The following is a 72,089-nucleotide window of genomic DNA, read 5'->3' on the forward strand; positions in this document are numbered from 1 at the left end:
AAAGGTACCATAATCACATTATTTCAGAACATTACTGAGCATACTTTGACATCATTCCAAGACGAGATACGATGCCCGGATGACGCTTTCAATCGTGACGACGTGGATGCAGCGCACAATCTGTTCAACGAAGAGTTGATCATCGCATAAGAAAACATGTTTATGTCTTATTTAACACCATGGGTTACATGAGAATTCCTGAAAAAAAAATGAAGTAACGTGAGAAGCTAGAGGCTAATATTGTTAGAGAAGGTGTACCTGCGACCTAAATAATCTCTTGTGTTTGAGGATCAGTTAAGAAACAAAACAAGAAGCGCTAGAGACAGCCGTTTTTGTAGGATGTATTCACGTAGTGAGGGCTACTCAAATAAGGGCCTATTTAGGATAAACAATTACAATCTGTTTATACTTAAATTTTGCCATCAGCCATCAGCGATATCTTAAAATGGCTCGCGTTCTGCCCATTTGGACGTGGCGCCCACCCATATTGGCTGGACTTGAACCATTGTGAGCTATCAAGGCGGCTAATGCCTGATTTGGAGCATAAACAGATTGGAATAGTGTTACGTTAAACCGGCGAAACTTTGTAAAAGACGGGCTGGAAACGAAACTTTAGAGCAATAGAAATAATTTTTATTGAGGGACAGTTACTAACAGGACGTGAATTCGTAATTGTCCTTAATGATTAATCTACATTTTTAAAAATTTTATTTGGCAACCGTCACTTTCACTTATTCCTCACGCGATCTTCTTTCGCCCAACTACTGATGCTAAAAGCTGTGCTGTTGACGGCAGCAAACTAAACGTATCATAGACGTAATATGCGACATTGCATCAGTTTTAGAAGACATAATATTTGCATCTCAAGAGGCATTTCTCGCACCAGAATAAAAATTGCCAATGTTATAAAGCTATGCACAAAAGCTAAATGTTCGAAAACGACCCAATGTATATTTTCAAAAGGTACATGAAAGAATTATTCAGGTATTATTGTCAGCGTTCCACAAGTATAAAATAATCGCTGAAGCCCAGTGGGGCTTTGAAGAACGCAGTTTAGCGGAAATAGAAATCCTAGATAAGAAATATTTCCTATAAAATACCTTTGAGGATAAGTAGCTATCACTAGTCGTATTTGTGCACCTCACGCAGGCATTTTATTACATCAGACAGGATTTATTGACCACCAAGCTGAACAGGTAAAGAGAGAGAAAGAGAGAGAAAATGATAAATGAAAGGTAGGGAGACTAACCAGGACTGAGCCCGCTTGGCCACCCTACACTGGGGAAAGGGAAAGGGGGACGGAAAGATTAAATGAAGAGAAAGTCCACTGGCGATATCAGTCGGTCACTTAGTCCGGATCACAGACGCTGAAAGGGGGACGGAAAGATTAAAGGAAGAGAAAGTCCACTAGGGATATCAGTCGGTCACTCAGTCCGGATCAAAGACGCTGACTCAATGCGGTAGCTTTCAAATATCGCAGCAGATCTTTTGTGGCCTTTTGTAGCTACGATATGCGAGGCCATGGTCCCGAAATCTTGTTCAATGTGAACGGCTTTCCATCCAGCTGATTAAGAGCTGTGCAGAGGTCTTGCCTTTCATTTTAAAAAGATGGGCAGTAGCACAGTAGGTGTTCTATGGTTTCCTCGACACCGCAGGCACTGCACTCGGCGCTATCAGCCATTCCAATCAAAAATGCATATGCATTGGTGACTGCGACGCCCAAACGTAAGCGGCACAGCACTGTTTTCTCATTTCGCGGAAGACCTGGTAACAGCCGCAGTTGCATAGAGAGATCGAGGGAATGCAATCGATGTTGAGTGAATTCAGGTGTGTGCCACTTCTCCAATGTCAAAGAGTGCGCTAGCTTGCCTAAGTGTTGAGCTGCGTCGGTCCGCGATAAAGGTATAGAAACAAGGGTTGCTCCTTCGTGTGCTTTTCTAGCAGCTTCGTCAGCGAGGTCGTTGCCGGAGATACCGCAATGACCAGGCAGCCACTGAAACACGACGTCGTGTCCTTTCGCGATCATGTGATGGTGCATTTCTCGTATCTCCGACACGAGTTATTCATATGACCCGCGACGAAGAGATGACAGCAGACATTGTAAGGCCGCCTTCGTATCGCAGAATATTGCCCACCGATTAGCCGGTTGGTTATTAATATACAACGGCACCTCGGAGGGCAACAAGCTCCGAACCGGTCGACGTTGTCAAGTGACAAATCTTGTACTGGATGCTTAGTGATCGTGATGGTATAACCACTGCGCTGATGGAGCTGGTTCGAGTGGAAGAGCCATCCCTATATATGTGGACTCGATCAAAGTAGAAAGTGTGCAAACAATCCAGAGCTGCTTGCTTCAAGGCCAAGGTAGGCAGGTCGGTCTTCCTTCTTATCCCTGGAACCGCAACACGCACTTGAGGTTGTTTTAAACACCACAAAGCTGAGGTTGAACATGCTGAGGGTGTGAAGCCCGATGGTAAGGAGGCACGATGGATGCTGACCTTGTTGGAGAAGGACGCCTGTGGTCGACGTTCCGGCAGGCACGCAAGAGAGCTTGAGTGCATCCGTGAAACATGACGAACATGGGTTCTAAGCATTTCGGTGCTTGTCGTGATCGGATGGTCTTGAGCCAGTATAATGGTTCCTGCTGTTAAGGCGCTCCGCGGAAGGCCTAGGCAAACACGTAATGCCTGCGCCTGCACGCTCTGAAGTTCTGGAAGATTTGACTTGCATGTTTTAGCAAGCACGGGAGAGCTATAGCGTAGGAATCCGATAAAAAGTGCTCGATATAACTGTAGCACGGAGCCCACTGACGATCCCCATGTTTTGCCGGCGATGAACTTGAAGACGTGAACAATAGATGTGAGCTTCTTCTTTAAGTGGGCAACCTGAGCGCTCCAAGTGAGGTCCCGGTCTACAATGACAGGTAAAGGTATTAAGTGTATACTACTTGAACTGATTCAAGAATTGAATAAATATTTTATTCGATGGCATGGCTTTATAGCCCTATACGAAAGAGAGCAAAAGTGTATGGGGAGTGCAAGGCGCGACATCCAAAACCATTCCAAGCCAGGAGAGGCCTCGGAGCTGCGCGGGGTCCCCCTTCCGCTGCTCAAAGCCGCGTCCAGGGCCGTTCTGCTCGCGATGTTCGGCGCAGGGCGTTCGTGGCGAGTTCGTGCGCGCACCCCGTGCTTGCCGTACGCGAGTGCGCGCCACTTTTCGTCTGCTGGCGCGAGCGCAAAGCGAGGCTGCTGCAGGCGCTTCCGTGGTAAACGCTCTGCAGACAAACACTTTCTTAATGATCCCGAAACCTAACGATTCGAACGAGATTTTCAACTGTATCTGCAACAGTACACCGACCATCAACTTTTTTTTAAATTCCAACATCAATCTTTTTATCCGCATACCCAATTTCTTCTGCTTAGTGCCGTGTCTGCGTGCGCTATTATATTTCCTGTAGACAGAACTTCAAATTTAGTTCCCATTTTGCTCTCTTCTCAGGAAATGTGGCATATACCAATTATTGTGTTGATACAAATTCTATGCCTTAGTTTCTACAAGTCATGCCATTATGCCTTCTTTCAAAGTCGATATCTAATATTGCATCTCAAGGAAGCATGTACGTACCTTAGGCATCGTCAGTTCAGCACCTCGTTCAAATTATGGTGACAAAAAGTAGAATTTTTAAGAATCTACCGATCACTTCTTTCCAATTATGCTACTATTGCATTTAATGTTTTTTAATGAACATGTGTTTTCTTTTCGAATGTCTCTCACGGTGGCCGCAGAATACATTTCTAACGAAAATACCCATTGAACGTATCACCCTCTCAGTGTTTTAACTATTTCTTTTCTTTGAGACTGGCTTCTTTTTTTTCTTGTATAAACTATACTTTGATAATGAAATTTTCAATAATGAATTGAACCGGGGAGCAGTGCACAAAATTTCAGATTGAATAATTTAAATATTAGTTTATAGACAATAGCAAGATTATGCTTCTAAACGAACAAAAGCCACCAGCTGATGCTTATGCCACAAACACGTGAGCCGCGAAACCATCTCCATAATAAAGACTCACACCTTGCTGTGGCAGAGAGTTACTGTGGTCACGTGAAGGCGCGCTTTACGATGATGTTTTTATGTTTACACGAACAGGTCCCAAACGACATTCGGCGCCACCTTATTACATGGTCAGCTAAATTTGATGGGTTAGAAAGAAAATTGATGTTGCAAAAGCCTGCTAATATGTCGGGCCTTCAAGATGGCACCGGATACTTAGCCCAGTTAAAATGTTCTTTCATAATTGAATTTTACTGTGAAAAGACAAGAGACGTACATACATAATATAGACGCGCGTATCACGTTTCTTATGAATGAACATGTCAAGAGCATGTAACGTTTGGAACAAATAATTTTTTTGGCAAATTTGGGTGACCAACGCAATAGACCAGAAGATACCTGAGGTCACTAACACACTACTGCCAGCTCTGCCAGCTACCGATTATGCCTTTCTGTTGCTTCATTGAGCCGGAAATTATAGCCCATTCCAGTATTTCAAGAGCGCGTAGGCTCAATCTCAGAGGCCAGACAAAACTGATGCGTCCTTAGAACTTTGTTACAGTGTTACGGAGTGAGACATTGCTTCTCGAACATATCATACTGCTATATCGCTGTTTGGCATGTACTGCGACCAGAGGCATTGTTACATTATTTTAGCCTTTTTTTACGGTGCTCAAAGGCTTTCACTTTTTCAGAAAACAGAGAAAGATATCAACGAGAGCCGGACGAAGCCATCCCTAAAGGGAGTGGACGTCACCTCTCGGGCTTCTGTGGGGATTTTCGGCAGAGCTACGCTACACACTGGATGAGGGAACGATCGCGCGCAACACGTGTCCTGATCATCTTCAGGACACGTGTCAAGAGCTCAGTCAGGAGCTCACGATCTCTGCCGTATGGAATCCAACCCATTTTTATTCTCCTGTGAATTTCCTTCTCATCGTCAGGGTTCCCTGTGATTAGTTGACCATGTAAACGTACTCCTTCACAGACTCTAGAGGCTGACTTACGATCTTAAACTCACGTCCCTTGTTCGGTTATTTATCATTACCTTTGTCTTCTGTATATTATGCTTCAGCCCCACTCTTACACTCTCCCTGTTAAGGTCCTCAATCATTTGTTGTAACTCGTCCGCAGTGTTCCTGATTAGAACAATGTTATCGACAAACCGAAGGCTGCTGAGGTATCCGCCGACGAACCTTACTCCTACACCTTCCCAGCTTAATAGCTTGAATACTTCTTCCAAGCACGCAGTGAATAGCATTGGAGAGATTGGGTCTCCTTGTCTGACCCCTTTCTTTATAGGTATCTTCCTACTTTTCTTGTTTAGAATTAAGGTGGTTGTGGAATCTCTGTAGAAATTTTCCAGGGTATTTACGTAAGTGGTCTGTACTCCTTGATTACGCAATGCCGCTATGACTGCTGGTATCTCTACTGAATCAAATGCTTTTTCGTAATCTATGAAAGCCCTATAGGGAGGCTTATGTACTCTGCGGATTTCTCGATAACCTGACTATTGACATGGATGTGATCCATTGTACGGTATCCCTCCCTTACGTCAGCCCATTCCCTTGGTTGACTAAAGTCCAGTGTTGCCGTTATTTTATTGGAGTTTATTTTTGGTAAACATTTTATATAATCCTGGGAGTAAGATAATGGGCCTATAATTTTTCACTTCTTTAACGTCTCCCTTTTTGTGTATTAGTATATGTTCTTCACACAACGCACCACCAATATGAAGCCTAGAACAAGAAATATGGACATGGGTATCAACTGATCACCGTCAGCTAATCACCGAACCTTTATAAGGTGCGACAATCTCGCCGCCCCCTTGGGCTACGGCATCGCTCACGAAATGCCACGCCGCTCACCGTTCATGCTGTTACAGGTTAGTTATTACGACTATTTCGGTCATCGAGATGATGACGTCTGCCTTTTAGCGGTGTCGTGCCCCCCACCCTCCACATACTGAAACGTTTTCCAGGAGCGGCAGTGTACATTCGATGTAATTTGGTTCTGGGAGGGGACATCGAGTCAAACCCTGGTCCTATGACAAAGGTTCAGGAGGAACAGCTTGAGCTTGTTTACGACGTTGTTCAAAGGCTTGAGGTGAACCACGCGAACATTCTCGAAAGTGTGAATAAGGTCCACACTATTCCTATAGACTTGCGAAAAGAAATGCAGTCTGCAGCTAAACGTACGTGCGCAAGAACTTGAGCTTCACCAGGCAAATGCAGACCTTCCATCTGAAATGCAACCTCTGGTCAAACATATGGATGTTCGTGAGCTAAAAAGCCAATCGATGTGCACATCAGGCGCTTCCTCGAGTTGTATCCATAACGTGTCTAACATCTAAGTTAAAATTGATGATCTTGAAGACCGTTCCTGCCGTTCCAATGTACTCTTTCTTGGATTGAGAACCTCGCAAAATACTTCAACAAGTGCTGGAGAGGGGGCGCGCTGCCAAAGCTGTGGAAGACAGCCAAGACCAGCCTGATTCCCAAGCCAGGGAAGCAGCCGGACACGTATAACCTCCGACCCATTTCGCTCACGTCCTGCGTGGGCAAGGTGCTGGAGCACGTCCTGCTCAACAGGTGGCAAGACTACCTGCAACAAGAAGGGCTGTACCCGGCCACGGTGATCGGCTTCAGACAGCACCTAAACACGCAGGACGCGATGCTGCAGCTCAAATACAAAATCATCGATGATGGCGGCAGCGCCCGCAACAACAAAGAAATCCTAGGGCTCGACCTGCAGAGCGCCTTCGATAAGGTGAAACACTTGGCGATTCTGTCCCAAGTCCGTCCCAAAATGGGCAAAATATCCTACAACGACATCAAGGACTTTCGCACGGACAGGACCGCCGAACTACGAACAGGCGACCTACAGACGCAAGAAAAAAAGCTTGGGAGCACCGGCACACCGCAGGGATCGGTTATTTCGCCGATGCTGTTCAACCTGGTAATGATCGGAGTGGCTGAAAAGCTCGTGGACATCGAAGACGTCAGGCACACCATCTACGCGGACTATATCACGGTGTGGGGGACCGGTGGCAGCGACGCTCACATCGAGGGCGCACTGCAAGCCACCGTCGACGCAAGAGAAGACCAGCTGGAAGGCACTGGACTGAGATGTTCGCCGAGCAAATCGGGGCTTCTCATACTCCCACCTACCAAAAACAGCAGAGGCAAGACCAAAGAACGCGAATATGAAAAAATCAGAATCGTAACCAAATCCGGTAATGTGATCCAGGACGTCGGCAAACTTAGGATCTTAGGCATGGTCATCGAAAAGCACGGAAGAAACGGCGCAACCATCACCCGTCTCACGGCAAAAGCAACCAACGCGATTCGACTCCTCAAACGAGTCACTTCCCGGAAGGCTGGCCTGAGAGAGGAGAGCCTAATTAGGCTCGTCCAATCCTTCGTCATCAGCCACGTCGCGTGCGTTGCAGTCTACCACAGATGGCTGCAACGCGAACGTAACAAGATCAACGTGCTCATCAGAAGAGCCTACAAGACGGCGCTGGGCCTGTTCGCGTCCACGAGCACGACCCGCTTGTTACAATTCGGGATACACAATACGCTCGAAGAAATAGCCGAAGCGCAACGGACCTCTCAACTGGAGCGGCTGTCCATGACCAAAGCCGGGAGGAAGATACTGGACAACCTGGGAATAGGACGCACAAACGAAGTGGAGATGAAGCTCCCCGTCCCCGAAGAGGTCCGACGCCAGACCAGAATCGACCCCATACCGAAGAACATGAATCCCGAGTTCAACAAGGGAAGAAAAGCGGCGAGAGCCAAGGCTCTGATCGACCAGCACGCCAACGACTAGCACGCGCGGTACGTGGACGCGGCCGAATACCTACGGAACGCCTTGGCAGCGGTCGTCATAAAGGCGTCAACCGGCGCCACGAGGACGGCAGCGAGCGTGAGAAGCGCCGGAGCGGAACAAGCGGAGGAGGTAGCCATCGCCCTGGCCATCGCCGACGCAGACTGCCACATGGTGCTGAGTGACTCGAGACAGGCGGTGCGAAACTTCGCCAAAGGCCAAATATGCAGGAAGGCCGAGCTCGTACTGCGAGCGGCCAAACAAGAAGACAGTAAAGTGAGACTCAAGTGGTTCCCGGCGCACGCGGGCGACGCGTCGCAACGCGATGAGAACCACAATGAGACGGCACACGCAGCGGCGCGAGCGCTAACCAACCGCTCCGCGGCGACAGAGCGTCCGACGTGGTTCGGAACCAAGGGCCGCATGACGGACTACAACGAAATCACGAGGGCCTACCACCTGGCTCGCAGAACTCTGCAGAGTCTACCGGAGAGAGACGGCAGATTACACGAACATCTTGTGAGACTGCGTTAAAAATCCAGAAGAAGCAAAATCAAGAACGATCCCACCGCGGCTCGAGGCAGCCGTGAAGAGCTACGACCAAGATGAAGAGCTCTGAGCCGTCCAGCGGGTCCTCGGAGCGCTCGAAAGGCAGGGACCCAGGGAGCCGGCAACGGTGAGCGGAGACCCGCGCCGAGTAACGGCAACTTCACAGATGACGTAGGCCCTCGTCTGGGCGCGCGAGCGCCCAACTGCAGGCGCAAATAAAGTTGGCTGCGATCCAATCCAATCCTTGGAGTTACTGACACTGATAAGGCTGAGGCCTGGAAAAACTCCGAGTGTCTTGTTCTTGGTCTTTCTTTGTCACCGTGATGAGTGTGAGCTTTAAACTAAAAAATACGGGTGTCAGTATTTCACGCGATTACGCTCAAATCGTTCGCGATAAACGCCGCCAACTGCTAAAGCATGCAAAATCGGTAAAAAAAGAAGGTGAGAAAGTGCGCTTGGTTTTTGATAAGTTGTTTATCAATGGTGTGTCGTGTTTCTGAGATCCTGTAGCCAGTCGCGCCATGCCTTTGTCCCACGAGTGACGCACACCCTCCAGCCCTTGTAAATTGACAGGCAAACCACCCTCGCGGTCGCATACACAGCCCTATGCTGACTCCAATGCAACCTTCCTGTACACTAACATAAGAAAGGTTGTTTCTAAAAAACGTGGCTCTTTCTTTGCTGATTGATTCGTGCTCTTCGTCTATCATCGCGCTTACCGAAACTTGGTTAAATGACACGATTCCTGATGATATCGTTTTCGTCTGCAACTCCGAGTTTAACATATTTCGTACTGACCACATGGGCTGTAGGGGTGGGGGCGTACTTCTGGCTATTAAGGAAGTGATCACTGCTGTGTGTATTGGAGTTACGTCGTGCCTCGAGTCAGTGTGGGCTCATTTGAAATGTGGCGCTGCGAATCTCATTGTTGGTGCAATTTATCACCCTCCTAACATGAACAACTCGCCGTGGTTGCTCAGTGGCTATGCTGCTGGACTGCTGAGCACGAGGTCGCGGGATCGAATCCCGGTGACGGCAGCCGCATTTCGATGGAGGCAAAAGGCGAAAACACCCGTGTACTTAGATTGAGATGCACGTTAAACTACCCCAGGTGGTCAAAATTTCCGGAGTCTTCCACTACGGCGCGCCTCATAATCAGAAAATGGTTTTTGCACGTAAAACCCTATATTTTAATTTTTTTTACATGAACACCTTATTATCAAGTGAATTCTGTAGAATGTTAGGCAAACTTACTGTCCGGTTTCCGAATTCCAGCTTACTAATACTAGGTGACTTCAATTTCCCGACAATTAATTGGTCCACATTAACTCCTCCAGCTAATGGTTCTGAAGCTCAGGCTTTCCTCCAGTGTTGCCTCGATTTCTCATTACAGCAATTTATTTCCGAACCCACACACCGTTCCGCAACTTCTGCCAATGTTTTTGATCTTATCCTAACCAATAATCCTTACCTTTCTACCAAGATTGAGGACTTAGAAGGCATTTCTGGATAATTTTATAATCACCGGAAAGGTGAACATTGTACCTCGTAAAAAATGCACTCGCAACAAACAAATAAGCTGCCAGTACCGTGCTAACCTCGGCGAACTCAACGCTGAGTTGACAGTTTTTGCTGAGAGCTTTCTTCGCGATTTCTCAACACCTTCAGTGGAGATCAACTGTATCCTATTCAGGGACAAACTTACTGCTCTCATCGATAGGTTCATGCCCATCATCACTATGCCATGCATGAACACGACGCTTTGGTTTATTATGCATCTCCATCGCCTTAACAATAAAAAAGCGCCTTTACAGACAGGCGAATAAAAACAGGCAATCAGAATCCTGGCAATGTTACAAAGCGTCTTATAGGGAATATCCATCAACGCTGATATCTACTCGTCACCATTTCTTCTCCTGTGACTTGGCATCAATCGTAACAAACAACCCGCGTAAATTCCGGCAGACAATAAGCCCTTCGAATAATCCTGACGTTAGTTCAACCAATGGTGAAGGAGGCAGTGTTCCTGTAGCCAAAGGTGCCGAAATTCTTAATAACGCATTCACATAAGTTTTCACCTTAGAAGAGGGCTCTGTAGCTCCTATTACTATGAATGATACTAATAGTGCACAATCCGAAATAATTAATAATGATAACGGTATCTTTTCTTTACTAAGGAAACTTAAACCCTCATCAGCGTCTGATCGCCTTGGTTTTAATAACAAAATACTCAAGAATTCATCTGAAGGCATTCATCGCATCTTGTCTGCTATTTTTACGCAGTCTCTTTCATCTGGTTCAATTCCACGTGTTTGGTGGTTGGCCAAGGTTGTGCCAATATTCAAATCTGGCGATCGTTCATCACCACTCAATTATCGACCAATTTAACTAACTATCCCGGTTTGTAAACTCCTTGAACACGTGACTAATTCGCAAATAATTACCTGTTGAGAAGAACGCAACATCATCTTTAAATACCAACAGGGGTTACGCAAAGGCTACTCGTGCGAAACGCAACTTGCTGGATTCCTTCACGATATGCGTTCATTGGTTGGTGCTGGTGTTAAAGTCGAGTCCATATTTATAGATTTTCCTAAAGCTTTGGATAGGTACCTCACAATGGCTTATTATGCAAATTAACACTGCTAAATATTCACCCTCTTGTTATTACATGGGTCAAATATTTTCTCTCTTCCAGGTATCAGTTACCAGGTACCACTGCTAATAACCAGAATTCATCTTCATTCTTCAGCCAAGTATACTCCGGCGTCCCACAAGGGAGCGTGCTTGGCCCTTTGCTTTTTCTGATATATATTAACGATTTACCTAATTGCATTTCTTCCCAAATGAGACTTTTCGCTGACGATTGTGTAATTTACCACCAAATTCATTCTAACGATGATCGCTTAGCCCTACAATCTGATCTCGATTCAGTAAAAGCATGGTGCTCTGCCTGGCTCATGCAACTTAACCTGTCGAAACATAATTTACGACCTTTACTAACTGTCACTCCCGAACCAAAGCCGCGTATACCTTCAATAATGCTACAGTCGAATTGGTAACTACATACAAACACCTGGGTCTTCACTTTCATTCAGACCTAGCATGGAACTATCATATTAACCTTATTCTTGGATCCGCTCATCGGTTTCCTAAAACCCAACTTGAAGCATGCTCCTTCTCACCTCCAATAACGGGCCTTTTTTACACTAATTAGACCTAAAATGGAATATGCTTCAGCTATCCGGGACCCTCATCAAGCATATTAAATAAATAACATTGAATCATTACAGCACCACACAGTTTGTTTTATGTAATCTAATTGCTCACGTCATACCAAGATCACAACATTAAAGAAATACGCATGCCTCCAAAACCTATGTCACTGCCGAAAAGCTGCACATTTATCACTTTTTCACAAGCTGTATCATCACTCAACGCTTCATAATGACTTTTTTTCCTTTGCCTTCTTCCATCTTTGACCGACGCGACCATCAGTTTAAGGTTCAGCGCTTATCATGTCGTACATCTAACTACGCACATTCTTTCATACCACGCACCATAACCGACTGGAATGCTCGGCCTCTACGTGTTACTACTGCCACTGATCCCGATAAGTTTTGCAATCTGTTGTCTGCCTTAACTAGTGCTTAACATGATGCATATATTATCTCAGGTGCGAACTGTATTTTTTTACTTTATATTTCTCATAATGTAGATCTTGCTGCTTAATTTCATGTTATGCTCTTTGGAAGATGTATAATTCGCATAATTTTTTACTGCCGCCTTGTTCATACTATTGCTTCTTTTCTTTTGTTGTATGCTTATCGCAATTAATAATATTTGGTATTTATATTCTAATGGCTCATGATCTGCGCTTAATTTTTTTTCGCTGAATTTGTGGTGTATTGCCTTTTCTTACCAATTGCCTTACCCCCCCCCCCCCCCCCCACCTATGTAGTACGCTCAGCCGTGAGGGCCTTTAGGAGTATATTGTATAAATGAAAAAATAAATAAACTAGTGCGAAAGACCCTCCTCCATGACCATTCCTATCTTTTCTGAAGCATGTGTAACCACTTGGAAAGACTTCGTCGTCTGCGATATCGTTATGAAGACCCGATTCAATGCCAAGAACTACGGTTGGTTTTCTCATGCAAATGAGGCTGTGAAATTTATCAATTTTTTTTTTTTTAACTGCGGCAATTTAGAACCAGGAAACTAATGTTTGGGGTCGCATTTACTGCGCATCATGTGCTTTGGACAACTTGCCCAGCTGCTTCATCATAGATGTACCTTAGATCATCTACAAAAAGAGCATGGTATTTCGTTGTCACACGTGCTCCATTAGCGCGTTGATTCTTCCTAAGTGCCCACAGTAGCGATCTTTTTTTGCGCACTGCTTCCAAAAAATCTTCGCAGATGCTGATTACAGTTCCTTTAAGCTTTTTCGAGTTGGTCAACATCAGCTGTTGTTTTCTAAAAGATGCGAATTTTCCAATAAGCGGATGTGTCTTGCCAGTACCATACCTACGAAGATGGTGCGCTCTTCCGATTTTCAGGTCATTTAACCACAACCGATGGACGACGCGTTGTAGAAAGGAAGCGGTAGGCAATTCTTTGCTTTCACCATCTGGGATACCGTAAAATAGCAGGTCATACCACCTACTTCGGTACTCCAAGTCGTCGACTTTACTGAATAGATTTTTGACCATGTTTTCTGTATTTTCGTATTTCTTTCTGCAATCCGTGACAGTTTCTCTTAGAGCCGTAATCTTTTGTGATGCCTCTGTAAAATGCAAACTTTTAAGCTTGAGAGTTCCGCTAATCATATATATATATATATATGTGTATATATATATATATATATATATATATACACATACATACATTGACAGCTACGCTCATTCTCTCTATGGTCGCTTGCCGTGATGTACCAGTAGCATTAATTGAAACGCGAATAGGGACAACATTAATAATTCTTACGTCTATTCGCACGGAACTACGATGTGTAATCGCTTATAGCTTGGTTTATAAGCCAAGTGTAGAAAAATATGCACGCTTTGGAAAAAGAAATGTGTCGCTGTTGAAAATGGGACCGCCAGCACGTGATTATGCATTAACGCGCCGTATTGTGGCTTTGGGTGTGTTCACCAGTTAGCTTATGCTGACAGTCTATTTCTTTCACGAATACTCAGAAACTGTTCTCAATACCACCTTAGCAATATCACTGGCAGAGGAACTGCACAAGTATTTGACATTTACCCGCAATGCTCTTGCAACCAATGACACGGGATACGATTGGCGATTTCGGCGCGTTTACTCTTAGTATACAAATGCAAAACCAATGCTACACGAAATCGAGACCATGTTTTTGCGATGAGGTCAAATGTAGTGATGCGCCATTATAAATTATATGAACGGCAAAATATCGGTGAATTGCTGATTCGAGTGCCATCCTTTCGTATTGATAGCACCGCGCCCAAACGGATTCCCAACGACTCTCTGCAATCAAATGATATGGCATGCCTAGCGCAGACGTCGGGTAAAAGCACGAAAAGCTGTTTCCTGCCTTCCGCCCGCAAGCTGTTTGACGATGACATTTGCCTCGCATGCACCAGGCGCTGGGCTTTTGCAGCAGCAACGAGCGTAGTTTAAATTCCCTTTCGTTCCCGACAACTTTCGGCTGTCCATGTTTCGATCGTTTTTCTTCTCTTTCTCGCTGGGTTGTGGGAGCCGTGTACAAATTCCGTTATCGCAAACGGCCACGCCAACCACGTTGCCGTGCGCGCCACGGTCATTAAGGGCTATCACGACCGATGCTATGTGCAAACAGTGAGGCACCGCTCAACCCAGGGCTGTTTGCGTGGCAGCTGGGAATGCAGCGTCACACTCCGTGATCATCGCTGAAGAGGTGCCTAAATCTGCTGCTTTTGCGACCGAGCACGTTCCGTGAATTGGCCCCATTCTTTGCCATTGATACAGCGGTCTCTTTTTGTTTGTCCTTCTTGCCTTCCTGTGTGGACGCGGGCAACATACCAGTGATCGTGCCGTTCCAACCTGGCAGCGTTACGGCAAATTTATACACGCGCAATAGCTAGGTTAGTCTGCTCGTACGGCCACGATGCTCCAGGCCGTTTCTTGAGGTCAAATAAAAACCCAACGGTGCGCTTCCAAGCCTCGTAATTATGTGCGCCTTCTTCTACATCGAAAGCATTACTTGTTCTTTAAGGCATACCCTGCCGGGATAGACCCGGCAGTGGCTCCTGCTGCTGCTCAGCACATTCGTATACTACTGCTACTGTCACTGCTAGTACTACTGTTATTGTTGCTACTACTACTATTACTAGTACTACTAATTGCTGCTGCTGCCGCCACTGCTGCTGTTGCAGCCTCTCTTTCTCTCTCTCTATCTCTCTCCACTCGAATGAACACAGTTGACCTCTAGTAAGAGCTGGACTGCAGTACGACGAGAGATATTTTATGCATGTGCTTCTTGTAGACCAATTTTTAGCCTTTGTCGTAATGAAGAGTCACGAACAGACTACAATTGATCAACATCGAATTTCTTGTGAAATTGGGCAAGAAGGGCGTAGGTATATATAAAACGTTGCAAAGGACCTGAGGAAAGGAAAGGGGTCGGCCCAAATGGGTCTAGCGTTTTCGAGAACACCATGAAGACCCCAAGATCGATCCAAATCAACACCCCCTTCCACGTGGTACCAAGATGAAAAGATCTATCACGGGCGTTCTGCTTTGGACAGTAACCGCTGAGTGATGTCAGAAGATCTTGCTTTCGGAAATGTTCACTCTTAATTACAAGTGTTAAGCGCTGTTCAAATTCAGCAAAAAATATATCGTGTACCTAGGCTCGCTCAAGACCGCGTGCATGCGTAAGATGCGGGAAACAATAGGTTAGGACAACCGAGAATTGACACTATGTGGTGCAACCGATGCCGATCAGAAAAACCCGCAAAGGGCGGACAAATTTGCGCATCGCTTACGCGTGTAAGGCCCTCTGGGCCGTACTTATCGGCGACAAGGTAGCCTAGCCGCCTGCGGGATTATCTTACTGAGCTATGTCTTACGCTCGGTTGCGGCAGTGGGAAGTTCAAATCCCCCCTCCCTTCTTTCTTTATTTTTCTTTTTCACGATGGTGTATCTGCGTATGAAAACCTCCAGTGCACTATATCTGCAGGCTTGGAGTGGCGCCTGACACCGGCGAAAGCTGCCGACGGCGAGTGGGGCTATACTAATCAAATCAAATCATATTTTATTCTCCAGCAAGTATCTGGATGGTCATCTGGGCTAAAAGCTGTACGGACAGGTTGACGAAGGCCCAGGAAACCATTACATGGCAGCAGCAGACAGAACTAAATAACAATAGCAATACAGAAGTAGTCATGAAATGAAATCAAGTACAGCAATCAAGTACAGCATCAAATCAAGTACAGCAATAACACCGAAGTTTTCTTAAACGACATATGAAGAAATACGGATTGCATGCGCACAAAGTATGTTCGCAGTTGTTCTCGACTAAAACCAGCAGTATCTTTATGTTTATTTATGTATCCAGGTACAACCAAATCAGGAAGGCCAACTAAGATTGAACAATGACACTCCCTCACCAGGACAGGCATTGGCCTCCCTGGTGCAGTATTCGGCCACAACCTGCCTAATGAAACGATCTCCTCAATGAACCAATGACCCTCAGTTCCCCGCGGCTGCGGAGCAGCTCACCAAGGTGGCGGTCAGAATTGCAAGGCAGCAGAGGGTGCTAAGAATACCTGGTCCGAAGAGGCCGCCAAGGCAAACTGACCCTTGCAACGTTTAACATCCGAAGCCTCTCGAGTGAGGCTAGCTTAGCAGGACGCTTCGAATGACTATCCGATATTGTTTAGGATATTATCGGCCTTAGTTAGATTAGAAGAACTGGTGAGGCTTACACATTGCTGAATAATGGCCATATCCTCTGCCTAGAGGTCTCCCGGATAAGAAGCAATACGGGGTAGGATTCCTAATCCATAAAGACGTAGCGGGCAACATTGACGAATTCTACACCATCAACGAGAGGGTAGCAGTAGTCGTAATCAAACTCAATAAGATGTATAGATTAAAGGTAGTACAAACCTATGCTCCAACGACCACTTACGACGATGAGGAAGTAGATCAGCTTGATGAAGATGTTGAATTAGCGATGAGAAAAGTGCAAACGCGGTATACAGTAATCATGGGGTCCTTCGATGCAAAAGTGGGGGAAAAGCAGGCGGGTGAACAGGCCATTGGCAACTACGGTGTCGATTCTAGAAACGCTAGAGGAGAGATGCTGGTAGAATTCGCAGAAAGGAATAGACTGAGAATAATGAACTTTCTTCAGGAAGCGTAGCAACAGAAAATGGACCTGGAAAAGGCCTAATGGTGTAACAAAAAATGAAATTGACTTCATACTTTTCTGCTGATCCCAGCATAGTGGAGGATGTAGAAGTGATAGGTAGGGTAAAGTGCAGTGATTATAGGTTAGTGAGGGCAAGGATTCAGCTCAATTTGAAGAGAGAAAGAGTTAAATTTGTTATGAAAAAACACGTCAACTTTGAGGCAGTAAAGCTAAAAGCAGACAAATTTAGATTGGTACTTGCAAACAAATATGCAGCCTTAGAACACACAGATGATGATGATGACATAGAGGTAATGCATAAAAATGTAACGAGGCTGGCTTCAGAGGCAGCAATTGGAGTTGCAGGCAAGGCACGTAGGCAAGCTCTCCCAACTAACAAGAGACCTAATAAAGAAACGACAAAGAATGAAAGTGTCCAACTCAAGAGAAAAGATAGAATTCGCGCAACTGTCAAAACTGATCGACCAAGTGAAAATAAGTGATACTAAAAATTATAACGTGAGATAAACTGAAGAAGCCGTTAAAAATGGACGCAGCCTGAAATCAGTGAGAAGGAAACTTGGCATAGGACAAACCAAGATCTATGCACTGAAAGGTAAGCAGGGTAACACTATGAGCAATTTCGAAGGTATAATAAAAGCAGCGGAATAATTCTATACTGAACTTTACAGTACCCACAGAACTCAGGAGCACTCTCTTCGAAACAATAATGAACACTATACAGAAACTCCTCCTATAACTAGAGATGAGGTCAGAAAGGCTTTGCAAGGCATGAAACGTGGAAAAGCGGCCGAAGAGGATGGAATAACAGTTGATTTAATCAAAGATGGAGAAGACATAATGCTAGGAAAACTGGCGGCACTCTATACGAAGTCTCTATCGACATTTAGGGTCCCAGAAAACTGGAAGAACGCAAACATTATGCTTATCCACAAAAAGGGCGACGTTCAAGAACTAAAAAATTATGGGCCCATTAGCTTGCTCCCAGTCTTATATAAAATATTTACCAAAATAATCTCCAATAGAATAAGGGCAACACTGAACTTTACTCAACCAAGGCAGCAGGCTGGCTTCAGGAAAGGTTACACTACAATGGATCACATGCATGTCATTAACCAGGTTATGAGAAATCCGCAGAGTACAATCAGCCTCTCTATATGGCTTTCATAGATTACGAAAAAGCATTTGATTCAGTAGAGATACCAGCAGTCATAGAGGCATTGTGTAATCAAGGAGTAGAGACCGCTTGCGTAAATACCGTGGAAAATATCTACAGAGACTCCACAGCTACCTTAATTCTGTACAAGAAAAGTGGGAAGATACCTATAAAGAAAGGGGTCAGACAAGAAGACAAAATCTCCCCAATGCTATTCACTGCGTGCTTAGAAGAAGTATTTAAGCTATTAAACTGGGAAGGCTTACGAGTAAAGATCGACGGCGAATACCTCAAAAACCTTCGGTTTGCCGATGACATTGTTCCATTCAGCAACAATGCAGACGAGTTGCAACAGATGATTGAGGACCTTAACAGGGAGAGTGTAAGAGTGGGGCTGAGAATTAATATGCAGAAGACAAAAATAATGATAAATAAGTTGGCAAAAAGAACAAGAGTTCAAGATCGCAAGTCAGCCTCTAGAGTCTGTGGAGGAGTACGTTTACCTAGGTCAACTAATCACAGGGAACCCTGACCATGAGAAGGAAATTCACAGAAGAATAAAAATGGGTTGGATCGCATACGGCCGACATCGTGAGCTCCTGACTGGGTGCTTACCGTTATAATTGAAAAGGAAAGTATACAATCAGTGCATTTTACCGGTGCTGACTTACGGCGCAGAGACTGGGAGGCTGACAAAGAAGCTTGAGAACAAGTTAAGGAGCGCGCAAAAAGCAATGGAACGAATAATGCTAGGCATAACTTTAAGAGACAGAAAGAGAGCGGTTTGGATCAGAGAGCAAACGGGTATAGACGATATTCTAATTGACATTAAAAGAAAAAAATGGCACTGGGCAGGTCATGTAACGCGCAGACTAGATAACCGTTAGAACATTAGGGTGACAGAATGGGTACCAAGAGAAGGGAAGCGCGTAGAGGACGGCAGAAGACTAGTTGGTGCAACGAAATTAGGAAATTTGCGTGTGCTAGTTCGAATCGGTTGGCGCAGGACAGGGGTTATTGTAGATCGCAGGGAGAGGCCTTCTTCCTGCAGAGGACATGAATAGGCTGCTGCTGCTGCTGATGATCATGATGATGAATTTTGAATAAGGGTGTAAAACCGTCTATACCTCACACACAAATTAGGTCCGAGAACTTCTAAGCCCGCGCGGAAATAATGAGTCTGTGGGAATGTCCATAGGCTGCAGTGGGCCAGCTGGAAACATGGAAGGTTCCTCGCGTCATTGGGCGGGCGCTCACAGGTAGCAACGGCGAAGGCCGGGCCAGAATAAGCGTCAGAGGGTGCGGTGATAAGCGCGTTGTAATGTGACCATTGGGAGATTACCAGATAGATAGATAGATACATCCATTGCATGTGCATAATATGGTACACCTTGGAAATTCAGTACGTCCATTAGATATGCAGATTTATCGAGAAAACATTGCATGGTAGTACTATGGATTATCGCAAATGCATCCGGAACATGTAAGTAGTACGTTCTGGGGATGGCAGCGGTGGATATATGTAACTTCTAATAGAAGTTCACAATATCCTGTAGATGTATTTATTGCATCTAATAGATATCCACAACATCCAATAGATAATTAGTACGTCTAATGGATATCCATATTAACCACACGTATGTCCATAGGACATTCATTGTACTATTTTTGGCTGTTTCTTTTATTCGTCATGCATGCATGCACTGGGCCTCTTCAATTCGTTGTCCCAGACTGCTTGAGACGCTATTACAGCCAGTGATAATTGGCGTACGCAGCTTCTCGGACAGTCCTGGACTGTTTGGGACGACAAATCCAAGTGCCACTATTTTGTTTATTTATAGTACACCCTGCAGCGCCGAAGCATTATAGCAAGGGAGTGGGTACAACATGAAGTGAATAGCACTAAAATATAATCACAAAAAAGGGAGGGATGACAAAGGAGCAATGCATCAAGATAAAAAAGTACATGAAAAAAGTACATGAATAACAGTAAAAGAGAAAAAAGTTTATTCAGCCTTCAGTCATTGGTTTCGGAGAAGATTGCAATTGCAAATCATTGATTAGTCTTAAAAATGCATCCCGAGGAGCACTCACCACTTCAACTGGCAACTTATTCCATTCAGAAATACTGCGGGGAAAAAAAGAAAACTTCATATAGTTCGTCTTGCAGGAAATTTCACGTATTTTGAAACTGTGGTCTCATCTGTTTGAGATATAGTGGTGTGCTTTAAGGTATTTTAGCTTGTCAATGCCTGTCGCGTCAGCGTATGTTGCGTGCAGAAGTTTCAGTCGGTGCTTCTGGCGTCTTATCTGTAGCGGCTCTAGTCCGATTGTATTTCTTTATTGCTATTATGCTTGCGTGTCTAGAGTACTGCCTTGATATAAACCTGGCAGCGCGGTTTTGTATGCCTTCTAACTTATCAATCAGGTACCGCTGGTGGGGATCCGACAAGGCGGTGGCACATTCTAATGGCAGCCTTACCAGCGACTTATATGCTATGGTTTTAAGAATCTGAGGGGCAGTTATAAGGGTTCGTATAAGTAGGCTAAGCATTTTCCCGGCTTTCCTGGCAGTCATACCAGTACGGCTGGAAAAGGACAGATCAGCCGTTAGATGAACACCTAAGCATTTAATTTCTTTAACTTTCCTGAGTATAGAATCTCCCAGTTTGTAAGTAGATTTATTAGTCATTTTCGATTTAGTGAATGTTACCTGGTAACATTTATCAGTATTCAGGCTAAGTTCCCAGCTTTGACACCAGGAGGCTATGCTATTGAGGTCCTGCTGGAGAACGTCTATATCATGTTGATTGCGAATGAATATGTAAACAACGCAGTCATCTGCGAAAAATCTAATTTGTGAGGAAATGTTTGAAGCGATGTCATTGATGTAAATTAAAAACAGCAGCGGCCCCAGCACCGAGCCTTGCGGCACTCCAGAAGTGACTTGGACAAAACTAGAATTCTTGCCTGCTATAACTACGGATTGTATTCTGTCGTTCAGGTAATCTTCAATAACCTTCATGACTTTTGCATCCAAATTAAGAGTGCTGACTTTATGTATTAACAAGTCATGTGATACGTAGTCAAAGGCTTTGCGATAATCGAGAAAGACTGCATCTGTACGCATTCTTCTTTCAGCAGTATCTGCAAGCTCATGAAATAGTTCTATCAGCTGAGTAGTACAGCTCACGCCTTTGCGAAAACCGTGCAGATTTGGAAAGAAAAAAAATTGCTTCCTTTTAAGTTCCTTATTATATTGCTATAAAGAATGTGCTCAAAAACTTTACAACATGTGGAACAAAGTGAAATTGTCCTATTGCTAGATACGGAGGACTTGGAATCGCTTTTAAACACTGGAAATATATGGGCTTTTCTTCCAATCTTTAGGGAGCATGCCACATTCGAGGGTTTTGCAGAATGTTATTTTTAAACATTGAGATATAATGAAAGCACAGGCTCTGAGTATCCTCGGAGAGATTCAGTCTGGTCCAATTGCTTTGGCTTCATTAATGGAGTTGAGACAGTTCCTGATACCCTCCAATGTGATAGTAATTGGAGGTATTACGTCTGGCACACTGTACGTAGTGTTGGGAGTATTTCGATGTTTCGTTTTTAGAAATACTGATTTAAAGTAGTTGTTAAAACAGTCCGCTTTAGCGTTGCTTTCACAGATCTGGATTCTGTTGTGAAGAATACTTGGAATACCTGTACTCTCCTTCCGCGTCTTTCTTACATAGCTCCAAAATGCGTTTGGATTTGTCTTGATAGAATCAGCTTGTCCGGAGAAGTACATGTCTTTGGCGGTATTGATAGCCTCGATATATTCTGTGTGTAACTCTTTTAGACGGCGCTCATGTTCTTTTGATGGGTTCTTTTATATTTTTCATAAGCATGAGTCCTTCACTTTATCTTTCTTTTAATCACATAAGTCATCCACGGTTTGTCTACATTTACTTTGTCTGAGACGTATTTGAAAAGTAGATGTGTTTCTATCAATGATGACAGCACGCTTTTAAAAGACTTCCACAGAACGTTCACACCTTCGGATGAGTGTTGTGTGAAATCATGAAACGCTGCTTTCAAACCAAGACTGATTTCATTAAAATTTGCCCTAGAGTAGTCATACACTTTGAGAGTTTCATGGGAAGCAGGAATTATTTGTGGCAGAGTAAGCATTGCAGTGACAATTTTGTGATCACTAATACCAGGTGAAACATAAACATAATGAACAATGCTCCGATCATTGCAGAATAGTAGGTCAAGATGTTATTTCCACGTGTACCGTTCATCACGTATTGATAAAACTCATATTTGCAAACCATATAAAAAAATTCTCAACAGGTTTCGTCTGTACGCATGCTCTTATCCCAGTTTAAGTTTGCAAAATTGAAGTCACCTGCTAGCACAATTCGATTATCGGGAAGCGAGGCCAGTGTATCATCCAGTGATGTGATAACTTGTGGTCGTGCGCTGGGTGGACGATAAACTACGCCCACCGCTATCATTCCTTTATCAGGAGTGAGGAGCCTGCACCAAGCTGATTCATGGTCGCTGGTTTCCACGTCTATTGCGGTACACTGCAAGAATTCCTTAGCTAAGATAAATACTGCGCCGCCCCTAGAGTTCCTGCCTTTTCTAAAGACTTGATATGTTGAAGCAAACACTTCACTTTCTCTTATTGAGTCATCTAGCCACGATTCAGTAGCAAAAACGATATCTGGATTCGTCATCTGGAGTAGGGCATAAAACTCGTCAACTTTGTTTTTAATGCTCTGGCAGTTTATTAAGATAACAGAGCATTCCGAATTTTGGTGCTTCCTATTGCTTAAGACTGGTCATTCCTTTAGTTTTTTTACTGATTGGGTGTATTCATCCCACACGAACGTCTCACCATTTAATATTAGTTTGTCGTATGCCAGGGACACCTTGTCATTACCATTAAGTTTTGTTGGTTTACCAGCAGCTCAGAGCTTCTGACGAATTTCTCTTACACGCCGAGAGTAGTCCCGTGAGATTACATAATCAGTCCGTTTTAGTTTATTGCCGTTGCTTAGGATCAGTTCGATATCCTTGTATGAGGCAAAGTTTGCGATAATCGGTCGTTTACGCCCAAGAGTATGTTTGCCTATCCTATGGGCCCTCTGAATCATCCCCACGATTACTTTTAACGTGCCCTGGCAAAGATTCCTGACAAGGTTTTCCGAAGTTTGCCAGCTTTCACGTGGTTCATTGTCTTCGAAGCCGTAAACAATTAGGTTCGTCCTTCTGCTGTTGTTTTCTAAGTGATCTATTTGTTTCTTTTTTTTTTTTTTTTGCTGTGGTATCAACGTTTCCAGACCGTATCGCCATACCGCTATTTGTACTAACAGTCTCGCGTTCTATGCCCTCGAGGATAGCTATCCTTGATTATAGAGAATCTAACCTTACCCTGAAGACACCCATTATATTTTTAAGCTTATATTGTCGTTCCAGAATGTCACATAGTATAGCAAGAATTGTTGTTTGACCCTCTTGCAAACTTTGAAGGATAGCAGCTGTACCAGACCTAGGACCGGGGTTTTGTTCAATATCGCCCGACAGCAACAACAATTTTGTAAAAAGCGCCTTCACCAAAGTAACTAAATCGCACATCTTTGGTAGGAAAGGCAGCAGCAGCAAAAAGCGATCATCACTTCTACAGCAAGGAAACGGAAGTCTTACCTGAAGTATGCAAAAATGCCTGGTTAAAAGCATGTTCACGCTACTGCCGCTGCCTTTCCCACTGAAGTCGAAATGGTACAGATGGGGCCTTTTATACTGTATGTCTTCTTGAAGGTCATGTGATGTTCCTGTCGACAGGTGATATGAGTAATCACGCCAGGATTCTTGCACGTTGAAGCGAAGATCTGGCAGTCTGTGAATCCCATGGCCGCTATCTTGAAAGCGGTGCGTCCTTGTCTCCAAGAACATGCTGTTGTCGCAGTCAGCGATGGCAGAGAGCCGCAACTGAAGTATGCAAAATGCCTGTTTAAAAGTACGTTCACGCTATTGCCGCTGCCTTTACCACTTTACTAAGCGAAGAGAAACTCAAGTTTATTCAAATTTATTCAAAATACTTTACAGGCCCGAGGAATGGGCATTAGGTAAGGGAAAAAAATTTTACACAGTATAAAGAGCAAACAATTATACAAAATTGTACAATTATACAATGCTTTGTTAATAATAATAAAACGAAGAGTCATGTTTACACAAACTCTAAACTTCAAAGATAAGAAAAAAAATCATACATGAAGCAACGCCAACATGAAGTTTTTTTTAAGTAGGAATTACTGTTTATGGGGGGGGGGGGGGGTCATGACGGAATTTTTCTTTGTTGGGTTCAGCTACCAGGATATCGGGAATGTCGTTCCACAAGCGGATGACACGTGGAAGCGCAGATGAGTTAAAAGCGTCTGTTTTGCCATAGATGCGCGTCAAAGAAAGATGATTATGCAATCTTCGTGAGGTGAATGGAGAAACTTGCAACGCTATTGGTGATGGCCTCGGTCTGTGAGCGTACTTGTGAAACATCAATATAAGTGCTACATCACGACGAGTGCTCAAAAAAGGAATTGATAGATTGTTTTTAATTTGCGTTATACTTTCGTTCCAGTGGTAATTTTGTGAAATGAATCGAGCGGCTCTATTCTGAACTTATTCTAGCATAGTCGTTAAATAAATGTAATGAGGGGACCATTTTGAAGATGGAAATTCAAGTGTGGGGCGAACAAATGTAAGATAGGCTAATTTGCGGACATTTGTCGGCGTCTTACGGAGGTTCCGGCGTAAATATCCCAAGGATCGGGAGGCATTTCCGCAGATGTTGCTGATATGTGTAGTCCAGGAAAGGTTTGTTCTCAGGGTTACCCCTAGGTATTTGAAAGAAGTAACTACAGGCACAGGATTGTTATTGATATGATATGAGAAGTCGGAAAGGAATTGTTTGCGAGTGAAATACATTACTTTACATTTATCCGGATTAAGCGACATTATCCAGGTGCTACACTAAGTGCTAATAAGGTCGAGATCATTTTGAATTTTTACGTTTTACGTTAGCTTAAATTTTTAGGTTTTCACCACAAACTTCTTATTGGCATCAACTGTTTGACAAGCACGTAATAATGTACACAATATTTGCAGAGAAATACAATGGCAGACATTCTCTCCAGTAAAATAAAACACAGAGGGCACAATATGAATCCTAATTCTTATAAACAAAAACAAAAGCATAATTCACATATGGAAACATCAAATCACTATTTGACTAGCCTTGCATTTAGCAAAAGGAAAAAGAAATAGAAACAACGTAGTGAAACATAAAGGAGAGGAACAGCTGCAGGCCCAAAACAGCAACATATCCTATAGGAAAAACAATCTGAATGCCATGAATATGTAAGCACAATGATAAATAATGCAAGGGAAGCAGGCAACCCCCTGCAGCAAAAGGGTGCCCAATTAGCTTCACCATAAAGGAGAAATATTTGGAACACGGCTGCTGCACAAATATTTTCAACATCCTGTTCTCTCTTAGAAATGAACTGTTAAAACGAGGAAGTGTCTTAATTTTTGCCTCACTTTCCTCGAATAAGTAAGCATGCAATCCAACTACAACCATGGTATGCTCTATAAATTATTTGAGAAGAATAACTATATTATATTTCCATGTAAGGGTATACAGGCAATTCGTGTGTAGATTCATGGATAATAAGGAACGTCAATGTAATTGCAGTTAGTGGTTAGCTTGTACCTCAGCACACATGGCATGCACTAGTCAACCAAGTGCAGTGGCACCAGGCTATACCAAGCTGCTGAGAGTACTGAGCCACTTGTAGCAGTACCAATCAGCCCTTCCCGTTTAACCCGTCTCAATGCTTTCCGTACACTCACCCTGACACCAAGTGACAGGATTCTACATTTGTCCCATTTTTGAAAACATACAGCACTACTTATAATGCAATCAGGTGCCACGAAAGGCACCTCATTGCATTGATTCAGCCGATGCTGGAGATGAGCTGCTACAGCTGTATCTCCATAGTGTTATCTGGTTGGTGTTCATGCACCGGCCTCATCATAGCAACAGTGGTTAATTTCATTGGCCACCGCAGCAGTACTACCAAGGAAACATGTTGCAGTGAGTGCTCATCTTAAGGTTGCCACTTCAAAGGGGAATTATTTTTGAACTCTGAAGATAGCTTTAGCCTTGTAGCTATTACCGTGATTAGAAGTTAGACCGCTACCAGTTACAAAAAAAGAAGAAGATTTGTCAGCACTCCTAGAGGTACACGGTACGTTGTTATGCGGGGCTCGAGGACGAATCCAACTTGGAAGACCACTCTCTTGCTGGCTGGCTTGAGCATCCTAAACATGAAAAAGGACAGAATCTTTACAAGTATGCAAACACATCGCTTATTACTTACCCTGCAATCAGATGTTTACCCTTTCTTGAAGCGCATGCTTGGCTTTGTCACTATAGCGACATGCCTGAAAGTGTCCACGACATCGCCAATCCTTGGGCCCGTTCGCATCAGGCATTATTGTGACCAAATGAAGCATGGGCTTCCAGTTAAGGAACATTTCTTAATTGGGAGGTAAGATATACAAGGTAGCTTAAGACGGCTAAAGTAATCGGTTTTCAGCTTCTCTAAATTCAGTGATTAGGTTAAAATCGCAGAGTAGCAATCTACAGCTATAGCATCTCCTTTATCACGGAAGCAGATCTGAGACATCTGGTTAAATAGTACCACTGAGTGAGATTTCTCCTTGCAAGCAGTAGAGTACAGCGAAGCTTTACATAATGTGCAAAAAGATTGACTGTTCAAGGACACGTGAAAATTCATACTTTATGCCTATAAATGATACAAGCACGTAATACTGCACGCTAGACACAGGAGCTATGTAAACGTTCAGAGGTGCAAAAAAGCACGCAAAAAATCCCTTAGCTCTACAGACAGCCCTCATTACAAAGACCTCCACCGGCAAACAGAACAAAAGCAATGCATGGACGGTTACTACTTCACAACATCGAGCAACACTATCGAAAACATGTGCCAGAACCACTGAAACCATTGTGCCGTTGTGTACAAAATCTGCAGACCGCAAGAAGCACACTACAAGAAAGACCAAGACGAGTATGAGAAGCTGAACTGAAACACGGGACAAAGGGAGACAGATAATCGCTTGTCTATCACCGTTTGTTTCGGGTTGCAGTTCAGCTGCTGCAAACTCGTCTTGATGCTCATGCATGCTCTATGTTGATCATGCAGGTTAGTAGTTGGTATCAAGCTCCTTCTAAAAAATCAAGTGATCACTTTTTGGTGCAGCTGCCAAGCCCACAGTGCTGCATTTTACTTATTTCTGAATGTATTGATGTCATACGCGCCTTGCTACTGCTATCGGAGGACGTAGAGACAAACCCCGGTCCTGAAAAAGCCGTCCTCGACGAACTAAAAAAATTGTCTTCTGGCCAGGCCACACTAATATCCGAAATGCAGAGCCTCAAAACCAAGCTAACGAGCACAAACCAACTATTGCTAATCTAAGCACCCGCCTCACAGACTTAGAAAATATCTGCAAAAAATTTTTAACTATCCGACCAGAAGTTGACGCCATTAGCACCAAGACCGGTCAACTAACCCATCCTATGTGCGATATTGAAGAGCGCCTTGACGGCCTCGAGAACCGTTCCCAGCCCAACAATTTAATATTCTACGGTTTGCCTGACACTAACCCAAGGGAAACATACGTTCAATCGGAACAAATAATCATAAGCCACTGTCTTGAACGCTTTGGTCTTATAGTCGAGCCCAAAGATATAGAGCGAGCGCATCGACTAGGGCGTTACACCACTAACCGCTAACGACCCATCATAGTGAAGCTTTCATCCTTCAAAACTAAAGAATCTATCCCCTCGAACGGTCCAAAACTAAAAGGCACAAATTGCAGCATTGGGGAAGACTTCACCCGTCCAGTTCTAACTGCCCGAAAACAGCTCACTGCCTTTGCTAGGAGCAAATCCGTACCATTTTCCTTACGTTTCAAAACATTGCACATTGGAGCCCAGCGATATATCTTTGACACTGCAGCAGGAATTGTCAAAGCCGTATAGTAGGGATCATGTCGCCGTCAGCAACCACGCCATCAGCACCGTAAATGCGCAAGAGCGAATCTTTCATCTTCTGTACTTTATACTAACTTGCGTAGTTTTCTTCCCATACGCGTGCTCCTGTCTAATCTAGTGCAATCAACTGGCAATAGTATACTGATACTAACAGAAACATGACTCACTGATGATATTTCAGATACGGAGGCACTGGCTGACTTGCCGAACTTTAACATTTTTCGCCACGACCGCAAAAATGCATCACCACTAACAAAGAACTATCATTCTCTCTAATCAGTACATCTTCACAACTGGAATCGCTATGGGTAATGTGTCGGGCCCCTCCTGAAGCAATAATACTCGGGATATGCTACAGGCCCCCTCGAACTGATCCAGATTTCGCCCTCGAACTTAATGAAATATTATCCCAGCTTACTAAAAAACACCCCAATGCACACATCCTCCTTTATAGAGACTTCGACTTCCCTAGCATTGATTGGCTCAATCAGGCTTCACCAACTTCAGGAAATACTGAAGCAAGCGAATTTATCAATGTTTGTCTCAACTTTGACCTCATCCAACAAGTAACAGAACCGACGCGTGTCACTTGTGAATCCTCAAACATTCTAGACCTTGTACTAACGAATAACCCCGAAAGCTTAAAATCTATCGTATATTTACGAGAAATCAGCGATCACAAAGTCATTCATACCACTTTTAATTTCGTCCCCAAAACACCGTCTTCCGCAAAACAATTCACTTGTACAATAAGGCTAACTATGAAGCAATTAATAATGAATTACGAGATTTTCTGCCTGTTTTCTAATCCAATTTCGGTTCCCGTTCCCTCAATGACAACTGGCTAGTGCTTAAGGACAAAATTACTGACCTGACTAATAAATTCATCCCCACGGTGAGCTTTCTTGCGAATAAAAATAAACCATAGTTCTGTAAAAATTTAAAAAGACTCGAAAATAAGAAAAAGCGCCTTTTTCGTCCTGCGAAATGTGATGGAAGTCCGAGCGCATGGGACAGGTACTATTCTGCGGAAGACGCTTATTATACTGCAATTCGGAAAGCAAAAGAAACATTTTATCATAACGACTTAGCTAAAATTTTTAAAAATGACCCTAGAAAATTTTGGGAAGTCATAAACCCGCCACAAACACATGACGTCACACTTACAAGCGATAAAGACGAAATTATAAGCGACGCTGTTTGTGCTGACGCCTTTAACATCGAGTTTTCATCCATGTTCACTGAAGAAGCCGACTTGCCTCTTCCTACGCCACCTACTGCGACACTACCAATGATGGCCCCTGCTGAAATTTTTTTCGCTGGCATTTCATCACTCATTGACAAATTAAACCTTTCATCATCGGCTGGTGTTGACGATATTAAATCAAAACTGCTAAGAAATACTAAAGAAACTACTGCAGTGTATTTTTCGATGCTCTTCTCACTTTCACTCGAAACAGTAATCTTACCAGACGACTGGAAAGAGGGCAAGGTCATTCCAGTTCGCAAATCAGGTAACAAACAATCCCCCCAAAATTACCGCCCCATTTCTCTAACAAGCGTCCCATGCAAAATCACGGAACACGTCATATACTCTCACATTATGCACTTCCTTGACACTAACAATTTTTTTCATCCTTCCCAACACGGACTCCGTAAATCTTTATCTTGTGAAACCCAACTTGCCATATTCCTTCATGATCTACACTCTAATCTCGACCTCAACCTTCAGACCGATGCAATCTTTCTCGACTTCGCAAAAGCATTCAATGCAGTACCTCATAAACGCCTTATACTAAAACTCTCCCAGCTGAATTTGCACCCTAACCTTCTCGCATGGATCACAGCATTTCGCAACAAACGCTCCCAGTTTGTTTCAATTAAAAGGAGCCGTTCCAGCTCCCCCCCTGTAACATCCGGCGTCCCCCAAGGATCTGTACTCGCACCCCTCTTATTCCTCATATATATTAACGACCTACCTGTACATGTATCTTCCCATATCCGTTTATTTGCCGACGACTGTGTCATCTATCGCGCAATTACAAAGATTTCTGATCAAACTGCACTCGAACATGACCTTAACCTTGTACAACAGTGGTGTGATCTTTGGTTAATGAAGCTTAATCCTGCTGAATGCAAGCTCGTTTCCTTTCATCGCAAGCTTAATCCCTTATCAGTTTCATACCTAATCTCCCACTACACTGTCGCACAAGTTCAATCATACAAATATCTAGGCGTCACCTTATCCTCTGACCTTTCATGGAACGCACACATCAGCAATATCATATCATCCGCGAACAGATCCCTCGGTTTTTTAAAGCGTCATTTGCATCACGCACCATCAGACATAAAACTTCTCGCGTACAAATCACTCATCAGATCGAAACTAGAACATGCAGCGCCCATCTGGAGCCCGCACCAGGCATACTTAAGAAACGAACTAGAACCTGTACAAAATCGTGCCACTAGCTTCATCCATTCTTCATATTCATACGACCTCAGCATATCATCCCTAAAACGTAAAACTGATCTTGCTAATCTTCCTGTGCCTCGCCGCATCGCCAGGCTTTGTTTGTTTCACAAATTATTTCACAGTTCCCTCAATCGAGCACCGTATCTCATCCCACCGGCGCGCATATCTCCCCGTACGTCCCATCCTTACTCAATCGCACGCGCACGTGCTCGCACCACTACTTTTGCGGCCTCATTTTTTCTTCGCACAGCAGTGGACTGGAATGGCCTTCCCCGTGGCATTGCAGCCATCACGTGTTCATCAACTTTTGCGGACAACTTAACTACATTTGTTTCTCATGAACATCACTCTCTGTCCCCTTTATTTGTAAACCCACCCCTTATGTAATGCCCCCTAACCGGGGTCTTTAAGGTAATAAAGTGAACTGAAGTGAAGTCTTAGCCATGCACCGATTGGCTCAGTTTAATAGTATTCCGTCAAGAAACACCACCGACATCCATTGAAAGGTACTGCCAAAACTGTTGTGAATTTGCGTTGTGCATCAGCTCTTCGGCCCATGCTAAGCACTCATTACCGGCATAAAAGAGAAGAAAGCAAAAAAACTGCCGACATACCTTGAAAAACATGTGCCTATGGACGACCGAACACCACTGCAGACATGGCGAGAATAAGAAATGAAGTGTCACAACATCAGCACCGCAAGCTAAGAGTGGTTCGTTGTGAGAACGGAAAGGCTGGCGCTATCTTGCCATGTTTTCAAGCCCTTCAGGAAGCACCAGAGCACTGCTCAGCGCCAGCACCGAAACCTGCGGAAACTCTACCGAAACACCATATGAAACACAACAAGCTGGCACATGCCCGCATACGCTTGCTTGATGGCTGCCCTTATCGTGCCATATGACAGGCACGTGACTGTGAGAACAATTGATAATTTGGATAATAATGCTACGTAAAATCTATTTAAATCATTTCACTTTTCTAACGTCTTGAAACGTCATTTTTCATTTAGTGCGACATTTATGGCATGCTTCCGGCTCCTTGCGTTCGACACACATGGCCTCCGAGACTGAGTGCCAACTATCAGAAGCCCCGCAATAACTTGCCCACGTGAGGGTTGTCGCCGTTTTAAAACGTTTGGTCGGGCTTAATAAAAGTAGAGTCCCTTCATATAATTTCTATACGCTTTTTGTCTGCTATATATCAGTTAATTGCTGAATGTACTGTACCTTGTTTTTAGATTACTTTTCAAAAGTTGGAAACACAGAAGTCTACAAAAACTCAGAACTGCAACACGAAAGTTTTGGGCGCATGTACATTCTCTCGCTTCGCCCGCTGTTTGTGCATTTTGTTCTACTGAAAAAAATGTATATTTCAGGTTAAAACATTGGTTTTATGAAGCAGAACAGATTGATCCATGTCCAGCAAAAGAATTGCACCATCATATGGACATTCATTACATGTGAACTGATGATACAGTGCGATATAGTTGCACCAACTACAGGCACCAACTGCATAGCATCGTCCATGTCAAAATCATAGAATGGCGTATACAATGCGAAAGTTTTGGAAGGCCTACCATGCACGCTTAAATTAAGAACTTTATGGAGGTGCCATGTACGTCTGAATTACTGTTTCGAGAGACGTTCTATGGACACCCAACGTTTTGTCCACTGCACGTCTGATGAATGAACTAAATGGATGTTCAATGGACATCCAAAACTTGGATGCCATTGTACATCACTTTGATTTATGTGCATTTAAAGGATGTCCATATGACACCCCATTTTTTGTTGTATGTTTGTATCAATCCCCCACATCTATTGGATGTTTGTGGCTATCTGGATAAGCGACAACACGAAACCGTTATTTGCCGTGACAGGAAGGATATGTAGAAATTATTTTAAGAGGTCCTGGAGTGGCCATAGCGCAAAGCTATTCCAAGCAGTTTCTATTTCATTTCTGCCGTCAGCCCTCTCCGATTGCTGCAACATTTTTTGTGCCACCTCCACTTCGTCTCTCCGTCACGTGACATCACGAAAACTGCCGAAAATTCCCATCTAGAATGACGTCTACGCAATGGTGATGCATGATTGGACCAAATATTAGAAAAATAATTTTTCCTTCTCTACACCTTTTATCCCATAACCCTCGGATATTGGTAAAAAGTATTCGGGCTGCGCCCACTTCGTCAGTCTGTCACGTAACGTGACAATTTCACGGCAACTGAGCACATCACACTGACATGTACGCACTAAAGATCGCATTAATATGCGGAACAAAACTGAATTTCGGAATAGCCGGAGACTGTCCCGTTCCCAAAGAAACAGAGGTCACTTGAGCACTGATAGCTATGCCACCGGCTACTTTGCAGCTGCTGGGGAGAATGGATTTATTTCCGTACAATGGCAATTTGTGCGTGGCAGTGTAATATGGTCGAGCCATTTCGGCACGTTCACGACATCGCTCTGCGAACTCTCCTTCGCAGAGGCTCAATTCTAGCTGCATTTTTAACTTTCCTTTGCACGCCGCCACGATTTTTGACCAGCCACCACAAGCTAAGCAAGGGGAATGGGGTCAATAGCCAACGCCGATACTACTCTCCTCAATCGGTTATCTACTTTCACTGTGCTAGCTCGGGCCCACTTAAACCCTCTCCACTTCTGCGCGCTCCTCGCCTCTTCTCAGCCAATCAGATAAGAAAAACCTGTAAAGGCGGGCAATCCTATTCGCTTTGAAAGCATATATAAGTAACCTCCTTTACACAAGGAGGGCCTTTGATTAGGCGGCCCAAACAACGCTACGGTTACCAACCTATGGTTGCGTCGGTGGTTACGAAGTTCCACATCAAAATATTTGAATAAAAGCAGATTAGAATAGTTTTACGTTATGGGGCCCCTGGTGACTGATAACGTAACGTATTGCCTACATTGCCTACATTAAGCACACTTTCTCATAGAATTCACTGAAAGGAGGCGAGGGGCACCCTCATGTGGAGAGGGGTTCGATAGGGCCGCGCCAGCACAGTGAACGTAGATAACCGGATTAGTAGGGCGGTGCTGGCGTCCGATATTTCGCCGCTTCTCCTTACTGAGCTATCGGTGGCTGATAGAAAATTGTGGCAGCATGCAACGGAACGTGAAAAACGCCACCAGGCGGATCCTCAGCAAAGAAGAGTTCGCAAAGTGATGTTGTATACTTGCCGAAAGGGCTCGATAACGTTATAGTGCCACGGAAAAATGTTTATTATGCGCAAATAAATTTATGCTCCCCGGCCGCTCCAGTAGCTAGTACCTGAGCAACCGGCGGGCAGCCATCTTCTATTGCTTTCGGAACGGGGTAGTCTCCGGCTATTCAGAAAAAAATTCAGTTTTGTTCGGCATATTAATGCGTTGTTAACGCGTACACGTGACTTTGACGTGGTGACTTTTCGCGGTTTTGTGACGTGACAGACAGGCGAAGTGGGCGCAACCCGGAAACGTTTGATCAATGGCGGAGTATTATGAGGAAGAAGGCGTCAAATCAGAAATAATTATTTTTGTTTCGTTCGATCTAGTCATGGATAAACAGTGTGCACACATCATATCATACTGGGCGTTTCCGCGGATTTCGTGACGTCGCGTGAGAGGCAGGTGAAAGGGAGGTGGCCCGAAAAGTTTTTGACCATTCATGGAGGAATAATTGCAGAATTTGAATAGAAAAGCTTGGAATAGCTTTACGTTTGTGATGTGTGGTGCTCGACATGGTGCGGTGATCGGGACGGTCAGGAGCAGACGACAAGGAGTGCGCGCGCCGAGGCAAATTCCGTGCTGGAAGGAGGAAAACGACAACGCCGAAGAGCGTCGGGCACGTGAACGCGCGGCGCAAGAAAAACAACTAAAAGAAGAAAAGCAAACCAATTAGGAAAGACCACGGGGCGTCAGGCAGCCAATCGGAGAATGCCTAATCGGCCAGAGAGAAGAAAAAGCGTGGTGCGCTGGCAGAAGGAGAAGACGCCGGGGAGACGCCGGGAGAGTTCCAGGAAGCGACGCCAGGAGGAGGTCAACCACCGAACCGGGAGCTGAAGACGGGCCGTCGGGTTTCTGGACCCGAGCCACCAGGACTTCACCGGACCGGGGCCTCCTGCCAGCCCATTCCTGTGCGTCGCCAGTCTACCCCAGCGTGCCGGCAGCTGCTCAAGGCCGGCGAGCTTCTGCGCCCGTGGGCAGGACGAGACCAGTCGGGCTACGGGCCCGAGTTCTACGCCAGCTGCCCGGCCAGAACGCCGCCCCCGTCTGTCGTGCCGCCTGCTGCCCGAGGCCGGCGTTCGAGCTTCTCTGCCCATGGGCAGGACAAGAGCAGTCGGGCTACGGGCCCGAGCTCTACACCCAGCTGCCCGGCCAGAACGCCGCCGCCGTCTGCTCGTGCCACCAAGCCGCCTGCTTTACCTCTCCAAGCCAGAGCTGCCGCGCTCCGGTCGCCCGGTCAGTCAACTTACACCACCACCTTTGGTGAGACCGGCACAACTCCTTTCGCCAACTTGTCGCCGCGTCACCGCATCGAGACTGTTATGTGTCCCTGCCGTCGTGGCAAGCCCGGACTCGCGCACTAGTTAGCTTCACACTAGCCCCAAATGTGTCTTACCACCATGATGTCTATTTGAGTGTTTATTTCATTCTTTCTATTTCTTTCTATCATTTATTTTAAGCCTTTTTCAGTTTCATTAAAAGTTTGTGTGTGTGTTCGAAACCAACGGCTTTGTCCTCAATTGGGTTCTCGGAGGCTCCGCCTAAGAGAACCGTTAAAACCTCTGAGTACACGAACCGTTGTCCCCATATTTGGTCATCACAGCGTTATAGCACCCCTGGTGTGTGGGGCACCCGCCGTCCGGCACAGTGGTGCTGCTAGCGGCTGTCACATTAGCTGCACGTGCTGAGTCACAGCCTCAGAATGTTGTCTACAAACGGCCTGAGGAGAGCCATGAGTTCCGTGAACAGTGAAATTAGGATCCATGACTGGTCTGGTAACAGTCACTGGTCAAATAGGTGTCTAGCTATGCTCATACGGTTATCCCCTATCACAGTGTTTTTCTCAGTGGCTTTGCATATTCGAATGCAACTGTCCACTAGCAGCGGGCAGGCTGTATTGACAACATGGCAACATTTACCGACAGTTCACTCTACTTTTTTTGCAACAAAGCGGTTCCACCGCTGGGCTTTTTTAGCTGCTTGCAAATCTGCTGAATTGTGTGCGTTTACTCGGGTGACCCCGGGGCTGTCAAGAGCGCAGTCAGGGTAGCGTGGTGAAAGAGGCCGTTTCACGTCTTCACTGGTCACTACGAGCACAAGAGAAGAAAGAATTTTTTTCTGTTTGTTATCTTTCTTTGTTTTTTCATTCAAGACTATGTTTAAAAATGTGTTGGGTGGAAGGGGGAAAGGCCCGAAACTAGCTGAATGGGCCCCCGGACCACTGCTGGACCACTAAAGCGCAGTACGAGTCTATAAAAGCACAACACATGACGTACATGAAGATAATGCGTAATGCTGTGTATATTCCTCAGCAATTCTTTAGAAACATTTCACAAGGGACGTTGTACAGCTAAATCATAAAATTATCATTTAGAACAACCAAGAGGACTCACGAAATAACAAATACGCAAATATCTTAGTTCTCTAAGAGAAGCTACATAATTTGATTCCTAAAGTTCTGCGTAAACACACCAGCTGTTAACAACTCTAGCACAATGAGATAATTATTTAAGCTATCACCAATTGGATGATAGCTTATGTTCTCTACATATTGTTTTCTACGGTGGCTTAGACATCATTATTTTTTCTTAAATTGTAAACTTTCTTGAATTGGATACATTCATAGTTTTTTTTTTTTAAATCGTTATAATTATTCCAACATGAGCTTGCATATACAAGATTTTGTCATGTTTAGCATTTCGCCTTTTATACAGAATGGCACTATCACCGTTTGCTATCAGATCCATACTGCTCCATTCCTCAAGTTACACCTAACGTTCCATCGCTCAGTGGGCGGTACGTATCTTCTTCTGAAGCTTCTTTGTTAACATTCAAGTTTCTGCCCCATATGCCAGTACGGGGTGAATGCAGTGATTGCACCCATTTCTCTTGAACGATAGCGGTAAGCTCTCGGTGATGATTTGGTAATGTCTGCTATATATGCTCCAACCAATTTTCAATAATATCTAAAATTCCATCTGGTGATCAGAATTCACTGTGAGTAATTCACTTAGATGAGCATACTCCTGCACAGACTCTGGAGGCTGACCGCCGATTCCGCATTCGTGCTCTCTTACCAGGTTACTGACATTAGTTTTGTCTACTTCCCATTAATGACCCGCCGTGGTTGCTTATTGGCTTTGATGTTGCGCTGCTAAGCACGAGGTCGCGGGATCAAATCCCAGCTACAGCGGCCGCTTTTTGATTGAGGCGAAATGCAAGAACACCTGTTTACTTGGATTTAGATTTAGAAGAAACAAAGGTGGTCCAAATTCAGCCATAATCACCCGCTACGACGTGACTCGTAATCAAATAGTGGTTTTGGCACATAAAACCCCCTAATCTAGCTCTGCATATTAATCTTTAACCCTACCCTTACACTTTACCTGGTAAACTTCTCAATCACCTGTTTTGATTCGGCCCCACCATTGCTGAACAGGAGAATGCCATATGCAAACCGAATGTTGCTGAGAGATTCACCGTTAGTCCTCACTCTTAAACCTTCACAGTCTAATAGATTGTATAGTTCTAAGCATGTAGTGAATACCATTGAAAACATTGTGCCTCATTGCCTGACTCCTTTATTTATTGTGTCTTTTGTAGCATGGCTGAGTCACTCTGACGTCGCCGGCAATTTCGTTAAAAGCACGTGACCTGTTACGTCACCATGCTTTCCTATATCTACTTCGTTTCAACCGCAATAAAGTTCGTTCATCACCCGACTACCGGCCCGCTTACATGGTGGCAGCGGTGCCTAGCCGAAATGGCCACGCCGCCAGCCCTTTTGCCGTCAACGATTTTGCCGCCGCTAAAGCCCCTGGACACATCGGGCAGCGCCTGGCTTGGATGGAAAAGTTGGAAGAGCGAGTTCACGCTGTTTTACACTGATACGTACCCAGTTGACAAAACAAGCAAAAGAAGTGCAAGCAGCCACGTTGCTAGGGATTATTGGTGAAGGCGCAAGGAAGGCATACAGGGCCTTCACGTTTCAGGCAGAAGAGGACAAAAGTAACGTAGACATCCTAATTGCTAAGTTTGAAGAGCTCTACAAGCCGGAAATAAGCTTGACCTATCATGAATTTCGATTTGGTTCCAGGAACCAAAGGGAAGGCGAACCTTTCAATGAGTGGCTGACGGAGCTGCGAATGTCATCCAGAAACTGCGAATTTGGGGAAATGGAAGACCGGGTGCTGCGCAGTCGATTCTGGGCGTTCGAGACAAGAGCCTGCAGCAGAAATTGATTGCGGAAAACCCTTCGTACAAGAAGACTATCGACATTTGTCGCAGGCAAGAGCAAGGAAAAGAGCAGTTTCGTGAAATCAGTGAAGCCGCGGAGACAGCGCAGGACATGGCAATTAACGGAGTCGCAAAGAAAGGTGATGCCTGCGGCAGCTGCGGCTATCGCACCCACCGCGGCGAAAGGTGCCCCGCCATCGGTAGAACATGCAATAAGTGCGGAGGGTTTAACCACTTCGCGCGATCACGCAAATCGGCGCCGCCTTTGCGAAGCTTTCCCCACCAGAAGAAAGAACTACGGGAACTATACGCAGACATCGATGATTTTTTTTCTGCAAACATTAACGGTGAGCACGGTCAACAAAGACCACTAGAGCGCGACGGTGGACATTGAAGGCCAACCAATGACATGCAAATTAGACGCGGGGGAGGCAAATTGCTGAGTCATTTCAAGGAGGGACGTCGCAAAGCTACCGAATCAACCAGAGCAGGCTTGCCGAGTGGCACTAACAGCATTTTCGGCCACAAATCAACGGCCCAATCAAAAGTGTGCCTTCGGCTTTCAGCCAATGAGTGGGTGGTCCCCTAAACATTTTACATCACAGAGCAAAGTGTACCAGTAACTCTGAGCGGTTCAGCGGCCGAACGCCTTGGCTTTATCTGCCGGGTACAGCACATCGAGGTCGATCAACTTTACCCGCCAGCACAACAGTTTGCAGAGGTCTTCACAGGACTGGGTGAGGTCAAGGGCTACAAGTACGAAATAAAACTCAAGCCCGGCGCCGTGGGTGTCATCGTAGCGGCTCGGAGATTCCCCGTGGCCCCGGAGGACAAGACTAGAGCGGAACTTCAGTATATGGAGGATGAATGCGTCATAACAAAGGTAACTGAGCCTACAGAATGGTCCAGCCACATGGTTACCGTTGTTCAAGGAGACAAAGTTCGAATTTGCCTGGATCCAACATCGCTCAATCAAGCCATACTCCATGACAACTATCCCATGCTAACGTTAGAGGATGTCGCTCCTAGGCTTGGTGGGACACAATTTTTTTCCACGCTTGATGCAGCTTCAGGGTTTTGCAAATCCGGCTTAGCGAGTCGAGCTCCAAACTTTGCACAATGAGCACTCTGTATGGTCGCTATCGGTTCCTACGCATGCTGTTTGGAATAGCTTCGGCCCCAGAAATTTTCCAAGCAGCAACGCACCGTGTTTTGGAAGGCTTGTCCTGTGTGGCGGTTGTGATGGATCACATATTAGTATGGGGCAGAAATAAAGACGAACACGACTACACCTTAAAACTTGTTTTTTTTTTTACTTTTTATGCGCAAACAAACAGGGAAAAAGAAGAGGAGCAAAACAAGGACGAGCGCTTTCTAACGATTGGTTTTATTTTCGAAGAACTTCCTAGTTAAATACCCGCAGATCTGTGCGATCTAGTCGACAGAGCACGCCTATAGCGCGTTGTTCCGTTGTCAACAGCACAACCTTCGACTTAACCCCAAGAAGAGTGCGTTTCTGCAGTCGGAGGTCTGGTATCTGGTACACATCCTCACTACTGAAGGCCTACGCCTGGATTCGGAGAGGGTACAAGACACACATGGAATGCCTGAACCGGCGAACAAGAAAGAACTGCTAGTATTTCTTGGTACAATGAATGTCGTGCAGCTAATAATTCCCAACATGTGAGTGGTAACCGCGCCGCTTCGAACACTGTTGCGTAAAGATATTGCATGGGTTTGGGTCGAGGCGCAACAAAAGAGTTTTGACACCTTGCGTAAATCCTTGACTAAAGCACCCGTCTTGGCCTTCTTGAACCCTAAAAAGCTTTTCATTCTGTCTGACGACGCAAGCTAATTAGGAGTCGGCGCAGTTCTAATGCAAGACGACCGCCCTATCGCTTTTTCGTCCCGGTCGCTCACAGAGGCGCAACAAAACTATGCACAAATCGAGGAGGAAATGTTGGCGACAGTGCATGGTTGCATGAAGTTTCATGACTACGTTTTTGGTCAGGCAGAAGTGATTGTAGAGATGAACCACAGGCCTTTGGTACTCATATTTAACAAGCCGCTGCATCAGTGCCCCCTCCGCTTGAAGCGCATCAGGCTGACCTTGCGGCGCTATCCGATCAAACTGGTGAATAAGGCAGGCAAAAAACTTTTTCTTGCGGAGGCTTTGTCGCGTTTTCTAAGCAAAGTGAGCATGCGCGAGGAAACTGAGCAATTTCAAGTCAATGTGCTGGAATTTGTTTTAGCCTCGGAACCTCGTCTAAAAAGTATTCTCGCAGCAACAAACAACGATACCGTTGTCTCCAAGGTGCGGGAATTTGCGCTGCACATTGGCCTTACAACAAGCACGAGTTTCCAGAAGCCACGAGTTTCCGCCCCCACTGGTCTTATGAGGAGCTGATACACGCACAAGACGGTCTTCTATTTCGCAGCAACAAGGTGATGGTACCAAGTTCGATGAAAGCAGAAATATTGGCTCTTTTGCACGTCGCGCAAGCCGGAGCCGATAAGATGAACACGCGGGCACGAAGCGTCATGTTCTGGCCATGTATGGCAAGCGAGATAGAGCAATTTTGCTGAAACTGCAAAATGTGCCAAAAGCATCAGCCACGAAACGCAAAAATACCGCTTTTGAGCCATGAGGTTCCAAACTTGCAAAAGGATAGACAGTTGGGCGAGTAGGTACTGTAACATGATTTTGGCTTCTAGCGCGAATTGAAACACGGACACAGAAAGGAGCAGACAGGACGAGCGCTCGTCCTGTCTGCTCCTTTCTGTGTCCGTGTTTCACTTCGCGCTAGAAGCCAAAATCATGTTCCGAACTTGCCCTGGGAAGCTATGGGAATGGACCTATTCTATTACGGAGACTGACAGTTTGCCATTATTGTCAAGTTCTATTCCTTCTTTATTGAAATAAAGGAATTTCGCGATACCACTGCAAGTCAGATGAAATCTTCGTGCACTGAACTTTTTTCAGTTCATTGATTACTGCTCAAATTGTGCAGTGATAACGGGCCGCCATTCAACAGCACATAATTCAAACACTTTTTATATGGGCTGGCATTACCCACGTAATGCCCAGCCCATATCATCCACGCTCAAATGTTATGACGGAGAAGGCCGTGCAAGAAGCAAAGAAACTACTAAAGAAGTGCTCTCTTAGAACACCTGACTTCCACATGGTTCTGCTTGAATGGCGTAACACTCCGCGAGATGCTGTTTTGAAGTTCCCTGTGCAGAGACTGATGGGAAGGCAGACGAGGACCCTGCTGCCCGTACCCGCAAGCCACCTGGTGCTGGAGATCGTGCCCAACCGAGGCGTCCATAACCGTCGCCAAGAAATCCGCCAACGCCAGACGATCGACTACAATCGCCGCTCCAGGAATCTGCCACCTCTGTAGCTTGGCCAGAGAGTGACGGCATACGATGCCCACGAAAAGACCTGGACACCTGCGATCTTTCTGAGGCCAGCTGAGACGCCGCGCTCCATGGTGGTGAAGACTGATGAGGGCCAGCAAATTAGGCGCAGTCGCGAGCATATGCCAGACGCACCTACACATCGCGAAGAGAGTCCTCGTGCCGGGTCCGAGCGACTAGACAACGGCCAGCCAGCTCAAGAGCTACACAGAAGCACAATGCCAAGCTGGGAGCCCTGCCGCTACCCACAACCAGAAAGACCATTGTAACTATTTGCTTCCCTAAGAAAGAGAAGGTGTAGCATGGCGGAGTTACTCTGACGTCGCCGGCCATTTTATTAAAAGTATGTGACTTGCTCCGTCACCATTCTTTTCTATATCTACTTCGTTTCAACCCCAATAAAGTTCGTTTATCACGCGACTACCGGCCCACTTACACCTTTTCACTTTTGTTGTGGAGAATTAAGTTAGCTGTGAAGTTTTTTGTAGATATTTGCAATCTGCAGAGGGATGTTGCGGATATTGTAGTTCATATTAAGAGGGGAAAACGCAGCAGAAGCCATCTCACGATGACTGTCAATAGTTATGCGTTAACATTGAATCAATATAGCGACACATCGTATTGTTACCGTCCAAACGAGTTTTGCAGGAGACGTGTACTGCAGTGGGACTCCTCTTTCGCGCTTCGAATGGATGGTTGAATGCTATGAGTGTCCCCCGTGAAACGGGCCGGTGGGTTTCGCCATCAAGACCTTGTTCTTATTTTACGTAATGTCCTGCCTATCTTTTTTGCGGATTAACAGATGGATGCTATGCACATCCCTTTTGAAACGGGTTGGTGGGTTGCTCAAACAAGCTTTTGTTCCTTAGTTTAAATTTTATCCTACCAACTTTCTGAGTAAAAACACACACACACACACACACACAAGGAACTTCCAGCATGAAACTTTCTGAGCCACTACTGGGAACGTTATCGTTGTACGCCTCTAATCGCATCTTGCTAATATCTATTGCGGACACGTTCACTTTCCCCCTGCTATCCCTGAACGCAAGGGCATCGAGGAGGCTAGAGGAGCCTAAACCGACTGCTGGGTAGATATCTTAACATTCTAATAAAAGATGTCTCATCGTTTCCTTAGCTTTACGGCAACAATCGCATGCTTCTTCATCGTTGGTGTACCTCGATTTATAACCGCACATTCCAAGGCACCCTGATATCGCTTCGAAAAGCAAAGAGCCTCCTTTTGAGTTATCATGAATTGTTTCTTTCCTGATTTCGTTTGAGGTAGTTGCTCATAGGCGTTCCCTAAGAACTCTGGGCGGAGAGAGAGAGAGAGAATAAACTTTTTTATTCGGTGAATGAAGCTTTGGAGAGGCGTCCTCATTCCAGGATGCCTTGAGCTCGGGCCGCGTCCTGGGCCCTCGCAATCAGCCGTTGCTGATCCTCGAGGTCGGAGCTGGCCAAGGCTCTCTCCCAAAGCTCGTTAGTGGGGTAAGGGTCCGGAGGATTTAATGGAGCCGCTCTGCAACCCCCTACTATGTGCCTGAGGGACCCGGGCTCTGCGCAGAAGCGGCATTGCGGAGAGAATTTTGTAGGGTCTATGAGGTGATTTCTGGTTGGGTGGGGGAATGTATTAACCTGTAGAGCTCGGAGGCATCGCTCCTGCTCTCTAGGTAGTGACTTGTGTGGGGGTGCGTATGTTCTGCGGGTGAGCTTGTAGTGTTGTGTGATGTCTTGGGAAGAGACTAGAGGGTGCATGCGCTCGGGTTCAGATTCCTCGGCATCGGCTCGGTGGGTCAGATCTCGAGCCACGTGGTTGGCGACCTCGTTGCCAGGAATGCCTTGATGAGCTGGCGCCCAGATGATCATGACTGATCTCGTTGGCGGCTTTTGATTGATGATCCGGAGCGTAGTGGTATGAATTCTGCCGCTAGCAAAGTTGCGGCACGCCTGTTGGGAGTCGGTCACTATGACTTCAACCTCTGTTTGGGAGAGCGCGAGGGCTATGGCCGCTTCCTCGGCTTGGAGGGGATTGTTTCGTGTGAGTGAAATGCTGCTCCGATGTTCTGTGTTGACGACTACGGTGGCTGTTGTGGCTGCGTGTCTGGAGTAAGAAGCCGCGTCCGTGTAGGCTGTAGAGGGTAAAGTCCCGTATCGCTTGTGTATGGCCAGGGCGCAGGCCTCCCTTCGCTCTGCGTGGTGCACTGGGTGCATATTGCGAGGTAGAGGACGTACGGTGATGTTTCTCCGGATGGCATGGGGTAAGCTCACAGTCTCAGGCGGCGGATGGCTCAGAGGGGCAGAGAGCCCCAGGCGTAAGAGAATGGACCTCCCTGCTTCCGTAACCGCCAGCCTTGTTCGTTGACTGGATAAATGTGCCTCGATCAGCTCCTCGGCCGTGTTGTGCACACCTAGTCGTAGTAGGCGTTCTGTGGAAGTACTGGTTGGCAGGCCCATCGCCTGCTTATATGCCTTTCTGATCATTGTGTTGATTTTCTTCAGTTCCGTCTCGTTGAGTAGTGCGTATGGAATAGCGTAAGTTATTCGAGACACGACGAAGGCTTGGACAAGCCGAAGCGTGTCCGCCTCCCCCATGCCTCTTGTCTTGGTTGTTATTCGCCGGATCATGTGCGTAACTTGGGCTGTTGTATTCTTAAGCTTTTGAATTAATATTGTATTGGTGCGATCCGACTGGAAAACCATTCCCAATATTTTTACGCTCTGAGACGGAACGATGGTGTGTCCCTCCAGTTGTATGTTGATAGTGGGCGAGTCGGATGTGTGCTTCTTTCGAGGTGAGACCAGGAGTAGCTCCGACTTTTGGGGGGCGCAGCTGAGCCCGCATGACTTAGCATAGTCGCTCACCACGTCTGCAGCTTCCTGCAAGCGGTTCTCCATTTCCCCTATGGACCCTGTGGACGACCAGATGGTAATGTCGTCGGCATATAGGCCATGCCGGAATCTAGCGCCTACGCCGCAAAAGGCTGCTCGTGGCATCCGAAGTGCACGGCTCCTCTCGAGCGCTTCTTTCTGAAGACGCTGCCCCACCTGGTGGCGCTGTCAACAAGTGCGCGCATGGCCCCCGAGACCGAAGGCGTGATCCAATGTGTGATCCTAATTCTTTGAAATACCTTGGCTGAAGGACTAATCAGTCGGCGCTAAAAGCGCCAACTACGGAAAATGAGGTATTCACTACTGTTATGTCCATCAAGGTGTTGTGATGTCGGCGGATTTGAGATCATGCCAATTAAGCAGGTCCTGGACTTGATTCTGCCTGCATTAGTACACATTTTAATTTATTATTCTCCAATGGTACGTTGTCGAAAAGACTTGGGACTGCGAAGGTAATTGTCTTGCACAAAGGCGGTGACAAAAACGAGTTAGCAAACTACTGACCAATATCGGTGTTGCCCATTCTTTCTGAAGGTGTAGGAAATCTAATACACGCCCGCATGACATTTCTAATCAAACGCAAACTGATCACTAGTATGCAGTATGGCTTTGTGTAAGGGCAGTCAACAGGAACTGCCTTACTTACTTAAAAATAAATCTTATTGCAGTCGTTTGAGCAGCAATCGTTGTTGATAATTTGAAGGCATTCGATTGTATAAACCATGCTACACTACTCAACAAACTAGAACATTATGGTTTTCATGGTGGTTTCTTGAACTAATACGATCATATCTTCAAAACCTTACGCCACAAGTGGTTATAGACACATAGATACATGTCAAATGTACAGGCAGTTCACGCGGGAATGCCACCAAGGAAATATACTGGGGCCTCTGTTTCTTGTGTTTATATTGCTACGGAACAGTATTTGCGATCACGAAGCGGCGAGCAGTGTGAAGACGACGACGACGATTAGAGGCTAACGTGGGCTGTTGCCTCTTGGCCAAGTGCTGCGTATTTCCTTGCAAATATACTTGTATATAGCTTTTCGTCTGCACCTTCCTACATAACATATCTGGTGGAGGTGGACGTTCCCTGTACCTCGTCACGGAGCTTCGCAGAGGACGGTAAGTCCAGCCTTCCTTTATGGCTCACGGCGACGAGAACTCAACTCCGCCGGCTCCGACACCTGCTGCCACTTCGATGACCTACATCACTATCCCCACTCCCCGTGATCCTGGCGTATTCTCGGGCAAAGATGGGGAAGACGTCGAGGACTGGATCAGCCTGTACGAACACGTCAGCTGCAGTAACCGGTGGGACCCTACTATCATGCCCGCCAACGTAGTCTTTTACCTCGGTGGCACACCTCGAGTTTGGTTTCGGACGTATGAAGATGAGCTCTCCAGTTGGGATTCGCTTAAGCAAAAGCTCCGAGACTTGTTCGGCAACCCCTACGGTCACCAACTTGCCGCGCAGAAGGCGCTGTCCGGCCGTGTGTCGACGTCAACAGAGCCCTATGTCACGTACATTCAGGACGTCTTGTCTCTGTACCGCAAAGTTGACGCACACATGACTGAGCCAGACAAGGTTTCCCACATCCTCGAAGGCTTTGCCGATGACGCTTTCAACTTGCTCGTTTTCAACAACATGGCGACGGTGGATGCAGTTATAAAAGAGTGCCACCGCCTGGAACTCGCTAAAAGCCGACGTATCGACCAGCAGTTTACCCGTCTGCCCAACATCTCAGCGACATCTTCCTGTGCCGACGCTCCTCGTCCCAACAACACTGGCGATGTTACCAGGATCGTCCGGCGTGAGATCGAGGCCGCCTATCAGGCTGCCTTCGACTCCAGCCCCACCAGCGCACCTGCAGTCCCGGTTTCCCTGATCCAGGCAGTTGTCCGCCAGGAGTTCGAAAACATGGGTCTTCCCACCATCTGCTCGGCCCATCGCCCTGGTACCCACCCGGCTTCTTCGATTCCGCCCCATCCCATATCTTCTTACCACCACGTTTCCGCAACCCATCTGAATGGCGCACTGCAGACGACAAGCCCATTTGTTTTCGCTGCCATCGAATCGGGCACATTTCTCGGCACTGTCGCAATCGCTTGAGTTCCCCGACCCTGTCTACTTATACTGCCTACTCTCGCCCCCCAGGTGGCCCTTCTCCTCCCTATGCCGTACGCTCCGATAATGTCGCCACTGATTCTCCTGCGCCGAACCGCCCCTATTCTCGTTCGCCTTCGCTCCAACGACGACAATCTCGCTCTCCCCAGCCCCGTCGCTCCTATTCACTGACTCCCTTCGGAGGCCGCTCCCATCCGGAAAACTAGACAATGCAGAGCCTCGAGGTGACGCTGCATTGCTCCCTACACAGCCAAATCCTCTACTGACGTTGCCCACTCATCTGAACCTTATTGACGTGCAAGTCGACGGTGTTTCTGTGTCTGCTCTTATAGACACTGGGGCGCATTTGTCGGTAATGAGTGCTGACCTTCGTAACCGGCAGAAAAAACTAATCACGCCCGCCACGACGCCTCTTGTCCGTGTCGCCGATGGCGGAACAGCCCCCGTAATGGGTATGTGTGCCGCCCGCGTTTCCTTCGCCGATCGCTCCACTATCGTGCTATTCACAGTCATCGCCCACTGTAACCACATCATCCTCGGCTTAGGCTTCCTCTCCACACATTATGCTCTCATCGATTTTCCGCCACTCTCATCGATTGTTCGTCCACGGCAATCTGCCGTGGACGATGTCGACCGCGAAAAGACTGCTTTTGTAACACCCGGCGGTCTTTATCAATTCAAAGTGATGCCGTTTGGTCTATGTAACGCTCCTGCCACTTTTGAACGCATGGTGGACCCCCTTCTTCACGGTTTCAAATGGTCCACATGCCTGTGCTACTTGAACGACGTTATAGTATTCTCCCCAACGTTCGTTACGCACCTCGAGTGCCTCTCAGCAGCCCTGGACGTTTTTCGTCGAGCCGGTCTGCAACTCAACGCATCGAAGTGTCAATTCGACCGCCGCCAGATTACCGTCCTTGGACATCTCGTTGACGCGAATGGAGTGCAACCGCACCCAGGCAAGATCCATGCTGTTACGCACTTCCCTGTTCCGAAGTTTGTCAAGGATGTGCGCAGCTTCATCGGCCTTCGTTCGTACTTCCGCCGTTTCGTGAAAAATTTTGCCGCCAAAGCACGACCACTAACCGAGCTTTTCAAAAAAGACGCCCCTTTCCAGTGGGGCGATAACAAAGCCTCTGCATTCTTGCATCCAATCGACCTTCTCACAACGCCTCCCGTTCTGGCCCATTTCAATCCTTCTGCGCCTACCGAAATCCGTACTAATGCCAGCGGTCCCGGAATTGGCGCAGTACTGGCACAACGCCAGCGTGACCACGACCATGTTATCGCTTACGTCAGCAGGCTCCTCTCACCCGCGGAGCGCAACTATTCCATCACTGAGCGTGAGTGTCTGGCCCTAGTTTGCACGGTTGCGAAATTCCGCCCATACTTATATGGCCGACCCTTTTCCGATGTCACAGACCATCACACGCTTTGCTGGTTATGCTCACTGAAAGATCCTACAGCAAGACTTGGTCGCTGGGCCTTACGCCTCCAAGAATATTCATATTCTGTTATTTACAAATCTGGCAGACTACACAAGGGCGCTGACTGCTGTCTCGCTACCCGATCGACGAGCCTGACGACGGCGACAGTAGTACCGCTTACGGCATTTTCTCTCTGTCTGCCTTCGCTAACATCGCCGTCGAGCAGTACCAAGACCTATCGCTGCGAGCACTCATCGAGCGTCCGCGCTCTGCACCTACTGACGCATCGGTTCGCCGATATGTCCTCCAGGGCGGCATTCTGTACCGAAGGAACTTCCTCCCTCACGCCTCTGACCGTCTTCTTGTCGTGCCAAAACATCCACGACAAGTTGTGCTCTTTGAGATGCATGACACACCCACTACAGGACATCTTGGGGTAACCCGCATATACGACCGCGTCCGCCGCCGCTTCTATTGGCCTGGTCTCGCTCGCTCCGTTTGACGCTATGTTGCTGCCTGTGATCCCTTCAGCGTCGGAAAATACCTCAGGTCTACCTGCCGGTCACCTCCAACCGATCACCATCCCTGTGGAACCGCTCTTTCGTGTTGGATTAGACCTCTTCAGTCCCTTTTCCACGTCATTCTCTGGGAACAAATGGGTAGCCGTCGCAACTGATTACGCCGCCCGATACGCTATCACGCGGGCTCTCCCTACCAATTGCGCCACTGACGTCGCGGACTTTCTCTTGCGTGACATTATCTTACTTCATGGCGCCCCGCGACAGCTGCTTACTGACGGTGGTCGTAACTTCCTCTCGAAAGTTATCGCCGACGTTGTGCATCCCTGCTCCACTCAACACAAGCTGACTACCTCATACCATCCTCAAACCAATGGCCTGAAAGAGCAGTTAAACCGTACCTTAACCGCTATGCTGTGAAAATACGTTTCCAAGGACCACCACGACAGGAACATTGCCCTTCCTTACGTCACATCATCATCATCAGCAGCCTGATCACGCCCACTGCAGGGCAAAGGCCTCTCCCATAATTCTCCAACTGCCCCGGTCATGTACTAATTGTGGCCATGTTGTCCCTGCAAACTTCTTAATCTCATCCGCCCACCTAACTTTCTACCGCCCCCTGCTACGCTTCCCTTCCCTTGGAATCCAGTCCATAACCCTTAATCACCATCGGTTATCTTCCCTCCTCATTACATGTCCTGCCCATGACCATTTCTTTTTCTTGATTTCAACTAAGATGTCATTAACTCGCGTTTGTTTCCTCACCCAATCTGCGCTTTTCTTATCCCTTAACGTTACACCTATCATTCTTCTTTCCATAGCTCATTCCGCCGTCTTCAATTTAAGTAGAGCGCTTTTCGTAAGCCTCCAGGTTTCTGCCCCGTACGTGAGTACTGGTAAGACCCAGCTGTTATACACTTTTCTCTTGAGGGATAATGGCAACCTGCTGTTCACGACCTGATAATGCCTGCCAAACGCACCCCAGCCAATTCTTATTCTTTTGATTATTTTAGTCGCATGATCCGGATCCGCCGTCACTACCTGTAAGTAGGTGTATTCCCTTACCACTTCCAGTGCCTCGCTACCTATCGTAAACTGCTGTTCTCTTCCGAAACTGTTAAACATTACTTTAGTTTTCTGTAGATTAATTTTTAGACCCACCCTTCCGCTTTGCCTCTCCAGGTCAGTGAGCATGCATTGCAATTGGTCCCCTGAGCTACTAAGCAAGGCAATATCATCAGCGAATCGCAACTTACTAAGGTATTCTCCATTAACTCTTATCCCCAATTCTTCCCGATCCAGATCTTTGAATACCTCCTGTAAACACGCTGTGAATAGAATTGGAGAGATCGTATCTCCCTGCCTGACGCCTTTCTTAATTGGGATTTTGTTGCTTTCTTTATGAAGGACTACGGTGGCTGGGGAGCTATCTTTCAGTATTTTTGCATACGGCTCGTCTACACCCTGACTCCGTAATGCCTCCATGACTGCTGAGGTTTCAACTGAATCAAACGCTTTCTCGCAATCAATGAAAGCTATAAAGAAGGGTTGTTTATATTCCGCACATTTTTCTATCACCTGACTGATAGTGTGAATATGGTCGATCGTTGAGTAGCCTTTACGGAATCCTGCCTGGTCATTTGGTTGGCACAAGTCTAAGGTGTTCCTGATTCTATTTGCGATTACCTCAGTAAATACATTGTAGGCAACGGACAGTAAGCTGATCGGTCTATAATTTTTCAAGTCTTTGGCGTCCCCTTTCTTATGGATTAGGATTTCGTTGGCGTTCTTCCAAGATTCCGGTACGCTCGAAGTCCTGAGGCATTGCGTATACAGGGTCGCCAGCTTTTCTAGAACAATCTGCCCACCATCCTTCAACAAATGTGCTGTTACCTGATCCTCCCCAGCTGCCTTCCGCCTTTGCATAGCTCCCAATGCTTTCTTTACTTCCTCCGGCGTTACTTGTGGGATTTCAAATTCCTTTAGATTATTCTCTCTTGCATTGTCGTCGGGGGTGCCACTGCTACTGTATAAATCTCTATAGAACTCCTCAGCGACTTGAACGATCTCATCCATATTAGAAATGATATTGCCGGCTTTGTCTCTTAACGCATACATCCGATTCTTCAATATTGCTAATTTATTCTTCACTGCTTTTAGGCTTCCTGCGTTCCTGAGAGCATGTTCAATTCTATCCATATTATACTTCCTTATGTCAGCTGTCTTACGCTTGCTGATTAACTTCGAAAGTTCCGCCAGTTCTATTCTAGCTGTAGGGTTAGAGGCTTTCATACATTGGCGTTTCTTGATCAGATCTTTCGTCTCCTGTGATAGCTTACTGGCATCCTGTCTAACGGAGTTTCCACCGACTTCTATCGCGCATTCCTTAATGATGCCCATAAGACTGTCGTTCATATCTTCAACACTAAGGTTCTCCTTCTGAGTTAAGGCCGAATACCTGTTCTGCAGCTTGATCCGGAATTCCGCTATTTTCGCTCTTACCGCTAAATCATTGATCGGCTTCTTATGTACCAGTTTCTTCCGTTCCCTCTTCAAATCTAGGCTAATTCGAGTTCTTACCATCCTATGGTCACTGCAGCCCACCTGGCCGAGCACGTCCGCATCTTGTATGATGCCAGAGTTAGCGCCAAGTATATAGTCTATTTCATTTCTAGTCCTTACGTCACATTTGCGTCCAATTCTTCCCGGCACGACACTGCCGGATCTTCTCAATTTTACCTACTGTACGGTCGCGAACCGACCTTGCCCCTAGACACGGCACTTCCTCCTGCTGCAATCTCAGCAAGCGAGTATGCGCGTGTCGCCATCGCCCTCGCCGACCATGCACGCCAGCTTGCCCGTACTCGACTGACGGCCTCGCTAACCACTCACAGCGTCAGTACAACGCCCGCCACCGTAACGTACAGTTTTGGCTTAGGTGCGCTCGTGCTCCTGTGGTCGCCCTCTCGTCACGTCGGACTTTTGGTGAAGCTCCTTTCGCGATACACAAGGCCCTACCGTGTGCTGCGCCAGGTGACGCCTGTGACGTGCAAGATTGCTCCTATGAGTTCAACCTCGTCATCTACTCTGGTATGTAGTGATGTCGTGCACGTCAGCGGGCTCAAGGCCTACTACACTGCTTCCGAGTCCGGCATTTAGTCGCTCCGGGACGGCGCTTTTGGCGCCGGGGGTAGTGCTGCGGAACAGTATTTGCGATCACGAAGCGGCGAGCAGCGTGTTGACGACGACGACAATTAAAGGCTAGCGCGGGCTGTTGCCTGCTGTCCAAGTGCGGCGTATTTACTTGTAAATATACTTGCATATAGCTTTTCGTCTGCGCCTTCCTACGTAACAATATTAATTAGTTAATCATTGATAATAACTTAAAATTTATTATATACGCGGACGACACAACTATTCTAGTTACAGCACTAAGTTCCACTGAGGCTATCGGTGTCGCAAATCAGACACTAATAAAACTGTTCACTTGGTCTACCGCAATTTCACTTCCTATATATACTAAGAGAACGACAGCTGTTCCGTTCCGACCACAAAATCGTAATGCCGCTAGAGATTTAACATTTGAACTCAATAATTCGATTATTCTAATTGTTCCTACTGTTAAATGCCTTGGGGTTGTATTCGAGCAACATATGTCGTGGAACACATGTGTATTTAGTCGCTGCTAAAATATCCCGTCTGAGTGGAATTTCCTGCAGGTTAAGATTTTTCTCCCTTAAGGTATCAAGCCTGTCCTCAACAAGTCCTTAATTTTCAGTTAAGTTAACTATTGCCATCTTTTGTGGCGAACTACGACTCTTACTAATATCACCGCACTACACAGAATGCCAAAAAGAGCCATCCGTAATATTGTGGATTTCCCCCGCGATACCCATACGTACGCATTTTTTTTAAAAACGGAATTTACTTGCTTTGCCTGATATTTATGAGAAAAGACTAATTCACCAGTGTAAGACAGGTATTAACAGAAATAATAACCCATTAGTACTATCTCGAACTTGTCTATTTGCCGAATTGTGCATTTCGTTATGTATCGCGTTACACATATCTTGATTTCGTATATGTATATCGTGCATGCGTAATTAGCGTCCTCTTTTTTCGTTCTGTTTCAATTGCATCATTACATACGTGCATTTTACATGTGCTCTATATTCAGTATGTTTCACCTGTATTTATTCTACATACGACGCGTATGTGCATTATGTTTATCACTCATATTATATGGACTCAGTGGACTCTTGTTGAATACGTAACACGTTCACCCACTCCCTTTCTTAAAATAAAATATTTACTTCTACTACTTCACCGTATACTCTGTCACTGCCTGTTAAAAAAGGCCTGCTGGCCACGTCAAGCCGTAAAAAGGCTTTTTGTTCGCGGTCCTCTACATTTGGTGGTAAAATAAAGTGAATTTAATGGTAAACGTGTATTTTCAGAAGTGGCGGCCCCCTTAGATTTGAAAAGTAAGTATTTGGTTCAATCTCTGTTTAGCTTCACCGTTCAATCTAGCCACACTCACCACTTGTGGGTGGCATTGCTGCTGCGATGTGGTCCTGTCGAGAGCGACGTGACAGTCTAGTTCGCGCAGCCGTTGAACAACCCTCTGTGATTCCGAGTAGTGGTGTAACAGTTTTAATGCAGCTGCATTACACGGGTCGTCGGGGCGCTGGAAAGGGCTGAGTGTGCACCAGAAAATGTTGGCGCGGTGAGAGCGCAAGACATAAAAAAATGTTTTGTTGGCAAATCTCTTTGGTAAAAGTTTGATGTGGTTTTTCGGTTCATCTGGTAATGCACTGACTGAGAAGGACAAAGTATAACTAATAGCCTCAACACAGAGCGAGGATGGCCGAGCGCTAACTACCATTACCCATGTGTGAGCGGCGATTAAAAGCGCATGCGCGTAGGTTGGAAAACCTGAAAAAGAAAGCAAATACTACTGGAAAACACGACTACAAAACAACCCATGGATCCAGTTCACATTCTATCTGTGCTCCCTTTGCCAAATCAGAAAAGTGTGCTTATACGCAGCTATTATCCGCGATGCTCACAGCCTCCAAAAGGATCGACATTTGGGCGAGTTGGTACTGGTTGAACATCTTGAAGGGGCAGCGCGAAAAAACGAAGACAGAAGGCAGGAACACACAGGACAGCGCTGACTCACAACTAACTTTGCCTCCAAGACTTGTATAACAGCCTCCAAGACTTGTATATATTATAGATGGGTTAAGAGAATAAAAAAAGTCCAAAACTTGAAGAAAGACTGTCCGTAAATTTTACAAGCAAATAATAGGAGAAAGCATTTCCGCTGGCGTTTTCACAACTTCTTAGTCATCACGGAAGCAATGTTCCCACCAGCGAAATAAATTCATGGCTGTGTCCCTCCATCCGCTGCTCCCTCCAAGCATAACACACATGCATAGCAAGGTGGAGGCCCTGCTTGGCGCTACAGTCTACGCAGTACAAATAAATATGAATAGGTGATTCGTCATTTACAAACAACCCCTGCAGTTTGCCACGTGAGCCAGATATTCAGAGCGTTGTAGAGAGCACTCAACTGGCTGTACGCTATGTGCCCGACTGAGGTTTGTATACGTCACGATTTATGAGCGACACACTACGTTTGCGACTGGAACGCTGTGCAGCTACACGTTTGGGCGTGCACATTCTCTGCATGCTGGCACGGAAGTGTGAGAAGCGCAGCGAGCGGCTGCGACAAATGAGGCTTCTCTATGCGGCTTGCCGTGCGTGCGAAAAAAAGAAAGCGGCATTTCAATGAATGTTCCGTAAACTTAGTTGGGGCCATGCGACTAACCTGTTATAGCGTTGTGCAGCGAAGTGCATACCAGATGACTCACTTGGCAAACTTGGAGGTTGAAATAACTGAGATGAAAAGCACCACGCTGAAGGCAGGAGACGAACAAAATGGGATATGCGCAAAACGATTCGCGCTGAATATGTGGCGCTGGAGTACTTAAGGAGGCACGGTTTCCTTGAGTCTGTCGCAGGTATCTGCATAATGTTGGCCGTTCTCGTATTGTCGTCCTCCATGTCGCCGGGTGTGCTGCCGCTATACCAGTGTTATGAATTGTGCTTACGGCTTTCCATTGAATGGCCCTCTGATCCACTAGGAAGTTTACTTCGACCAGTAGAACACCTTCCTTACAAAATTCATTATGGAAATCATTCCGCTATGGTTATCACATAAGTCGGGCGCCTCCCTCATGAATAGCGTCACAAATGACCGCGGTAGCTCAGACGGTGCTGCACCAAATCGCACGTTTTCCTTGCGGCCGCGGTGATTGTTAGACATAGGAAATATGTCAGCTGATTTAATGGTACATGCATCTTCAATAATACTCGGTGATCAAAGTTAACTCTCCTTTCGGGAACTTTCAATAGGCTGGGAGTTGCTGGATGACATTTATACCCATAAATCATTCCAGAAAAGGCGTCAGCGTTTTGATTGTCATATTATGCGAAGCAGAGGGAAAATTAAAGTTATCATTCGTAATTCTCTACGAGCCGTTTCATTCAGGACTATGGTCCACGGCCACACTGTGCAAATAACGCCTACGCGGTGATCTACAGTATTGTCAGACAAAGCCATAGTTCAACAACGCTCTCGCGTATGGCAAAGCAAGGTCGCACGAAGGTGCTACGCAATTATGTGCAATGTTCTCGCTGTAGAAGAATCAGGGCCCGAATTCACAAAACCTTCTTACGCTAAAATTATTTGTAAGAGAAAATTTCAGCCAATCTTGATGATCAACGTAATGTGACCGATGGCCAATGGCCAATGGCCGAGAGTGCTTCCGAAACAACAGCTTTGTGAATTCGACTCCTGATGTATGACGGGAGCGTCCACCGGTCACCTCTAGGTATCTTCCGAAGAACACTAGCGCTCATAGGTATGCTTCCCGTCTATGACAAAAAAAATATTATCATAGTTTCGACATAAGGGCGAAGCAATAAATGCGATAGCAGCATGTTAGAATATTACACGAAGTGCAAGGCTCTTAGCTGTAGTGGCAGTGTGAACGGCAGTGCGCATAACTAAGTAAACACGCATGGTGTAACGAAACCCATGACAGGGTTTCATATAATAGATAAAGATCGAACGTAGAGGGAAGAGAACGAAGCTGTTTGAAAGCATCAGTCGAGGTACGAGACGAGGGAGGGGGGCACTGCTGGGGCTGGGAAAATATACTTTGCAACTGTATCATGATACGATACAAGATACTCGGGCAACAAGTATTTGAGACACAGATACAAGACACTACCGCGATTATTGTATCTTATACGATGCATTCCATTTCTAACTTAGATACTCCGATACATTCGCACATTTCTTATTATAATTTCAGAGTTTATTGCTTCAATGTGGTCACTTGTATTGATAGATATTAAATACCAAAGAAGGTCCTATAGTCAAAGAATGTATTGGAACCTCTGGTCGAGGTTAAGTGGTGAGAGGAATTAGGATATTCCTGCTACATTGCTATGCGATATAGCAGAAAATGTGTGAAAGCCACTAGACGCAAGGCAGCCCCATTCCTCCATCCTTCAGAGTTTGTAAGAAAGCATCACGCAAGAGAAACTTCGATGACGACGCTATAGCGGCACCAAAATTTGCGCGAACGGCGCCGCACGCACCGGCGTCTGCAGCAGAGTGCGGTGGCTATGAGCAAGTGTCATGCCACCGACGGAGCTCAAAACAAAAAATCGAGAGAACAAAAGGTCGGCTACGCGCAGACGTGTGCGCGCTTGTTTTTCTCGAGACGGCACGAGCGCCGCCACGTGACTGTGCTCCACCAATAGGGAAGCGCATCGCCTCCCCTCGCTGGAAGGCTCTGGCGGAAGGATAAAAGAATGTCGCTTCCTTGAGTTTTATGCAGGTGGCTTAGTGGCAGCAGTATCGGCTTGAGAAGCGGTCTTCAAACAGCTAAAAAATAGCGTGGTCCCTGCGCTGACATTAAATTCTTTCTTGTCATGTTTGCAGTGAAATTATTTTGTTTGCATCATGTTTCCAGTGACGGTATTTTAGTTCGTTGGTGTAACCTTGTGTGTGCCCAACCTGCATGCTTTGCATTTATTTATATAATAGTTTTTTTTAATTGTTATTATCCTTTGCATATTTCTGCACATGCCGTTGTATTAAGTTTGTGCCACCTTGCTAAATTCACCGCATGGTGATTACAGTATTAATAAAATAAATCAAATGAAAAACACGTTTATATAGTTTCGCACTGTGAATTTGCGATAGCAGTATCTTATCATAAGAAGCCAGCACACAATGACACCAAGGAAAACATAGGGGAAATTACTTGTACTTACTAATCGAATTAAAGAACGATCAATTATTGGCAATGAAAGTGGCTGAAGAAAACCGCAGATAGGGGACGGTCGCACGTCTTTCGCATTACGCGTTCGATGCTCTAACCAACTGAGCTACTAAGGCATCGTCTTCCCATCTACTTTCATGGTTGTGTTTTTAGTACTACAACTAGCCTTGGGTGTGTTAGCCAGCGCCCCGCTCGCAAACCTTGGCGGCTGATGTGGAACATCCTTTCTGCCGCAGGCATCACGAGTATATGATCTTTTTAGGTGAAGCCGACTGGTCAATAATGCCACATATGCTACGTGAAAGGATCAATGTTGCCAGCTTCGAGACCCTCGTTATGTAATGAACGAGAAGAAAAGGCAGTTAACCGAGGGGCCAAATCTTTATTTATCATATCATAAGCCAGCCCACAAAGACACCAAGGAAAAGACAGGGGAAATGAATTGTACTTACTAATTTATTTAAAGAAACGATAAATAATTGGCAATGAAAGTGGATGAAAAAACAGCTTGCCGCCAGTGGGGAATGATCCCACAACCTTTGCATGCTATTAGATTCGTCGGACGGTCCTACCGCTGTCGACCAGATGTAGGAGTCGTCGGACTATCTCGCCGCTGCCACCATTTGAAGGAGATGAAGGTCGTAGACAGGAACTCGGTGAACAGGATTTATTTACATATTAACAGTTTAAGCAGGATACATTGGCAGTCTAGCGCGACTCCCATATGGAGCCCGCAAAACTAACATACAGCAAACAGTTTACGAGCACACAGCTCACTACTACATTTCGAGCATGACAGAGCACTCAGCTCCCGACAACGAGCACGACACGAGCACACACTAGCAGCCGGCAAACGCTGCTTATAAGCCCTTGCTCGACGTCATAGTTCGACGTCATTCAAGATGACCCGCCTTTTTGGAGGATGAGGTGTGTCGACTTGGAGGATGAGGGCTCACATACACGTGCCGCACATACACACAGGTGAAAAGGCCGGACAGTTCTCGGTACCGCCCAGCTTTCAGTGCCGACGTCAGAGGGCTTCGTAGAACTCTGCTTTGTCCCGGGTGGCTTGGCCAAGTACCAATTTCCTGAGTTGATCGCGCGCCACGTGGCTGCCGGCCCTTCGCAGTTCTCCGAAGGGCGCCCCGTCTGGTGGGCTTGGAACACGTGCAGCGGGCTGAAAGCTGGCACGTTGCCACCCCGTACGGCCATTCTTAACAATGCGAAGGTTTGAGACATTGGAAGGTCGTGTATCTTCTCTTGAGTCACCCTCAACGTCTACTGGTGCACAGAATTCTAATTACGACCTACACACTCATTTCAAGCAATTAAAAAAACGCTATCTCAATTCTCTCTTGCATAAACGACAATTTAGAAAACAGGTCGCGTAGAAACAACGTTATTATACATGGTCTCAGCGAGGGCCCTAACGAAAATTATGAGGAACTTTCTACCAACTTTGCTAAGTTATTCCAGGACACTCTTAAGATCGCATGTCCGCGTACCGGAAGGTGTCATAGACTCGGCAATAATTTTAGAGGCCGGTCACGTCCCGTTCTTATGAAGCTCCTTGATTTTCAGGATAAGGTGTTGGTGCTGAAGAATTGCTATAAACTTAAAAACACCAGCTTCAGTGTTTCACTTCAGGTTCGTGATATTTGCAAGAAGCTCTTTGAAGCGCCCTGCTTTCATTGGGATAGTGGATCATCTGTCCAATTTTGATTTGATCATGTATTTATTGACAGGGTACGATACCATTGGGATAACACGTCCAATACTCTCGTCAGATCATCTGCTGACTCAACTAAACCCGCTGAAACACTTCCTAGGGCCAAATCCCCTTCACTTCACGGTACTAGCAATAAACTTTCCATTTTAAACGTTAATGCAAGAAGCCTTGTCAGCAATTTTTCCGAATTTATTTCCTTGGTCTCGCCTTACTCGCCATATATTATCGGTGTTACTGAGACCTGGTTATGTGATGGTGTGCATGATTCTCAAGTAACCCTCCCTGGCTTCAAATTGGTTCGGGGAGACCCGCCGTGGTTGTTCAGTAGCTATGGTGTTGGGCTGCTGAGCACGAGGTCGCGGGTTCGAATCCCGGCCACGGCGGGCGAATTTCGATGGAGGCGAAAACACTCGTGTACTTAGATTTAGGTGCACTTAAAGAACCCCAGGTGGTCGAAATTTCCGGAGTCCTCTACTACAGCGTGCCTCATAATCAGAAAGTGGTTTTGGCACGTCATCATCATCATCAGCCTAGTTACGCCCACTGCAGGGCAAAGGCCTCTCCCATACTTCTCCAACAACCCCGGTCATGTACTAATTGTGGCCATGCCGTCCCTGCAAACTTCTTAATCTCATCCGCCCACCTAACTTTCTGCCGCCCCCTGCTACGCTTCCTTTCCCTTGGGATCCAGTCCGTAACCCTTAATGACCATCGGTTATCTTCCCTCCTCATTACATGTCCTGCCCATGCCCGTTTCTTTTTCTTGATTTCAACTAAGATGTCATTAACTCGCGTTTGTTCCCTCACCCAATCTGCTCTTTTCTTATCCCTTAACGTTACACCCATCATTCTTCTTTCCATAGCTCGTTGCGTCGTCCTCAATTTGAGTAGAACTCTTTTCGTAAGCCTCCAGGTTTCTGCCGCGTAGGTGAGTACTGGTAAGACACAGCTATTATATACTTTTCTCTTGAGGGATAATGGCAACCTGCTGTTCATGATCTGAGAATGCCTGCCAAACGCACCCCAGCCCATTCTTATTCTTCTGATTATTTCCGTCTCATGATCCGGATCCGCCGTCACTACCTGCCCTAAGTAGGTGTATTCCCTTACGACTTCCAGTGTCTCGATGCCTATTGTAAATTGCTGTTCTCTTCCTAGACTGTTAAACATTACTTTAGTTTTCTGCAGATTAATTTTTAGACCCACTCTTCTGCTTTGCCTCTCCAGGTCAGTGAGCATGCATTGCAATTGGTCCCCTGAGTTACTAAGCAAGGCAATATCATCAGCGAATCGCAAGTTACTAAGGAATTCTTCATTAACTTTTATCCCCAATTCTTCCAAGTCGAGGTCTCTGAATACCTCCTGTAAACACGCTGTGAATAGCATTGGAGAGATCGTATCTCCCTGCCTGACGCCTTTCTTTATTGGGATTTTGTTGCTTGCTTTATGGAGGACTACGGTGGCTGTGGAGCCGCTATAGATATCTTTCAGTATTTTTACATACGGCTCGTCTACACCCTGATTCCGTAATGCCTCCATGACTGCTGAGGTTTCCACAATATCAAACGCTTTCTCGTAATCAATGAAAGCTATATATAAGCGTTGGTTATATTCCGCATATTTCTCTATCACCTGATTGATAGTGTGAATATGATCTATTGTTGAGTAGCCTTTACGGAATCCTGCCTGGTCCTTTGCTTCACAGAAGTCTAAGGTGTTCCTGATTCTATTTGCGATTACCTTAGTAAATATTTTATAGGCAACGGACAGTAAGCTGATCGGCCTATAATTTTTCAAGTCTTTGGCGTCTCCTTTCTTATGAATTAGGATTATGTTAGCGTTCTTCCAAGATTCCGGTACGCTCGAGGTCATGAGGCATTGCGTATACAGGGTTGCCAGTTTCTCTAGAACAATCTGTCCACCATCCTTCAACAAATCTGCTGTTACCTGATCCTCCCCAGCTGCCTTCCCCCTTTGCATATCTCCCAAGGCTTTCTTTACTTCTTCCGGCGTTACCTTTGGGATTTCGAATTCCTCTAGACTATTTTCTCTTCCATTATCGTCGTGGGTGCCACTGGTACTGTATAAATCTCTATAGAACTCCTCAGCCACTTGAACTATCTCCTCCATATTAGTAATGATATTGCCGGCTTTGTCTCTTAACGCATACATCTGATTCTTGCCAATTCCTAGTTTCTTCTTCACTGTTTTTAGGCTTCCTCCGTTCCTGAGAGCATGTTCAATTCTACCCATATTATACTCCCTTATGTCAGCTGTCCTACGCTTGTTGATTAACTTCGAAAGTTCTGCCAGTTCTATTCTAGCTGTAGGGTTAGAGGCTTTCATACATTGGCGCTTCTTGATCAGATCTTTCGTCTCCTGCGATAGTTTGCTGGTATTCGGCCTAATGCAGTTAACACCGACTTCCATTGCACCCTCCTTAATGATGCCCACAAGATTGTCGTTCATTGCTTCAACACTAAGGTCCTCTTCCTGAGTTAAAGCCGAATACCTGTTCTGTAGCTTGATCTGGAATTCCTCTATTTTCCCTTTTACCGCTAACTCACTAATCGGCTTCTTATGTACCAGTTTCTTCCGTTCCCTCCTCAGGTCTAGGCTAATTAGAGTTCTTACCATCCTGTGGTCACTGCAGCGCACCTTGCCGAGAAAACGTCCACATCTTGTATGATGCCAGGGTTAGGGCAGAGTATGAAGTCTATTTCATTTCTAGTCTCGCCGTTCGGGCTCCTCCACGTCCACTTTCGGCTATCCCGCTTGCTGAAGAAGGTATTCATTATCCTCATATTATTCTGTTCCGCAAACTCTACTAATCACTCTCCCCTGCTATTCCTAGTGCCTATGCCATATTCCCCCACTGCCTTGTCTCCAGCCTGCTTCTTGCCTACCTTGGCATTAAAGTCGCCCATTAGTATAGTGTATTTAGTTTTCACCCTACCCATCGCCGATTCCACGTCTTCATAGAAGCTTTCGACTTCCTGGTCATCATGACTGGATGTAGGGGCGTAGACCTGTACAATCTTCATTTTGTACCTCTTATTAAGTTTCACAACAAGAGCTGCCACCCTCTCGTTAATGCATAGAATTCCTGTATGTTACCAGCTATATTCTTATTAATCAGGAATCCGACTCCTAGTTCTCCTCTCTGCTAAGCCCCGGTAGCACAGGGCGTGCCCGCTTTTTAGCACTGTATATGCTTCTTTTGGCCTCCTAACTTCACTGAGCCATATTATATCCCATTTACTGCCCTCTAATTCCTCCAATAGCACTGCTAGACTCGCCTCACTAGATAACGTTCTAGCGGCACGTAAAACCCCATAATTAAAAAAATTAAAGCGGTTCGGGTACACAGAGGCTGTGTTGCTCTATTTCTTCATTCTTTCCTGTACTCCCTGCCCCACCTGATGCTGAGTCTTTGTGCGGTCCTACTTGAAAATATGTCTTTGATTAGAGGGGTCGTTTACTGTCCGCCTGGTTCCAATGTTGAGTAGTTGCACAATCTAGGTGAATTTTGGCACAGTTATAATACTCCTTCATCCAACGTAATACTTCTTGATCCACGAAGTAGCTATCGGGCGGGAGTTGGTCCTGATTTCATTGTCCTGTAGACTACATCAGATCATTCAGGATTTCACTCGGAAGCCTCCAGTTCTTGATCTGCTTTTTCTTACTACATCTCTATTTAATGCCGGTTATGAATGCGATGTTATTGATGGAAAATGTCACCAAAATGCTGCGTTAATTTCATTTCCAGGCATCAACCCTAAATCCCACTATATCTACTGCACATTTCCTGACTTTAACTGCACTGATGGTTTGGTAATAACAGACGCCCTACGCGATTTTTTTGACGAGTTTGAACTAATCAGTACCACTAGTGATACTAATACCTTGACAAGTTTCTTCGAAAATCTCCTCACTACGTGTACCAACCTTGTCATTCCTTTAAAAAAAAGAAAACAAACACTGAAATTCCTGAATGACTAGGTACCTTTTGCACTTGTCACGTCGTCTAGCCAGATTACGTCAATCGAAACGCTCTGGTGGCTCAACAAAACTCATGCACTTTCATCGCACTACAAAGGAACTTTGTTCTAAAATAGTGGCTGAAAATAAATGTTATAACAAGGTAACCTTGCCGAAATTAATGAAGACTAATCCCCGTGACTTTTTGAAAGCTATCGTACTACCAGGGTCATCCTCGGACACGTTAATAATTAACAATCTTGCAGTTTCTGGTACGCAGAGAATAGCTTCTTTTAACACCTACTTCCAATCTGTCTTTACAACTGATAACTCTGTAATCCCTATTTCCGATTCTCAACCATACCGGCCAATCGACGATGTATCACAGTCTCCAAAGTGTGTTACTTAACTTAATCCTAAACTTAGACTACAAGAAGTTGTGTGGCCCTGACGGTATCCCGACTGTTTTTCTCGTTCGATACTCTGTTCGGTGCAGCAGACATCTGACAATTATTGTTAGAAAATTTCTCTCAGCCGCCAACCTTCCTCCCTCGTGGAAACTTGCTTCAATTCTCCCCTTCTGTAAGTCAGGTAACATTCCATTGTTATCTAACTATAGGCCACATTATATTCAAACGTAGTATGAAATTTCTTGAAAGTAACAAAATTTTTTGCACTTTCAAGCATGGTTTTAGACGTGGCCTCAGCACTTTAACACAACTGAGAGAATTCGTTCACGACATCAGCAGCTCTTTAGACATAGGTGACTAGATTGGCGCTATTCTTATTGACTTTGCAAACGCCTTCGACACTGTCTCACACCCTAAACTTATGCACAAGCTGTTCTCTATAGTAAAAAATGCATCTTTGATTGGCTCGATATCGGACTTTCTTTCCGAGCGCTCACAATATGCACGTTTAAACTCTACAAACTCACACTTGACGCCTGTTTCATCAGGGGTTCCCCAAGGCTCAGTACTGGGTCATCTTTTATTCCTGCTTTCTATGAATGATCTTCCCCTACACACCTCAGTTAAAATACACCTTTTTGCACACGACTGCGTTTTATATCATACAATTAAATCTCCTACAGATCATGTTGTCCTTAACAATTATTTCACTGACTTCTGTAACTGGTCCAAAGCATGGCAAATGAATGTGAGCGTTTCCAAAACTGTCTCCATGTCTTTTACACGACACTGATGCCCTTCCTTCTTTGTCAATGCCTTTAATATTATTACTTTAAATAGAGTGTTCGAATTCAAATATTTAGGTATCCTACTAACAAAAGATTTGCCATGGTCGAAACACATTGATGTCACCTGTAACAAGGCCCTTAAAAAACTAGGTTGCTTGCATCGTAGGCTGCGTTTTGTTCCTCAACAAACTAACCTTCTAACATATAACACCATCATTCGTCCCATCCTCGAATATGGCAGCGTTGTATGGAATCCATATAAACACCGTGACGTCAAAAAACTAGAATTGGTGCAAAAAAAAAAGGTTGCGCGCTTTGTTTGTAAGAGATATGACAAGGACTTTTCGTCGTCTTACTCTCGTCCCCTACTTGGTCTCCCTCGTCTTGCAGAGCGTCGCAAACTTGAATGCCTGAAATTACTTCTCACGTTAATCAATTCTCCTCGTCTCTCCTCTCTAGAAAACTATTTGAGTTTTTCCTAATCCTCATGTACAAGAAGTCACCACGCTCTAAATATCTCAACCTTTTTTGTCCGCACTGATTCCTTTAATACAGCTTTCTCCATCTACAATTGCAGTCTGGGATTCATTACCGGGCAACTCCCGTTAAGTACCACTGAAACAAATCACGCACGCTTGTTTGTAAATGTTTCTATGTTTGTTTATCTCACTCCTGCAATAGCCTCATGAGGCCACACTATGTATACATAAATAAATAAATAAATGAGACGACTTGAAGTAAGGATAAATGGGTCAATGCACAGACTACCTCCTAATAGGTAAAGGTAACGTCTTTACAGGGACTTAGGGGTCGTCAATTCGAACAATGAGTGCCTCTATAATTTGCATAAATGCTCGATCATAGGACCGCATTTGAAAAATTTTCTGCACACGTGATGCATAAGTGTTACAACGCGCTGGTCGTTCCGGCTAGTTCCTCGACGTCTGTTTTCAAGCTTCTTGAAGCGCGACAACGGAAACAGCATGGCAAAACACGTCCTGTTTTCTGTTCCTATTTTGACCTTCAGCCTCTGTGATCATGCTCCAAGGAGTGAAGTTTTGTTAATTATACGACTATGGCATTTCAAATTTTTGTGCAAGTAATGTCCTCCTTTTGGTATAGACAAGCCCATGGGCTAAAATTGTGCTATGTAAAACAGGCGATTTTAAAGAAAGGTTTAAAGTGTTCGCTGAAACACCCGTTATTTTAGAGTACTCTCAATAGTCGTGGGAAATTACTGGGACGATCGGTACAATGTGACTAAAAGCAAAAAACAAAGGACCGAAACAAAGTTGAACAGAGCAGTGCCTTATAGAAGAAAAGAACAAAAATCCAATTTTGTTATACGGAAATGTTAACAACAAATTTCATACTGTATTTTATATCTCACTTTCTACAAAGATACCTCAATTTATTTTAGTTTCATCACTTTAAAGCACTGACCATGGTGTTTGTTTTGTTTGTCATATAATAGCGTAAATGACGCAGCGACGTGTTCTTTTGCGCGCCGACAGCGCCCCTTAGGCGAAGTTGACACTGCAACAAGGCGGTGCGATCGATGGGCAGCAGAACAGTGCTCGCCGCCTTCCGCATTGCGTGCAGCAAAGCGGCTGCCCGGCGCTGTGTGCTCGCACGCGATCATTGCGTGGCTTTCCACCATCGCAGCTATTGCTGTTTATTGAAGAGAGGACGCCCTGCCGACTACCTCAATTTTTGTCACGCGATAACTTCTGGCAATGAGTGCTTCCGTATATCGGAAGTTAACGGAAGTAGTTCGGACATTGTAGATTCTGTCGTCGAGATAAAACGTCTTCTACTGCGTAACAACTCTTTGGCAAGTACCCCAGCAAAATCTGCCCTTTTGCATATGCCTTACATATGCAAAATAAATGCATAACTAGTCAAGTTAACACCTGCAATCGTTATAACAGTGTAATCGCCATTCCCAGCATTAAGCTCACAACTTATGCCGACACTGCTCAATTTCTGCCGTTTCGCCTCTTCCACCAGCCAAAAGATTCGTCGATGCCCAAACTTGCGCCTCATTCAAACGCCTGCTCGTCGCCTGCTGTTTTCAGTAGTCAGGGAAAAGCAGAAGCCACGGGACCAGGTCCTTTACTTCTCGATTGTGATGATTCAGTCATTTTTCTGCGGTTGCTCGTGCGGTGCTTCTGCGGTTCGGATAAATGGGATTTCCTGACGGCTGCATTCCATCTCCGTTCACGCCAATAATTGCAACAGTCATGCCGCAACCGGTTGGTGGTTGCTGCCATTTCGCCTCTTCCAACGGCCATAAGTATCGTCGACGCCCAAACATGCACCTTATTCAAACACCTGGCGTCGCCTGCTGCCTTCAGTAGACAGGAAAAAGCAGAAACCACGGGACCAGGTTCTTTACTTCTTCATTGTGATAATTCAGTCCTTTTCTGTGGTTGTCCGTGGAGGGCTTCTGCGGTTTGGATAAATGGGACTGCGTGACCGCTCTACTTGATCGCCCTTCACAACAATAATCGGACCAGTCATGCCGCAACTGCTTGGTGGCTGCTCCAATTTCGCCTCTTCCACCAGCCAGTAGCAGCCTCGATGCCCAAACACCTGGCGTCGCCTGCTGCCTTGAGTAGACAGGAAAAAGCAGAAGCCACGGGACCAGCTTGTTTACTTCTTCATTGTGATGATTCAGTCCTTTTCTGCGGTTGTCCGTGGAGTGCTTCTGCGATTTGGATAAATGGGATTGCGCGACTGCTCTACTTGATCGCCGTTGAAGCCGTTAATCGCACTAGTCGTACCGCAACTGCTTGGTGGCTGGTCCCATTTCGCCTCTTCCACCAGCCAGTAGCAGCCTCGACGCCCAAACATGCCCCTCATTCAAACACCTGGCGTCACCTGCTGCCTTCAGTAGTCTGAAAAAAATAGAAGCCACGCGAACAATTCCAGCACTGAACAGAGCACTGACTTCTAACTGGTTTATTAGCGAGTTTCCTCCTTTCAGTGTTGGCAAGTTCTTCCTTTCTATGTTGCGCTGTACCAGTTTTATAATGCAATACCAACTCGCTGAACCCTCAACACCAGTTGAACCAGTTGTTAACTTCTTCATTATGACGGTTCCGTCTTCTTATGGCAACTCTGCCCTTTTTCTACTCGCCGTGCATGCGCACTGCGTCACCGCCCCACTTGGTGGCCGTTACCGCGAAATTGGGCCCCTCCCACGCCGCAATTGCTTGGTTGTTGTTTTCGCCTCTTCCACCAGCCGGTAACATGGTCGATGTCCTAATCTGCTCCCGATTTAAAAGCCTGGCCCAAGAGCACATGCCGTGAGACCTACTTTTCCAATGTCTCTGCTACATTGTGATGATTCTGTCACTCTTCCGCTGGAGGCCCAAGACTTTTTCAGCTCGCCTTTTAGGGATACGCTCCACTTTGTCGCCGTTCGCGCCGTTAAGCGACCCCACTTATACCGGGTTGCTGCCGTCTCACTTGTTGCAGCAGGCGCCTGCGTCGTCGACTTCAGCACTCCGGCATTATTTAAGCGCCTGGTTTTCACCTGCTCCCTTCAATAGTCATGGAAGAGCTGATGCCACCGGACCTGGTTTTCAATTGTCTATGTTTCGGTGTGGCGATTCCGTCACTGTTCTGCTGGTGGTCCTGCGCTTTTTCTGCGCGCCGTGTAAGGGTACTGCATGACCGCACCACTTGATCGCCGTTCCCGCAGTTAAATGCCCGCACTCATGCCGTTACTGCTGGGCTGGTACAGTCTCACTTCTTGCACTAGGTGGTTGCGGCGTCGACGTCAGTACTTGGTCCTGATTTAAACACCTGGCATTCGCCTGCTCCCTGAGTAGTCAGGGAAGAGCGGAAGCCGAGTGGCCTTGTCAATTTTACTTCTTCATTGTGATGATTACGTCACTCTTGTGGGGGTGGTTGTGCGCTGCTTCAGCGGCTCCGATAAATTGGATTGCGTCACAGCGCCACTTGATCGCCGTTCCCACCGTTAAACATCCCCCTCATGCTACAACTGCTTGGTTTCGTGCATGTCGCCTCTTCCACCAGCCGGTAGTATCGTCGACGTCCGAACTTGGTCCTGACTTAAACGCCTGGCCATCTTCTGCTGTTTTAAGAAGGCAGGGAAGAGCGGGAGCCATGGGACCTGGTTGCCAACTTTTTCTGCTTCAATTTCACGATTCAGTCACTCTTGTGTAAGTGGCCGTGCCCTTCTTGTTTGACGCCGATGAATAGGATAGCGCCTCCGTTCCACATTATTGCCCGTCCGTCCGTTGAGTGCACCATATCAGTCGCAACTCTTTAGTGCTGACGTTTCTCCGCCTGCTCCAGCCGGTAGCATTGTGGAAGTCCGTACTTGGGCCTGATTTGAACACCGGTCCGTCACCTGCTTCTTCAAGGGGAGTATGGTAGCGCGATTCAAAGACGGGACAAGAGAAGACACAAAGGGACACACACAGAATCGCGCTACCATACTCCCCTTGAAGATGCATTACCAACAAGCCCACTTGCAACCCGCGTCACCTGCTTGCCTCAGTTTTCAAAGATATGTAAATTAGGGGACCTTCTACAAAAAAAATTTCTTCTTCATTTTTTGATTTCTAATGGCTCATCTTTGCAATGAAAGCGTTATAGTAGCATATTTCTGCTGTTCTTCCCTGGCCCAAGTGCTTTTCTTGACCATGTTTCTGGGTGCACTCATGCCGTTGCTTTCGTCCAGAGATGTTGAACTATATGCAGTCTGGACGTCAATGTACTGTTAACTGACACAGTGCATTTATATCGCTCTTGTCACCTTTACAACCAACGACTGCTCACGGCGCCGTGGTTATCCTTTCTTTTGGAAGAGCGACACTTGTGAAACGCGTTCCACGCAACTTTAAAAAGAACTGCGAACATGACAGGCCTCAACACAGTTGTTGGGCAAGTTGGTTCATAATGCTCAAGATGCTACGCCTAAGAGGAGGAATAAACTTTTATGCGCCTAAGACAGACAAAGCATTTCAATGTTGATACCCTCTCGTGCTTGTCTCTTTGGCGCAGCATCTTAAGCATGACGGACCTCTGCTCGTCTTAGAATGACAAAAGTAAACGAACTTACGATGACGGTGCAGCGCCCGCCTATCCCGCGACGCGGGAGAGCCAAGGTCAGTGCTTTCAGCCGGCGCTTTGTTGCCGGCTCCGTAAGACGAGTCAAATAAAGATGAGCGGGGCGTCCTCGATGCGGAAGCACGGCACGGACAGTTCGGTTCTAGAAGTCCGCTATGGTGGTCGTCTTGTTCAGGTGCACTGCTGTGACGTCTCGGTTCCCAAAATTGGTGACTACAGCCTAAGAGATGACCCTCCCCAGCTACCTACCGCCCTCAGGCTACCTTCTGCATGACACAGCCCCGAGTCCCCGGGACGTCTCAGCTCTCTAGCACCGCCTGTCCACGTTATGCCGCAAGAACACGCAGGTTTGGTTTGCCCAGATCGAAGCTATCTTCCATCTGCATCACATCACCATGCAGACTGCTCAGCACTGCCACTTACTTTGCAGCCAGTCTTCTGAGGTGTTTCAAAAGGTAGCGGACGTTACCGCTACACCTTCGGGCGATGCCCCCTACTAGTAACTTAAGCAGATTATTTTATACTGCACCATGGTAGGGATGGTCGATTAACCTTTACAGCGAAGCTATTAGCCTCTAGTTGGTCGGGATTTTTCAATTCCGGGTGCGCGGTGCTCTCAGAAAAACAAAAGGCAGCTGGAAGGCTTTGTGTTTGAGTTTCCACTTAACGGAATTACGTTTTCTGCATATTTGAAATATAAGTCGATACTACCATGTCTGTAAGTTGTGTGTAAGTCATTCTTTACGAATTATCTGACACATTTCTCTTTGAGAAATTCAATTAATTCAACAACGCACTTGCGTCACGTGGAGTGCCAAAAACAATTTGTATGCTGTGCTAACGCTGCTGCCGCCTAGCAGCCGCAGTCACTCATACGAACTTCAAGCAGAAGCCTAAATGGCAGCTAAAAAATTGCCAGCGATTACATTACTTCCTAATCCGAAATTTGAGCGCAGCTCTTCAGCTGTTTCGGTTTTTCGATATACTGAGGCAAAGAATTCGAGCAAGACATGTATGTACAGTTACAGACAGCTTTTTATTCTTCACACGTATTCCTTATTCAAGAAATACTCCCCTCCAAGTTCTTCATTGTCATGAAGGAAGCTTTGTGGTCGGAGGAATAGATGGATATATGCTCGACTTGCTGCACCAATGCCTGGTTCGGCGAAGCGCACCTCTGGGTTCTCGCGGCGACGGCGCTCGGCCTCTGCTCAGGCTGCTCGTTTAGCAGCAGCGGCACACGAAGCACTTCCACCGGTTGTCTCGCTCATAGCTCAGTAAGAAGTGGCTGAGGATAAACTATTTACATACGCAGAAGGATTATAGTATAAACTGTCTGTGAGCCTCGGGCAATCCGTCTCGTGCGCAACATTTCGCACCAGCCGCCGCAAACGGAGCGTAGCTTGGGGCAACTGCATCGCTTATCGGGAGGTCGCGGGATGCAGCGGGTAGGCGCATAGGAACGTTGCGCGTCGAAGAGATGGAAGCGACTGACTGACGCCGCTGACGCTGCTAGCGAGTCAACTGGATGTAGCTCTGCGTTTCAGCTTGGGAAGCGCGCACCGTGATCCGCTGATACCGAACCGGCTTTTCGGCAATCGTAGAACACCACGCGCTCTCGCGCGGTCGCCGCCATGGAGGAGGGGGGGGGGGGTACATGCAGTGGGGAACAGCGCCAGCTATACGTTTCGGCTTGGGCAACAACACATCATCGAGACCAGCCGCCACACAGCCGGCGCTCTGATTGTCGCCGCATTGGAGGAGGAGCGAAGAGAGCAAGTCTGGTGCCGTGGGCGAGAGATGGCGCCATGAGCGCACACAGCTTGAGCAGCGCGCTGGCGCCCGGTATGCAGCTGGTTACGGCGAGGCACAACGGCTACGGCGACGTGAAATGGAGGAACGGGCGCCAAAGAGCTGCGCTCTAAAAAAGCCTTTCAGTTTCCACGTAACATATTTATGTTTTCTCGTATATTCGAATAACAATCTGAAGCTGTCAAGTTTTGAGCATGCGTATAAGACATACATGACGTATTTTTCTGGCGCGATTTACTTTTAAAGATTTATGTAGTTAAATAATGAACTTGCGCCTGGCCGAGGTGCTATAAGAATGAGGAGTCATGCTTAAAGGGACACTAAAGTGAAAAATTCTTTCTTCTGCATCACTAAATTACCGTTCTACAGCACCAAAAACACCGCTCTTACAACGATCAGACGTTTGGTAAGCCAGAAAAAGCGCAAGAACCAAACACGGGAGGCGACGCCTACTTAAGTTCCCGCAGCTGGGGCCTGTGACGTCTTGGATTTTGATGGCATCTTCTAGGGCCTACTAATTATATGTAGCCGTACAGATTGATTACATTGTGTTCTAAAGGAAGCAAATATTAAACAGGCAAGTTTCGGGAACCTTTATTGAGCCAATTGAGCCAAATGACTGCCTGCAGGGTTCTCAAACAATGCTTCATTAGTCTAAACTGATTTATTCTTTCGCTTTAGTGTCCCTTCCACACACGTGCGTGCGCCTGTGACGTACGTCGCTTGTGGTGGTGGTGCTTGTGTTACGTCAGCAACAGCTTCGCTGCACTTGCACTTTCGCAGGATCGAATAAACACGGAATTTTTTTATCGGTTAGCATTAATGATTGATCGTTTCAGACAGTACTCGCTCAGCAATTATGGGTTTCTCATCGAATAATTGATTATTAGAAATTTTGCCGGCACTTTTATAAAGCTTGAAACATAGTTATCTACATCTGTAGAACCTGATTTTCATCTTTGAGAAGTGGAACTAAGTTTCAAACTGAAGTGTATAAACGTTATATAAAGGATACGCTTGAGCTTGTTAAAGACCAAATATAGTTGGCACTGGTGCTTTCTTTAAAAGAAAGATAAACAATATATATTATAAAATGGCACTTGGTGTAGAATTAAATAACCCACATGACACAGAGAGTCCCAGTTCGGTTCGGTCACGTTCGGTTGAAACCGACACCTTCTTTGAACGACCACACATCCGGCATGCGGGAATAGATGCTTGGATGCTATATAGATTTGCTGGAATCGGAATGATCCCCATCGCTATGTCAAATACGTGCTACAAACTGGCGCGCATGCTGTGCCACGTCTTTAGTAGACTGGGAGTGGCTCGACGATCAACGGCTGGGTTTCTATAGTATGCCTTGAATTTCGAAGGCATTTCAGGCATCCGCCTTCAGGCGGCGTGTGGGCGAAGAGAGGGGAAGCTCTCGGCTCGGCATCACTGG

The 72,089-nt window shown here is 46.0% G+C and overlaps 1 pseudogene; it reads left to right on the forward strand.

Annotated features, from left to right (window-relative positions):
- Positions 1-6,865: 6,865 nt before the first annotated feature.
- On the forward strand, positions 6,866-41,464 carry LOC140216746 (uncharacterized; annotated as a pseudogene).
- The last annotated feature ends 30,625 nt before the right edge of the window (positions 41,465-72,089 follow it).

The sequence above is a fragment of the Dermacentor andersoni genome, chromosome 1 (assembly GCF_023375885.2).
Source record: "Dermacentor andersoni chromosome 1, qqDerAnde1_hic_scaffold, whole genome shotgun sequence".
Lineage (NCBI taxonomy): Eukaryota > Metazoa > Arthropoda > Arachnida > Ixodida > Ixodidae > Dermacentor > Dermacentor andersoni.